We start from the raw sequence: 63,971 nt of genomic DNA on the forward strand, positions 1-63,971 counted from the left end.
CGCGCCCCTGACTCCAGCCGGGTTCTGGGCTCAGCTCCCGCACTGCCCCAAGCGGGAGCGCGGGCTGCAGCCGACGCGGGTCGAGGGTGGAGCAGCGGGAGGCCGCGGGGCGGGGCGCGGCGGGCGGGGCGGGGCGGGGCGCGGCGGGGCGGGGCGCGCACCAGGCTGCATGCACATAAAAGCGGCCGCGGGGCGCCGAGAGCCGGGCGAGCGACGGCGCGGGACGGGCGGAGCGGCAGCGGGAGCCAAGCCCGAGCTCAGCCGCAGCCCAAGCGGAGCCCCCGGGCCGTTCTGCGCTCCGCTCGGCCCCTTGCCGGCCCACCACCCCTCCGCCCAATGAAACTGACCGCGATGATCAAGAAGATGTGCCCGAGCAACTCGGAGCTGAGTATACCGGCCAAGAATTGCTACCGCCTGGTCATCCTCGGCTCGTCTAAGGTGGGCAAGACGGCCATCGTGTCGCGATTCCTCACGGGCCGCTTCGAGGACGCCTACGCGCCCACGGTCGAGGACTTCCACCGCAAGTTCTACTCCATCCGCGGCGAGGTCTACCAGCTCGACATACTGGACACTTCGGGCAACCACCCGTTCCCCGCCATGCGGCGCCTCTCCATCCTCACTGGTGAGCCGGGGACGGGCCGGGCAGCGGGCGGGGGCTGGTCCCGCGCCACGGGGAGGCGGCAGACCCCTGGTCCGAGAGCGCCGGCGAGGCGCGGTCCGCCCGCCGCGCGCCCCGAGTCTGCGTGAGGGGCCTGAGCGCCCGGGGCGCGGCTGGGGGAGCCCCGGCAGCGGGGCGACCCCAAAGTCAAGACCAACGTAAGCCGCCCCCTTGGCAGCCGCCCTCACCTTCTCTTCTGCTCTGCCCCTAGGAGACGCCTTCATTCTTGTGTTCAGCCTGGACAACCGCGACTCCTTCGAGGAGGTGCAGAGGCTCAAGCGGCAGATCCTCGACACCAAGTCTTGCCTCAAGAACAAAACCAAGGAGAACGTGGACGTGCCCCTGGTCATCTGCGGCAACAAAGGTGACCGGGACTTCTACCGCGAGGTGGAGCTGCCCGAGATCGAGCAGCTGGTGGGCGACGACCCCCAGCGCTGCGCGTACTTCGAGATCTCAGCCAAAAAGAACAGCAGCCTGGACCAGATGTTCCGGGCGCTCTTTGCCATGGCCAAGCTGCCCAGCGAGATGAGCCCGGACCTGCACCGCAAGGTGTCTGTGCAGGACTGCGAGGTGCTGCACAAGAAGGCGCTGCGGCGCGGGAAGCTGCTGCCGGCCGGCGGCCACCCGGGGGACGCCTTGGGCATCGTGGCGCCCTTCGCGCGCAGGCCCAGCGTGCACAGCGACCTCCGGTACGTCCGGGAGAAGGCCAGAGGCGGCGGCCAGGCCAGGGACAAGGAGCGCTGCGTGATCAGCTAGGCTCCCCGCCCCCGCGCCGGCGCCGGCGCCCGAGGACGGCCGCGTTGTTTAAACGTCAAATCTAAGTCCCGGCCAGCCCCGTGCGCCCTGGGCCACGGGCGCGAGTGCCCTGCGTCTTCCCTCCCCAGGCCCGCGGCCCCACCGGCTGGGGAGGCGAAAACAGCTGAGGGCGGGTCATCTGCTCTGGAAGACCCGGGTAATAGTGGGACTTCCCCACCGCTGACTGCCCATTGGCGCCCGCCACCCCCACGACCTGGGGGGCACAGGCCCAGCAGAGGGCGAATTCGCAGGGTTCCTCAGAGACGTGAGAACTGGGAGGTGGGTGTGTGGGAGTTCATTAGCCACTGTTAGGCTTCCAGAAGCCCGTCCTGCCGGCTGGAGGGTTAAGTAACTACCGGCATGAACTTGACTGGGATTCTGGGTTGCCATGACAGCCGGCAAAAACCAGCTAAGGGGTGCGGGTGCAATCAGCCAAGTGGTTTGTTTACCTGTGTGTGTGAAACTGCACAAAGGAAAACACAAAACAAAACTTGCACTTTAATAGTAGTTCTGGCGTCGTCATGAACATGAACAAAGTCTTATTCAGGTGTTTATACTGTAAAACAGTCTTTAGTTACTATTGTTATTTGTTATTTTAATATAAAATAATTTAAAATGAAGGTCCATGGTTTCTTTGCTTTTAGAAACAGCTGGAAGGGAAGGGTGAGGAGGGAGGGGATGGGTTTCTACTTCAGTGCTTTAGGCTCCCCTTCCCCAGACCTGGGAAATCACCCTGGCATTCTGAAAACAGCTTCAGCTCTCCTGGGAGAAGAGGCTCCAAAAAACCTCTAGACGAGGCTGAAGCCCTTCTACTTGGGGAATTGGTCCTTAGACATCTAGGACAAAAATAAAGGATTTCAGGGTCCTCCCTAGACATGCATCTGTCTAGCCATCTACCTGCTTAGTTTCCCTAGCCCAGCCTCAAAGGGCCCCTGGGACTGTGCCCAACTGTTTTGTCCTATACTCATTGCAGGCCTAGGGTGACAAAAGGTCATCAAACCGGGAACTCTGAGAGGGTTTGAGGTGTCCCTCGGCCCTGCTTTCACAAGTAAGTTAATAGAGCCTTGAGAGGCTGATCTGGTGGTAGGCTGGCGCAGGACCCTGGTATGGGGCTGCTCTCCAGGATCTCCCACATGGCTGTCTGGAGACAGCTGCAATCACCCAGCCTCCAGTGTCCCTCCAACTCCAGAAAGCACTTTCTGCCTTGGGTAGGGGTTCAGTGTCCTTCTCTACTTGCTGTTTCCTTTTCTCAGCAGTTGAGGGCACCCATTCTCAGCTCACTTAGGACCATCTTTTTTTTTTTTTCTTTTTTTTAAATAATATTTTTATTTTTAGAGAGGGAGAGGGATAGAAATAGCAATGAGAAACATGGATCAGCTGCCTCTTGCACGCCCCCTACTGTGGATCAAGCCCCCAATCTGGGCATGTGCCTTGACTGGAATAAAACTGGTGATCTCTTGGTTGGTTCATGGGTTGATGCTCAACCACTGAGCCACACAAGCCGGGAGGGACCACTCTTAATTGTGCAAGCTTGGGGCAAGTGACACCCGCCAAACCCCAAATTCTTTGCCAGGAAAAATACAGAGGACACCCTTTACATGAGGTTGCTGTGAGAATTAAGTGTGAGAAAGACAAGTGTCACATGATTTCTCATATGTGGAATCTAATAAAAATAGACTGAGACAGAAGCACTGAACAGACTGAGGAATCCCAGAGGGAAGGTGGGGGTAGGAGGGTGGCTGGGGAGATACTGACCAAAGAACTTATATGCATATATGCATAAACCATGGACACAGATGACAGTGTGGTGAAGGCCCTGAGGGGAAGCGCGGGGGGGGGGGGGACAATAGGGGAAAAAGGGGGGAACATATGTAATACTTCCAACAATAAAGATAAAAAAATGAAAATAAATGCCTGCTGCCCACCCTGGCTGGTGCGGCTCAGTTGGTTGGGTGTCATCCCGTGTACCAGCCAGGGCACATGCCTGGATTTCCAGCTTAATCCCTGATAGGAGGGCATGTGGGAGGTAGCAGATTGATGTGAGAGCGGAACATTGATGTTTTTCTCTCTCCCTCTCCCTTCCTAAAAAAATTAATTCAAAAAAATCTTTAAAAAAAAGTGCCTGCTGCCTTGCTGGGTCTGGCTCTGCGGTTGAGCATCAACCTAGGATCCAGATTGTGGTTCGATTCCTGGTCAGGGCAAATGCCCGGGTTGTGGGCTTGATCCCCAGTTGGAAGTGTGCAGGAGGCAGCTGATCAATGACTCATTATTGATATTCTACCTCTCTCTCCCCCTCTCCCTTCTCTCTGAAATCAAGATATATTAAAATAAAAAAGGGGGGGTGCTTACCACCCTAGCTGGTTTGGCTCAGTGGTTAAAGCACTGGCCTGGGGACTGAAGGGTCCCGGGTTCAATTCCAGCCAAGGGCATGTACCTTGGTCGCAGGCTTGATCCCCAGTCCCAGTCAGGGGCGTGCAGGAGGCAACCAATCAATGCGTCTCTCTCACATCTATGTTTCTCTATCTCCCTTCCACTCTCTCAAAAACAATGAAAAAAAAAAAAATCCTCAGGTGAGGATTTAAAAAATAATAATAATAAAAAGTGCCTGCCATCCAATAATCCCAATAATTAGGTTCAAGAAGGTGCTCAGCCCTGTAAGGGGCATTCAATATTGTTCCAAGGAAAGGATTTCAACCTTGCTCTGGTGAGGGCTGCTCCCTACCAGGGACTAAACCCATTTCTGTAATGAAAGATGGCCCTTGGGGCCAATCATGGGCAGGCAGGATGACCTACCAGGCCAACTGAGCCCTTGGTGACAGATGCTGGCTCCTGAGAGGAGTTACTCTGTTTCCACGTTGGTTTAGCTATGTATGTACTGGGGGGCTGGGAGGGGTGCGGAGTGGAGGTTGTCACAATTTGTTCTGTCTTCTCTAAACAAAGTGAACATATTCAACATCCAAGACACATCCTACTATGAATTTCTCAGTACAAAAGCCAAGCGGTCCTGAGAACAGAACAAAGTTCTAATGATACTCTTGAAAAGCAACACAAGTGATAACTGACATTGTAGCCTTGTGGAAAGACCCCGTGGCCCTGTATTTCTATATGCTTTGTGGTTCATGGTATTTGGTTAGAGCCTTAAAACCGGCCCACACGCTACTCTGAAATTTCAAGAAAATAACTGATTCAGTTAAATAACAGTCCCAGGTAGAAGTCTAATAGGTGACTACCCACTTAAATTCAGAGCCTGCTCTTCTGTCCAGAGCCGTAGAAACCTGATACCCCTTTCACACATCTCTGAGTTCCCAGTGTGCCTGCCATTTTCTGACAGGTGGCTGCAAGTCCACGTGACTGGAACTCCTGCGAAAAACATCTTCAACCCATCAGTACCTGCCAACAAGGTCAGGCAGCAGGCATCTGTTAAGCCCCTGAACTGGTCAGCATAGGTTACGCACTCACCCATTTCTAGATTTAAACAATATTCGGTTACTATTCTCACTTTATCCTTAAGAGGCAAGGGAACAGTATGCAAATAAAACATCCCACCTGCAGGAAATTAGGGGCATTTGTAAACACTTTATGGACCAGAACTTGGCTGCATAACTGCTGGGTTTAGCTTGCCCCGCCCTTTAGAACTGAAACAGAACTATATGGTCATACCTGGCAAAGGGACCATCAGAACTGCCACCTAGAGCTGTCCTTCTCTAAACAAAAAGCACATTATGAACTGCTGTTTGCATTGCAGTAATGTTCGTGGTTGACTCTTTAGGGAGAAGTCCAGAGAGGGAAATCATTTTTTAAGCCAAGGCAACGGGAATCTGAAATGCTGGAAGAGGCAAGGTCTGCTGACCTGGAAGCCTGTCTGCACCTGTGTAGAAACAACACTGCCCTCCAGCCCCATGGGAGGTGTGAAGTGTTGGGCCATTCTTGGGCATTAAATGGCTAAATGAGATAGATGCCGGAAGGTGACAGGAGACAAAGGAAGCAAGAGCTAAAAGAAAAGAATATGTAGATGGCAGAGAACCTGGACAAGGGGCCATTAGGCAGGGCTCTGGCTGACACCCCCATGGTCACAGTTACATCCACTGGCTCAAATATTAAAAGAAACAAACTGTTTCAGGAGAAAAAGCCACCCTGTAGTCTTTCAAAACAATGTTCTCACAGCCTTCCTTTACCAAGTTAAATCCATGTCATATGAGTACAGGCCTCATCTGTCCAGTGAACTCTATGCAAAGGTTTCATGGCACTGTGGTTAACAGAACAATATGTATCTGGTACACACTGATAATATCCAGGGGGTGAGAAGAGAGGGAGGCAGGAAGCAAAGAGGAGATGCCTCTCTTCCTACTTTGCTCTTCAGCTACGCCAGTGCAGCCCAAACACACAGCAGATAGCCACTCCCAGAGGTAGAGGTAGAGGCCTCCATCCCTTTTGCAGCCTGCAGGAACACTCTTCTTTCTACTAGCTGGCACTCCTGTTATTATGCATCTAGGCATATGGAGATATATAAGGAAGCCCCAACAAATCTAAGTTCCTGGCTGGCTCCTCCCAGAGTCAATGCTAATTCAGCCAAGAAATTAGTACAATAGCCCCTTCCCCTTGTCAGCTATAAAGTTCAGAGCTGGGGTTCGAAAGAACCACACTTCACAAAGAACCACACGGGGGGTGAGAGTGGCAGCAATAGGCCATTTGCTCTTCCATTCCTTCTCGGGCAATCCTAAAAGCTGGCCTCATCTACTCCTTGGGGATCTCAAACATACAGAGGCTCTTGTACTTTTGCAGAAGTTCATTCTTGGTCCTGACTTGCTCCCGGAGGCTGTGCAGCTGTTGCTGCTGCTGTTCAGGGCTCAGGTGGATGCCAGGCATGGTGCTGATGACCTTCCGCATCTCCTGGAACTTGGTTTTGAGGGAGTTCAGGTCATGGTGGATGTCTGGGCTATCCTTGTCCATGCTGCGGGGTCAGAGGGTAGTCATTAGCATTCGCGCTCAGATGGGGACAACCCCTGGCTCCCCTCCTCTGCACCCCACAGAACCTGCTGTCTTCCTACATTATCTTTTAGAACGCCTTATTTTCTGTCTGTCCCCTTACTAGGCTGTGCACCCCCCAGAGGACAGGGACTGGTTCTTTCTCATACAGCCTTAAGGCAGGCATGTGTCAGTTGTCCAGTAAAAGCACCCCAATGCCTAGCAGTGCCTGTGCAGCCCTTCTCATAGCAGGCTTGCAAAATTAGATGCTTAACGTCTATTAGCTAAGAGGGCAGGGGCTGTATCTGCCTCATTTGCAGCTGTATCCCCAGTGCCTGGTCCAGGCCCTGGGCACTTGGGACACTCAAGTAGCATTTGTTGAAAGAATGAATGCTTGGCAAATAAATTCATAAATGTCTGTTGAATGAACAAACTATCACCAATATTAGGTGAAAAATTGCAAGCAACATTTGCTGAAATACATTTCTTCTCATTTCAGCCATTTCCAGGTCAATCGGGAGACTATCAGCTACCAATAGCTAATTTTAGCTGATGGTTTGATGCGTGAATCTGTTAACATAAAGACTAATTTCCACAGAACTATTCATAAATTTTAAATTAGAAACTATTGTACATTTTTCAGAAGGTATGAGCTCTCTCCTACCATAGTTACGTAAACTCCTTCCTTTAGGTCAAACTCATTTTAAAGGCAGGATCCTTCACTTCACCTCACAGCTCTTATTAGCTGTCCAGAAATCCATGCTTTCCTGTCACTACTAAATTAAAAACAAAACAAGAGCAAAAACCTTTACCTAAGGTCAAAGAAACAGCCTGGCCCAGCTGGCATGGCTCAGTGGCTGAGCATCAACCTAGGATCCAGGAGATCGAGGTTTGATTCTGGGTCAGGGCACATGCCCAAGTTGCAGGCTCCATCCCCAGTGCAGGGCATGCAGGAGGCAGCCGATCAGTGATTCTCTCATCACTGATGTTTCTCTCTCCCTCTGTCTCTCCCCCCACCTTCCTCTCTCAAAAATTGATAAAGATATATTTTTTAAAAAAAAGAAAAAAAAAGAAACAGCCTGACAGTTGCTCCTACACTTTTTTAAAATTTTAGTAGTGGATAAGGTATTTTTTTATTTTATTATTATTATTATTTTTGTTAATCCCCACCCACGGATATCTTTTCCATTGATTCTAGTGAGAGTGGAAGAAGGTAGAGAGGGGGAGAGAGAGAGACAAGGGCAGGGTACCTTCAACTCCAGTATGCTCCTTTGACTAGGAATCGAAACGTTGACCCTTTGGTGTATGGGCCAACGCTCTAACCACTGAGTCTTGCTGGCCAGGGCTTTTTAAAAAAAGTATGTTTGTTGCCCTGGCTGGTGTTGCTCAGTGGTTAGAGCATCGGCCCACACAGTAAAGGGCCTTGGGTTCGATTCCCAGTCAAGGGCATGTACCTGGGTTGCAGGCTGGCTCCCTGCCCCCAGTCGGGGCACGTGCGGGAGATAACCAGGTGATGTGTCTCTCTCGCACTGATGTTTCTCTCTCTCTCTCTCTCTCTCCCTCCCTCCCATCCTTCCACTCTCTCTGAAAAGCAATGGAAAAGGTGAGAATTAACAACTGTATATGTATATGTATATGTATATGTATATGTATATGTATATGTATATGTATATGTATATGTATATATGTTTTTTTAAAAAATTTAATTTTAGAGAGAGGAAGGGAGAGGCAAGGAAGGAGAGAGAGAGAAACATCGATTGGTTGCCTCTGTACACACACCAAGGATCAAGCCCACAACGTGGGTATGTGCTCTGACTGGGAATCAAACCAATGTCCTTCTGCTGCATGGGACAACACTCAACTACCTGAACCACACTGGCCAGGGCTGGATAAGCTTTTGAAAACAAGTAGTTGAAACTAAAAAACTAAAAGCCAATTCAGTAGGCAGTTCTAAATGTCATCATCCATTGAGGTGTAAGAGGGAGCAACTGTCAATGATCTTTTATTTTTTATTATTAAAAAAAAAATCTTTATTGATTTCAGAGAGAGGAAGGGAGAGAGAGAGAGAAACATCAATGATGAGAGAGTCATCCATCTGCTGCCTCCTGCACGCCCCTGACTGGGGATCGAGCCCACAACCTGGGCATGTGCCCTGACCGGGAATCGAATCTTGATCTCCTGGATCCTAGGTCAATGCTCAGCCTCTGAGCCACTCCTGGCTGGGCGATCTTAAAAAAAAAAAAAGGTTCATCCCTAATGGGAAATTTCAACCCCGATGGTACTAATTCATATTTATTATTCATCCTTTCTCTACTTATGCAGACAGAATATCCATCTTTCCTGGTGATCCATCAGTTACAGCTCATACCTGACAAACAAGATGGCCACTAGGGCCTGCTCACTATTTAGCAATAGCTCTAACTCGGAAACAAGATATGCAGAACCAATTATTTATTCTAAGGAATGAACAGCCAAACACTTCTTGTGGTCATTTGAGGCCCTCAATTTAGATATGCCCACAATTAATGGTGTACCTTCTCTCAGTTTCTAGGGAGAAGTATTCTTAGAGCTGTAAATCATTTGGAAGGAAGCAAATAGGGAACATGTTTTACTTTATTCTTTTAGGTCTCAGCTCAGTCCCACAACTCTGGACAGAAACCATCTGGACTTCTGAACTCATTATACTTGGACAGCATATGTGCTAACACACTGTTACAGATTTAAGTTCCAAGGGAGTTTTGAAATTACAGTTTTAAGAAAATTGATTAACCTCACATGAAACTGAAAGGACACAGTAAAAACAAACAAAAATATATAAAACAAAACTTTGGAAGGAAGTTATGACAACCCATTCTGGAAGCAAATGTAATCTGGCCCCAAAGAATTTTTAATTCTGAAAGTAAAAAGTGGACCATGTTTAAGGTGCTCATTTCTGAAAACCCCCTAATCTCAAGGGTTGCCCATTCTTTACCTGGTGAATTTTTAGTAAAGGAGGTAGTCTTTAGATAATAAAGAAGGAGCCATATGAAAAGTACAACTGGACATACACAGGAAAGACCACTGATGACAGGGAGAACATGGACATCTGCAAGCCAAGCAGAGAGGCCCCTGAGGAAACCAACCCTACCAAAACCTTGATTTCAGATTTCTGGCCTCCACAATTGTGAGAAATTTCTGCTACTTAAGTCAACAACAACAAAAAGCCCAACTGGGGGGAGCTGAGCTGAAACGGGGCCACACAGACCACAGCCAGGCCCCCTCTGCAAGCTCCTGAGCCTGCCCTAGTTGTGGAGGTAAATAGCATGAACTCCTGCGAGGAAAAAAACACTCTTCAGGAACCGGCTCAGACAAGTGGGAACCTGCTAGGCCAGGGTGACTGTGAAACACTCAAGCCAAAAGAGAAGAGACAGGCCCCAACACTGAGTGAATAAAGGCAGAAAGCTCCAAATGGGCCTGCCTTTGTGTCATTGTCTAACTTTAGAAAGGAAAAAGGAGACTAGGCCAGGTTGAGAAGCACAAAAATCATACAAAGAAGAGCAAGGTTAGGGCACTTTGGTCCCACCCACTGTCATTTTTAAAAGGTGGACAAATGCCCTAGCCAGTGTGGCTCAGTTGAGTGTCATCCCATGCACCAAGAGGTCAGGGCACATGCCCGGGTTACAGGCTTGATCCCTGGTAGGGAGCGTGCAGGAAGCAACTGATCAATTTTTCTTTCTTCTCCCTTCCCTACTCTCTAAAAAGAAAAAAAGGTGAAGTATTACCACAGCTATAGCTTGACTGACAGGCCACTTCCTGACAGTCTTTGTGCACATCTGGGTGATGCTCAGCATCACTCCAGCAGTGGACACAGACATTCTGTATTTGTGTCACCAGACTTCGGGGCAACCATCACAGATGGCTCTAAGAACCATGTTTAGTATAGGTGTTAATAGGTACGGCACAGCTTTAGTTCTTTAGTATAGGTGCTTTGGGACTTGAAAATGCAAACTGGCCACAACTGAGCAAAAGTGTGTCCACTGGTAGCTTAGAAGTACAAGGAACCCACTAGGTAACTGAAGCCAACCTCCTCCCAAACCTCTCGGTGGCATATGACTCAGTTTCCCATTTCTTTCTCCTCAAAACTTCCATCCCCTTCAGCCTCATGCCCCCAGTGTCCTAGGTGCCCCATCTTGGGACCAGTCCTTCTCACCCTCTCCTTCTCCCATGCTAACTTCAGTGGCTGGCATCTTTATAGGCCAGTTTCTTTTTGTTGTTTTTTATTATGACAGTAATAGTTGCATGAGGGGAAAAATTAAAATGACAGACACCAAGGCTTAGAAAAGTTCCTCTAATGCCACGTCCCAGAGATAACCTCTGTTAACACATGGTATATGCTGTTTTAGATTCCTTCATAATATACAGCAACAGCCTTGACCCATATGTTCAGTAGTTAGAGTGACAGCCTGCGCACCAAAGGGTCGAGGGTTTAATTCCCAGTCAAGGGCACATACCCGGTTGCAGGTTCAATCCCTGCCCCGGTCTGAGTGCATGCGGAGGGCAATCAATTGATTTGTCTCTCTCACATTGATGGTTCTCTCTCCCTCAACCCCACACCCTCCCTTCCACTCCTTCCAGAAAGCAATGGAAAAAATATCCTTGGGTGAGGATTTTAAAAATAAATAAATAAAAAATAATAAAAAATACACACACACACATATACAGCAACATACAAATACACACTTAATTTTTTGTTTTGACCATGCTACACACATGGTTCTGATTCTTGCTTTTCCCCCTGAACAATGCATCTTGGATGTCTTTTCATGTTAACACATATACAGTTACACAGCTGAATTATTTGGCTGTTGATGGGTGTTTGAATGTTTGCAATTTATCACTTGCAATCTGAGTGACAATGAATGTTTTATACCTATATCTGTATGTTGTGCAAGTATTTTAATAAGTTCCCAGAAGTGGGATTTCTGGGCTAAAGGTTATGTGTATTAAAAATTTTGACAGATTATCAAATACACTCCAAAAAGACTGTACACTCCCTGTGACCACAGATACCACACTTGCTCCTCACACCCTCGACAACATCGGCCATCTCTTATCTAGCGGCCAGGTGTATTTCTCTGCTCCACCTCTGCTAGCACTGGGCCCTTGCTTTTTTTTATCTACTCACTGATTTACATGTGAACAACATACTTTTAAGGCAGGAACAAAAAGAGGTTCTGCTGTTAAAAGAAGTTTGAAAAAGCACTGCCCCACAAAACAGCCCAGAATGTGTCCATCTGCTTCCACCTCTTCAAGAGCTGCTGAGAGCTCCTTGAAGCCCAGCCCAGCCCAGCCCAGCCATCCCTCCTGAAATTCAGCTTCCTTGTTCCCACAATTACTATTTTCTCCCTGGAGACCTGCAAAGGTCCAAAGTGAACTCAGTGCCTCCTCACCATGCCCCAAATCAGATAAAAGGCGCCCCATCCACACGGCTATGGTGAGCTCGAAACACAAGATTCTGTGTGCTCCGATTTTCACCCAGCCATCAATCCTGCCAACTCCATCTCCTGTATCCTTCAAGTCCCCCTGCCTCCTCCTTGTACTGTCACCAGTTTCCCACAGACCCAGGGCTTCTCTTCTTTAACCATCTGTTCCACCAAACTTTACAAAACTTCAGTCTGCGCGAAAGAACTTCAGATAGTTACCTCACTGCCAACAATACCTGCCAGGTAGGTTCACTTCGAAGGGAGCCCCCCAGGCCTGCCCACAAGAAGCCTCCAACCTTTCAACACCCCCACTTCCCAAGACCCAGGGTAAACGTGCCGCCTGGCACTGCGCACGCTAAGTAACCGCTTGCTCACCTGCCTCCCTCACGGAGCCTGTGTTGCAGCAGGTGCTGGTAGGTTATGCTGAAGGAACAGATGAAGTGGCAGAGAAGAGGACAGGCCCAGAAGTAACTCTTCAAAACAGTCTAGAGACGTTCCCTATCTGCATGCTCACCCTTTCCGCTGGGACTTGGCTGAAGGAGAAAGTGAGTGGCCGAGAGGGCTGCAGTAAAATGAGGAGACAAGTCCGTGGGGCCAAGGGCCGTTCCACAGACTTCGTTACTGCGGAGGCTGCCTCCTGCCCAACCCGACAGGCCCCAGCTGGCGAGGAAGGCTGGCCAGGTTAAAACAGGCACTTGTGTAGGAAGAAGCAGGTCGGTAACACCCCACTCCCAGGAAAGAAGACTTACCGGGGCTCTGAGGTCTTGCTGACCTACCTCAACAACAAATAAACTTGTTTTAAGCAATGTGGCCCCAGACTAATGGTTACAGGACAAAGTTGTGTGTTCTTCACTTGAACTACCTTTGTGGTATCAAAAATGATGGCTCCCCTCCACCTACCCAGCAATATCAAACTAAAATATCAAACTAAAAAATCAAATTAAAAAATGTTTAAGTACCCGTGTTGACAGAATACTTTTACTAGGTGAGCCAAAACCATCAGGCAAGACAGTGACAACTGCAATCCAGAATTCCTAGGCAGGGACACTTTGTTCCAGACTAGATTAATTTGGCAAGTTTGAGGAAACAAAAATAATTTTCCCTGGTCCAACAGGCCTCATTTTACCCTCCTTTATTATGTACTTCTATAATGTGGCTTCTATACATATCAGGAAAGGTCTCAAATAGCTGGGCTCTACAAAATGTCTTACAGGCATAAAAATGAGATTTTTCTCTTCCCTTTGCTCATTATTTGAAAATAACACAAATGTGCAGTTTTAACTGTTTCATTTAACTTTGGGGAACACACTAGGAAGGATGAAAGTGGTATGGGCTATGGAACTTCTAAACCGGGCAGGGTGCCCCTCAGCCAAGAGCACTGCAGGGGCCAGGAGCTTACTCGGCGGGAGGAGGTGGGACCTGATCAAGTCCTTGAAAATATGTGGTATTTCCCTGGGCAAAGAGAGGGCAGAAAGGCACACTAGCAGAGGGTCTGGAGTGTGCACAAGTCCAGATGACTCCACCCACTCAAATCTGGGCTTTGTTGCATAGTTCAGGCAGAAGATTTGATGATGGTCTATAGAGATCTCTGGATGGAGGGCTAAAAGTTGGCAAAAACAATTTGGAAAGAGCTCTAGAGATTTTTGAGCTGAGAAAAACGAACCTGTTAACATGCACAGGATGAACTAGAAAGAGAAGATAAAGGCAAAGAGACAAATTAAGAAGTGTGGCTCAATGGTTGAGCATCAACCTAGGATCCAGGAGGTCAAAGTTTGCTTCCGAGTTGAGGCCGCGTGGCCACGTTGTGGGCTCCATCCCCAGTGGGGGCGGCGTGTGGGAGGCAGCCGATCAAGGATTCTCTCTCATGGTTGATGTTTCTATTTCGCTCTCCCTCCCCCTTCCTCTCTCTGAAATCAACACACACACATAGATAGATAGGTAGATAGATGATAGGTAGGTAGGTAGGTAGGTAGGTAGATAGATGATAGATAAAGAAGTGATTATAAGATCCAAAAATGAGGTTAGAAGACCTGGACCATGAGTGGTATCAACAGGCCCATCGGAAGTAAAGCAGCAGATTAAAGCCTAAATGTTCTACTAACCAAAAGCATCATGCATATCACAGGGGTTACTTAGGAAACAGTCTGGGAAAGGTAAAGATGCCACAGGTAAATACTGACAAGAAAGAGGACAGAGAGAAGACTACCCCTGAAAGACAACGAACTGTACCATGAATATCTGAGAATTAGAACAGTTTGGTACTGGAGGAGAAGACAATGTCCAGAAGATGATCAGAAAATGTGGAAAGTCCGTGTATGATAGGGAGGCAGCTTAAGCAGGGAAAATAATAAATATTCAATAACAGCAGTGGAAACATGGCCTAACTGGGGAAAAGGCTGGACCTCTCCCTTACTCTTTCCATCAAAATAAATTCCAGAAGCATCAAAGAATTAAAAGTAAAGAATGAACCTGGATGATGTGGTCCAGTGGATTGAGCACTGTCCCATGGACCAACAGGTTCCCAGTTCGATTCTGGGTCAAGGCGCATGCCTAGGTTGTAGTCTTGATCCCCAGTAAGGGGTGTGCAGGAGGCAGCCAGTCAATGTGTCTCTCTCATTAATGTTTCTATCTCTCTCTCCCTTCCTTTCTATCTAAAAAAATCAATAAAAACAAATTTTTTTTTTAAAGTAAAAAATGAAACCATAAAAATCCTAGAAAAAAGGGATCAAGTATCTATCATATTAGAGTGGGAAGGCCTTTCTAACTAGGACCAAAACTCAGTAGCCACAAAGGAAAATCTTTTTTTTTTTTTTTTAATGAAGGTTGTTTTTTTTGTTTGTTTGTTTTTTAACATGTCTTTATTGATTTCATAGAGAGAGAGGAAGAAAGAAGGAGAGAGACAGAAACATCAATGATGAGAGTCATTGATCAGCTGCCTCCTGCATGCCCTGCACTGGGGATCGAGCCCACAACCTGGGCATGTGCCCTGACCAGGAATCGAATCTCCTGAATCCTAGGTCAATGCTCAATTGTTGAACCACGCCGGCCAGGCCAGCCATAAAAGAAAATCTTAACAAATCTGCCTATATTAAATGATATGCTTCTGAACAACAACGACAAAACCCCCAAGTCAAAAGAAAAGCAACAACTCAGGGAAAATATTTCAAATATGCTTGAGAAAGGCATACTTTCCTTATTGTGCAACGAGCCCATAGAAAAAGAAGTGACCTAATAGAAATATGGGCAGTTTTATAGGAAAAAATAAGAAATGACATATAAAGTTGCACATGAAAAGATGCTTTACCTCATATCATAAATGCCACAGATTGATATGATGTATCATTTCTGACCTATCAGATTAGCCAAGATTAAAAAGTTAATGGAGCCCGGCCAGATGTGGCTCAGCAGTTGAGCATCGACTTAGGATCCAGGAGACAAGGTTCGATTCCCGGTCAGGGCACATGCCTGGGTTGCGGGCTCGATCCCCAGTTGGGGGCACGCAGGAGGCAGCTGATCAATGACTCTCATCATTGATGTTTCTGTCTCTCTCTCCCTCTCCCTTCCTCTCTCTGAAACCAATAAAGATATATTTTTTTAAAAACCACGTTAACGTAGATAGCCCTGGCCTGTGTTGCCCAGTGGTTAGAGCGTTGGCCAGCACACCAAAGGGTCATAGATTCGATTCCCGGCCTGGGTCAGGATGCATGCAGAAGGCAACCAATCGATGTCTCTCTCACATCGATGTTTCTTTCTTTCTCTCCTTCTCCCTCTCCCTCTCCCCCTTCCTTCCATCCACTCTCTCTAAAATCAATGGAAAAATATCCTCGGGTGAAGATTAACCAAAAAAAAAAGTTAATGGTGATAGAAGAAGTTGGGGAAAGACACAAATCGGTACATACTTTCTGAATTTGCTAATAGTGATCAAAATGTTAAATTCACAAAATCTTGTTGCGAGAATCTTACCCTTTGGAGACTCCTAAGCTTTTATGAGATGGCATCTACAAAGAAGTTCACTGCAGTGCTTACTACGACAGCAAAATTCTAGAAACAATGAAAGTGTCCCTGAGAGGGAACTGTTTAAATAAATGGCATATTCATAAAGTGGAACATAATGCAGTTTGGGGACAAGGGAAGGAGCTCGGAGGAGTGGAGGGAGAGGCTCACTTGCCATTTTATATATCTATGGGCATTCTGAATATCTACAATTTTAAAATATATATATTTTTATTGCTTTCTGGGTCACAAATTTATGGGCGATTTTAGGTTAATTAAAGCAATCCAGTCTACAGGACTGTTTTGGAGAAAGAGCTAAAAAGATGAAGCACTTTAAATTTAGCACTAGCTTATCAAAATTTAAAGCGAGTATACGGTCCCCTCCAGTACTTCCACTGCTTGAGGATTTACCTCATCATCAACTTACTCAAATATAAGGCTGCTTACCCCAGCACTGCTGGTAATAGCGAACGTCAGGAAAACACCTACAAGTCCACAAACAGAAGATGTTACATGATTTAGGATACAGCCACCTTACTGAGGAAGACTTTCATGTGTGAGTACAGAAAGGTGTCCAAAACAGACTAATAAGTCAAAAAAGCAAAGTACAATATGATCTTAATTTGTACATTTTTGGAAAGATGTGTATAGAAGGATACTTAAAATATTAACACAGTAGTTATTACTGGTGAGGAAACTTAGGGGAAGGAATACTTTTCATTTTACATGTTTCTGAATTTGCGATTTTAACTTTCTAGAAATATAATGTTTTAAAAACCCTAATGACGTAGCGCTCTGAATTCTTAGGAGGACAAGGAAGGTTCAATTCACTCCAGCTTGTACTTCCTATTCTCCTCTAGGCGAGGAGTCAGCAAATAATGAGAGGGCCGCCCGAGAAGCTGCGGAGGAGGGGACCCGGGGCCTGAGCTGGTCCTGGCCCTTATTTCCTCTCACCAGGCCCACCAGGATGGTGTCCTTCCTCACTGCCTTCCCCGCCTGTCAGATGAGATGCCACATTAATCTGGAGCACAAATCTACGACGCCTGGTTTGAATCTTCAGTAGCTCCCTCAGAGGACACCCCCCCACTCCCGTACCGGGATGCTGTGTCCTCTGTATTGTGGCTTTCCCCACCTTTCCTGCTCTTGCTTCCTACCTTGGATTTCTGTTCCAGACCCACCAAACTGAGTGGACCTCCAAGAGCTGATGCTATTTCTTGGCACCCCATCCTTACACACACTCTTCCTATAGTCCCCTCCTTCCTCCTCCCTTTCATATTGGAAGATTCATCATTGGCATAGGCCCTTAACAAGCCTTCTGACTCCTCCAGGATTCACGAGGTCTCTCCTACCATGTCCTTACCAGTCTGTCTCTTTCCCTTATTAGCCTATAAACTCAAATACATACTTAGACATATTTTAAAATCGGATCCTAACCTTTTTTCATGGTTGCAGTCTCTCTCCTCTCTGTGCATACTGTTTCATCCAAGTGGCTTTTCTGCTCTTCTGTTTTGTGATTTCTTACCAGGGGCTTTCTTCATGTTTAGTGACCTTGGTTATCCAGTCTATGAACTAACTAGGTTCTTTCTTGGGGAGTCCCTAATGACTATTCTCTTGGGCTAGTCAGACACTCAAGAAAAGGTACCTCTATTTTCTTTCACTGCCAGTTTAGAAGCCAGTGCGGGAAGGCGAGGGTGGGGTCTTAGTATTATTCAGTGTGTGAACTTTCTCTTAAACCCTATTTTCAGTATGGTTCCCTCCCTCAAACTCCTGCAGTGTGCCGGTGTCCTTCCTGTCTCAGATACTCTCTGGCTTATTCTTTCCTAAGAATAAATCTTGGGAAAGAGCAACCTTTTGTCTTCCAAGATGAAGAAGGGTAGTTACCTGTCTGCTTAGACTTGGGGGAGAGAACTATAAGGGATGTCCTTAAATAGACTTTTTTTTTTTTTACCCAATCTTTGTTTTTGTTTTTTTAAATATATCTTTATTGATTTCAGAAAGAGGAAAGGAGGGGGAGAGAGAGAGATAGGAACATCAATGATGAGAGAGTCATTGATCAAGCCTGCAACCGGGCATGTGCCCTGCCAGGGAATTGAACCCCGATCGCCTGGATCCTAGGTCGATGCTCAACCGCTGAGCCACGCCCGGCCGGGCTAAATAGACTTTTAAGTAATCCTCCTGGTCTCAGTCCCCCTTCACCTATTTCCAGAGGTCCCTGGCACTGCCAATTCCTGAGATCTGGGGGGAGGCCATGGTCGAAAGCAGCTGTTTCTGGCTGCTTCCTGGGGCTGGTAGGTGGGTTAGGCCTTGGCCATCTGGTTTGTGGCAGTTATCTCCTCTCCTGTTCTTTTTGATTTTGTATTCAAAAAACAAAACAAGTTTTCACTGTTCTTTTAGAGAAACAGAGACAAACACAAGTAATCAACCCTCTATCTTTCACAGGAGACAGCTCTTGAGTACACTTCACAACAATCTTATGATGTAAATATTATTAGTTCTATTTCACAAGAGAAAGAGAGGCTCAGAGAAGCTAAACTGTTTGACCAAGATCACCCAGTCAGTACACTACAGAGCTACAGTTTAATTCCATTGTTTGAGGTTCATTATTATTATTCATGTATTAGAGAATCAAAAAATTAAGGCTTAGAACGGTTATGCATTCACCAAGATTACAAGGCAAGCAGGCATCAGCATGAGATTTGAATCTAAGGCTACCTGACTTCAAAGGCCATGTTCTCTCTGGTATACCTCACTGCCCATCTTAAGGACAGCCAAATGCAACTGCTCTACCGGGGCTTGAGAACATACTTCCAGGGGTCCAAGAAATGCCTGTTTTCATTTTTCCATCTTTTTCTTCCTTTCTTTCTTTCAAATACATCTTTATTAATTTCAGAGAGAGGAAGGGAGAGGGAGAGAGAGAGATAGAAACATCAATGATGACAGTCATTGATCGGCTGCCTCCTGCACGCCCCTGACTGGGGATCAATCCTGCAACCCAGCCTGGCCGGTGTGGATCAGCGGTTGAGCATTGGTCTAGGAACCATGCGATTGGGGTTCGATTCCCGGTCAGGGCACAAGCCCGGGTTGTGGGCTCTATCCCCAGCCGGGGGTGTGCAGCGGGGAGCCAATCAATGACTCTCTCATCATTGATGTTTCTCTCTCTCTCCCCCTCACCTTTCCTCTCTCTGAAATCAATAAAGATACGGGTTTAAAAAAAAAAACCCCAAAAAACAACCCTCCAACCCAGGCACTTGCCCTGGCCAGGAATCCAACTGCAATCTCCTGGATCCTAGGTTGATGTTCAACTGCTGAACCATGCCCCGCCCGGCCATCTTTTTCTTGAAACCAGTATACAGTGGTACCTCGGTTTTCGAACGTCTGTTTATGAACATTTTGGTTTACGAATGCCATAAACCCGGAAGTAAATGCTTCAGTTTTCGAACACACCTGGGAAGTAGAACGTGCCACACCGTTTCCGCTGAGGGCAAGATCCTGAGGCCCAGCTGTTGGCTGTTGATCCCTCGGTTCTCCAACGTTTCAGAACTCAGTCTTCCGGAACGGATCACATTCAAAAACTGAGGTACCACTGCATTTGTAATCCAGCACTGCCCTGGGACTGCAGGGCCTGCATTTGCATTTGTGCTTGGGATCTCACGTCTGCGGAGAATCGCTATTTCATGAGCACAGGCTAATGAGAACAGAACAGGCTGCCTCACACCACCTGCAGCCAAATCAAGTCAGGGTCTAATGTGTGAACAAAGGATTTGTCGCTGTGGGAAAAGTGGAGGAAGCGTCAGGTCTCCCCACACCAAGTGAATCTAGTCTGGCTAAACTCAAAGGGAGGTGGGCCATTAACAGTCAGAACTTTCAGAGGAGCAATTCCCTGTCTGCAAAGCCTTCAAGAGCATGTGTGCTCACTGGAATGTTACAGTACTAGCAATTTGTTTTCACTTACTGTGTTTTGGTTTTTGATGGTTAAATAAGAGCTATAAGCTGAGGGGCTTACACCTAGTCTGTGGGTAAAAAGAACTCGTGCAAACATGGGATCAGGAGGCTTCTGGCTGTGGATTTTAGTTCTCTTTACAGAGTCTGTTTTGAAACTCAGGCTAGCCCAAGACTGGCCAGAAGGACGACAATCCGCTGCTCTGATGCCGCGTTAGAACAGCGACTGCGGGGGTCAATCCTGTGGGCACCTTCTCGGGCGCCTTCCGGGCCTCCCACATCACCCTCCGAACCTCGTGAACTTGGGTTTTCCCTTCTAAGCGGTGGGCAGTGGGGGAGGCGGGAGAGCGAAGCGAGGCCCCCTATCTTCCAGGGGAAACACCGTGGCTCGGGACGCCCGACCAGCTCCAGATCACTGGGGCGCAGGCCGGGGCCGCCGGGCCGCCGCCCCTGTCACAGCCTCAGGCTGGGTCACCCCGAAGGCCACCTGCGGGCGGCCCCGCGGCCCGGCCACGAGGGCTCGCAGCCGCTGCCGACCCGAGGACAGGCCTCCTTCCCGTGCCGGCCTGTTTCCCCACGCACAAGGTGGGCACGCCCGGAGCGCGAGGCCGCGGCAGCTCGGCAGCGGCGAGGAGAGGGGGCGCCGGGCCGCCCTCCCCGGGGCCCTTACCACTTGATGATGCTGTGAACCAGGGGCAGGAAGGAGTGGCTCTCCTCCTTCACGCCCGCCGGCGACTGGGGCCTCGGCGCCGGCGACCGCGGCTGTTGAGGAGCAGCGCCCGGCGGCGGCGGCTTCGTCTCCGGCAGCGGCGGCTCGGCCGGCGGCGGTGGCGCGTCCTCGGCCTGTCGCGCTGAGGCCAGCCCCGCGGAGGCCATGGCGCTCGGGGCTCCGCGAGCAGCCAGCCTGTCAGGAAACCGGACCGAGCGCCCCGCCCGCCAAGCACGTCGAGCTCCCCGGCACGTCACTTTCGCCCGCCCGTGGGGGCGGGGCCCGGAGGGCTGCGCGCGTGCGCACGAGGGCGCGGGGCGGGGCCCGGAGGGCTGCGCGCGTGCGCACGAGGGCGCGGGGCGGGGCGAGGGCGCGGGGCGGGGCGGCCGTTACTAGGCAACGGGCGGCCGGCGGGAGGAGGGCGCCGGGCCTTGGTTGTGAAGATGACTGAAGTACGCGCCGGAAAGAGGTTTATCTCGGAAGCGCGGCTTACTCTCGTCGTTTCGCGAAGAGGTCTTAAAGCAGCTCCTAGCGGAAGCCTTGAGGTCAATCAGCGGCAGCGCGGCCCGGCCCCCCGCGGAGGCCGCCGGGAGGAAGGCCGGGTGAACTGCGAGCGGAGCGGACCGCGCTCCGAGCGCCTGCTGCCCCGCGCGGGGTCGGCCTGGAGAGGGCGGGCAGCGGCCCGCGCGGAGCCCCCGGGAGGGGGCGCGGAGACCGCAGAGCTGCGGGGCGGGTAGGGGCGGCTGATACTACAACATCGAATAGGCGCCCTGCGGGGCGGGGCGCGGGGTGGGGGGCTGCCCTAGCCCGGAGGGGTTAGCGCGGGGACCGGACGCCAGGCCCTCCGCACCCTCGGGGGACGCCGGCGCCTCGCACCCGTGGGCCGCCTTCTCAAGCCCCGAGGCCCCAGTGCCTCTGACTCTAGTTCGGGGTCACGGCCGAGCCTGAACTGCTTTCCGACTTAGAGACGTGGTTTGGCTTCGGGACACCGCAGGATCCGAGGCTCAAGGGGGGACTCGTGGGGTTGTGGTTATGCGCCTCAAAACAAGCATAACTTGTGGGTAGTGGGGACACCCACCCTAAACCTAGCTAGCGAGTGGAAGGCACGGGCCAGGAGCGCCACCCCTCCTCTGGCGACCGTCGGGGCCTTGAGAGGCGAGGACGCCCCCTTCAGGTGGGAGGCGAGCAGGGGCGTCCCGGAGCGGGGCCGGCGACCGCGGGATGCGCGCGGTTCCCCCGAGAGGGTTACGAGGCAGGTGGGGGAAGAAAGGCTGCACAAGGGAAAGAGGTGCGAGGGCGTGCTGCGGCGCCCTCTAGTGTGGGCCCACTACACTACGGGTGCCCAGCCACGGGTGCCCAGAGCACCCAGCGGGAGAGCGGGTAAGTGCGGGGAGGGCCCGCCGGTCGTCCTGCTCGCCAGGGGCCTCCACCTCGCTGGGGAGCTGAGCCCTGGAGGAGCGCGGAGGAGGAAGTCCTCGGGGTGGGACTCGGCTGCTCCGAGACTGTTACCCTGCAAGTCACCTGGGGAAACGGGTGGTGTAATAGGAAATAATAGTAATAAAAGTGGGTATAAGGAACAGTCACAGCCACGGTCGTCTCATTCAATCCGCAGAAGAGCTCTAGACGGTAGCTATTTCTCCGTTTTATAGATGAGGAAACCAAGGCTTACCATGGTTAAGATAGTGGCCCCAGGGTCACACAACCTGCCTGACACCGCGCTTATGGTCTTAACCGACACACAGGAGACCTCAGGTCCCTGCAGTTTTGTAACTTTATGATTTGAAATGTTAAAGTGAAATTTTTATTCAGAATTTTAAATGCAATCTAATATTCATCAATAATATCCCCATGGCAATCTAACATCATCTTTTCTCTCACAGTGCTTTTTTTCTTAAATTTATATTTATTGTTGAAAGTATTGCAGATGTGGCCCTTTTATTCCCCACTGATCCCCTCCACCCCACTCCTCCCCACCCCCAGGGCTCCCCCGCACTGTTGTCTGTGGCCCTGGGCTATGCCTATAGGCATGTAAGTTCTTTAGTTAACCTCTTCCCGCCCACTATTGTGGTTTTATTTTTAATCCTCACCCAAGGATATGTTTATTGATTTTTTATTTTTTGAGTGAGAGAGAAACATTGATGTGAGAAACGTCAATCCAGGGATCGAACCTGCAACCCAGGTATGCATCCTGATGGGGAATTGAACCCAAAGCCTTTTTGGTGCACGAGATGATGCTCCAACCACCTGAGCCACCCGGCCAGAGACCGGTGTGTTATAACTTAATTACAAGCCTCAATTTTATTGCTGGCAGAATAATGAGGACATCTCTTTTTTAATAAAAAGAAAAAATGCTTTAGGTATAGCCATAGCTAACGAGAACAAATTGAAAACATAGGAAGCATGAATGAATATGTTGCATTGACAATTTGCCCTAAAAGTAGTTAATATAATTAGTGGCCAAGATGAAAGCTGACTTCATAACATTGTAAGTGGATGTCCAAAAAACCTGCTGGTTTCATTAAAGCCTAAACTGCCACAACAAATGTGTGCCTGTTTATAACTGTTCCATTAAAAGTTAAAAAAAGCAGATGCTCTATTGATATGTAAGGGCTGTATATTGCTAGAGACGTCACCAAATTAAGCTATTTCGTCATTGCTTTCTTAGGCAGATTCTCACTTTCTTGGAGGGCCTTCCCAGTCCAGTTAGCAGTCCCCAGGTTAGGCCGTGGAGCCAGCCTCCCTGTCCTGAGTCCCAGCTCAGCCTGCCTAAGTTGCATGACTTTGCACAACCTCCCTTTGTGCAGCCATGCAACCTCCCAGAGGACTGAACGGGTTATTACATATAAATCACTTAGAAAAGAAAGTATCTGTGGACAGTAAATATTAGTTCTTATTATTCAGATTTAGGGCTTGCTCCTTCACCATTTAACAAAACCCAGCTAAAGGAAGGCTCTAGATCAGAGCTCTCCAACAGAGAGACAGTGGGAGCCATAAATCAAGCTACATATATTGACCTCAATTTTCTAGTAATGTTAAAATAGGTGAAATTAATTTTAATTAAATTTTATTTAATCCACTACAACCAATTACTATCATTTTACCATGTAATCAATATAAAAATTATTAGAGGTATTTTACTGTTTTTCATACTGTCTTAGAAATCCAGCCTGTATTTTGCACTTACAGCTCATATCAATCCAAATAGCCACATTTCTACTGCTTAGTAGCCAGTGGCTACAGGACTGGATGGTGCAATCTGAGAGATCAATATGTATCAACATATAGCTCAGTCATAGTGAAGAGAGGAAAAAAGCAAGTTGCACAAAGAAAAAAATGTGTTACTATTTATGGAAATGTTTGAACATGAAAAATAAGACTATTACAACAACCATAGATGTAATAATATTTTTAAAAGGAACTGAAGAGGCCCCGGCCAGTTTCTCTCAGTGGTTAGAGCGTTGGCCTGCAGACCAAAGGGTCTCAGGTTCAATTCCTGATCAAGGGCACATACCTTGGGTTGCAGGCAATGGGGTGCACACCTGCCTGCTGAAACCAATATTTCTCCCTCCCCCCTCCCCCTCCCCCTGGGAGTGCCATGTACCCTCTGGGAATTGTAATAAACCTTGTTTTTGCAAAGTTCCCTGATGGTTATTGCCAACATGTGTCTTGTAAAAGACCCCAGTATTTGAGCCTGCCTGCATATGCACACTAGCTCAAAAGAAACGCACACACAGGACTTTGCAATACAGAAATAAAGTTTATTAGAGAATTGGCCATTTCTGAGTATAGGGAGCTAATGCTCTAAAGACCCGATGGTGTGTAGGTTACAGATTGTATAGGGCAAAAATCATAAGACACTGTGGGCATGGAGGTTCGGGATTGTACTGGGAGCTGATTAGTCAGATGTGAGGGAAGGGTAATAAATCATTTCTTCAGGTCTTGAGGACAGCTCTGAGGTCTGCCGTAGTGTCCCTATGTCTAAGCTCATGGGAAAGTAGTGAGGGGGTCATTCCAGAGGGCTCAGAAGCTGAAACATAATTTAGGTTAAGATGTTATATTTAGCCTGCCAGAGGTCCAGGCTATTGTCCTCTGCTATCTTGGGGGTTACTGATTATTGGGGGGAAAGCTAGGTCTATGAGGGAAATATATATATATACACACACATATATACATATACATATATATGTGTGTGTGTGTATATATATATATGCTTTCTAGAGCTAGGATTTAAAACAAAATTTAATCAACATCATAAGGACCCTTGTTTTCAAGAATTACAAGGGCCGGTCCAGTCACTTTGGTTCTGTGGAGACTGCTATAACAGGTATAGGCCCAGGTGAGTGCTCCAGGCATTCCTAGCAATAGCATCACTATCAATAGGCTGAGCCAGACACAAAGCATTCACATGGGACGGAATGGGAATATAACAGGCACTGCAACTTTCTGTGTAGTGTTATATTTTTAAGTATATAGTTATATATTTTAAGTGGACTGGAAACAAATAGAAAAAATATGGACAATTGCCAAATGGGTGGGTACATGAGAGTTTGGTACCTTAGAATCCAGGCTCTGCTCCTTGCCGTGTAACCTTGGGCAAGTCATTTAAACTTCCTGTGCCTCAGCTTCCTCATCTGCAAGGTGGAATCAACAATACCTACCTAATACGGAAGCTGTAAGGGTTGCAGGAGTTAATGTATGGCTTCAAACAGTGCCTGCCACATAGTAAGCACTATTTAAACTTTAGCTACTACTGCTGTTTTTTCTTAATTTCTCAAAAAAAAAACAAAAAACCTCAGTTATTCCTTATGAAACAAACTTACTATAAGAACAAATACAAAAACCAGACTGCATCCAAGAATTGAACTTCCAGATACTCAGTGGACCTGCAGTGCAAAGACCCATGAATATACTTGCAATACGTTTCTGCTATGTGGGGTCCAAAAATAGCCATTTCTTTAGACAGACATTGTGGGGATTGTTAGACCAATCACACCATTGAATGAGGGAGGGCTTTTTCACCAAAGCTATGTTTTTACTGTGATTCATCATTTCTTTCATTACCTGGAGCTTCAGGCAGGATGAAAGCTGCACACTTCTCCGATTCTTGTGAGCTAAAATATACGTAGGCAGCAATCCCTGTTCAGGCCAGATGTGGTGCCACATACACCAGGGGTGGGCTCAGTCAAGCTGTAGCTCACTGCTTACACCTCAAGACAAAAGCCTTTTCCTGAGACACACCCTGTGCACTGCCCTGCTCTCTCTGATCTTCAGTTGGCTTTTTTCATTTTATTCCTTTCAACTATGCCCTAAGGTATTCCATTATGCCCAACTTCTCAACTCACTTCTTTTAGCGGTGTCATTTCTCATAAGCACTCATTTTGCGGCATTTCAGCATACACTGGCCCATATCTCTTTCAGACTCAGAATTTTCTCCTTAACTCCTTCCTGTAGTCCTTATCCCCCCCCTCCCCCCCCCCGCCCCAGACCTCTGCCAGCATTTGACATGATGGAGGCAATACATTCCAGGAACTAGTTTTTGTCTAAAATGCTTCATTATTGTTCTGACTACAAATTCTTTCTGGTCTCTTCATTAAGTCATTTTCATTCAGATTATTTGTTAGCCAAGGTTTGTTTTGTTTTTTCCTATGTACCAGCCTGAACCTTAACACCTGCTAATCCTAAAATATATCAAAACCCTTTTCTCATGATGGCCTTTTTGATTTCCTCACTCTCCATTCCTCCCTTTTCCAGAAGTTACATTGTTTCCCTTACTGGATTTATTGTAAGTCTTTTGACCCTTGACTACTAATTCCAGTTGCAAAATTATAGTTCAAAATGATTATGCAGCTAGAAAGCTGAAGAAGACAGGACCGATGCTGCCTGTAAGCATTGTGCTCCAGTCCCGAGGCTGGGTTTTCGGACCTTTTGGGAGGGGAAGAGACAGCCTATAACCACAGACATTCCAAATATCCAAAGCTGTAGAAGCCATCTTATTCAAAGCTGAAAAATGGGAGAAGCATTGAGAGGAACAGAAGCATTTGTCCTACTGTTCTTCATCTTCTCCTTACAACATGGCTTTGAAAATGTACTTCTGTGAGCTATTATGTTTCCTGTCAATTCTTTGGCTCAAACAAACTGTGATCCTAAGAGCTGTCAGGAAATTCCCTGGCCAATCCACACACCATGTTATGGGTACCAGCTTTGTGTCAAGAATCGTCCCAGGATCTGCTGGACAGAGGGGAGCTCCAGGCCAAACTACAGGAGAATAGACTTATTGTTCCAGAACTGGAGGGGTCCTGGTGTTTGTCTCCTATTGTAACCCAACAAAAAAATGGAGGTTCAGCTGCCTGCCACAACGAAAGCCAAATATGTAAGTCAGGTGCTGGTAGAAAAGGAAAGGTTTTATTCAGGAGCCACATGACCTAGAAGAATGGTGGACTCCCCTCTCAAAGATCATCTCTCTTCCTGCTCAAGCCCACCCTTATAGAAATAGGGAGGGGAGGGCTTTTCCCCTATCCAATTACCTTACTAGCTTTTGGCACACTTGGTGTAAGAACCTCCCCCTGCACCATCTTGGCGAATGGGGGAGACTCCTCAGCGTTCTGTTACCATCTACAGTAACAACTTACCCCTTCAAAACTCTGGACCCTTGTAATCTTAACAAGGGTAAATGGATGAAGACCTCACCTTCTGTAGTTTCCTTCTGTTGTCAGAGGGTGTAGTCTCACCTATCGCCAGGTCTAGGGATTACATTCTACTAAAAGAAGAGGGTTCAGGAGTGGAGGGAAGCCTTCATGCGAGGGAGAAGGATTGTTGCCTTCAGAAGGTGGCATACATGGTGTCTAGAGGATGGCACTGCTGAACAAGCGAAGCTGGTAGACTGCTTCATATTTCAAGAGACGGTGTTGCTGATGGGCTCCAAAGTGAGACCTATTGTGCAAGCAATCAAGTGCTGAGTGAGGAGTATGCCTAGTAGTGCAGGGGGTAATTGTAGTCAAATCAGAATCTGGAGAGACTAAAGAGTCCCCATATCTAATCCTGAGCAGGCTTTGGGTAGCACACCCAACAGTAGGATAAGTTTGCCAAGGAAGCCACTTTCTGGGAAATGCAGACAAAGGCGTTATGAGTCTAAGCATGGGCATAAAGTATAGCAGTTGTCAAAAATTAATAATAAAATGAAAAGTAACATTGTCACTTAGCTTTGGGAGGTGCTGTCCCTTTCCGAAAGAGGAATTTTGAATCTTCAGGAGTGCAGGTCCAGCTTTCCCTCACAGTATCAGCAGCAGCAGTGAGACCCGAGTCCTCCTCAGGTGGAGCCCGCTTTATCCATGGGTGGTGGAGCCAAGGCTTGATTCTCATGAGCTTAGGGAAGCGTGTGTTGTCAGCAGGACGTCATAGGGACTGGTCCATTGCCCAGCTAACTGCTGTTCAGGGCCTTGAGTCTTCCAGGTCTTTAGTAAGACCCAGTCTCCCGGCTGGAACGGGTGTGTAAGGGCTCATCACATGGGTAGAGAGACCTCCAACGAGCAGACTTGTGCACAATCTTTAGTGTTTGCCCTAAATGTTGTACATATGGTTTGGTGTTTGACTTTTGTTCTAATCTAAAGCAGATGCTTCTAAAACAGAGACTTGGAAGGGTCTCCTGTAAACTGTTTCAAAAGGGCTTAATTTAAGCGCTCTTCAGAGTGCTACCCTAATCCAGTGCAAGGCAATAGGGAGTGCCTTGTCCGATTTCAAAGGCGTTCCTGGCATATTTTCACCAGGGTCTTCTTTATTGAGTGGTTCACTTTCGCAGTCTTCTTGGGATCTCCAAGATGCATGAGTCTGTAGTGCCTGTCCTATCTTCTGGGAGCTTTCTGAAGAGAGTGATGGTCCATTGTCGCTTTGAATGCTATAATTCCAAACCTAGGGATTATATTTTTTGAGAAGAAGTTTAGCTACCTCAGTTGTCTTTTCAGTTCTAGTAGGGTATGCCTCTACCCATCCAGAAAGGGTGTCTACAAAAACTAATAATTTAAATTTTCCTATGGTTTTAGGCATCTGTGTAAAGTCAACTTGCCAGTCCTCAATCTGACAGATCCCTTTATATTGTACTCCCTTTCCTGTTGGGGCACGTTCTGTCTGAGGGTTCTTTTCAGCACATATCTGACGGGCTTGGGTAATCTTCTGAAAGGTCCTTTGTAAATGAGGGTCCTTCAAATGTGGTCTAATGAGGTCCATTCAAGCATCACTTTCATAATGGGCCCCTTCATGTAGAAATCACACATTGCTTCTCCGCTCACTCAATGTAGTAAGAGCACTGAAATAGGAAAGATCTGGTGGAGGATGCCTTGCCAAGACAGTAATCAAAAGCAGTCTTGCATCCCAGGAGGAATTTCTGAGATTAGTACAACTATCAAAGATGCAGGTGTGGTAATCTCCATCCAACTCACCTGTCCACTCCTGGAAAACCAGGTGGATCACGGGATCATGGTGGATGATGGTGGACATCAATAAAATTAACCAAGCAGTAAGTAAATAAATTTCAACTACCACACCAGAGGTGGTATCTTGCAATAGATGAACATAACCTCTAGCACTTGGTGTACAACAATGTGGTAAATGCATTCTTCTTGATCCCCATTGGTATAGAGTTAGCAGCAGTTCATGTTCACTCACTACCTTGCCTGTATTAATCCTCTCTGTTGTATTACAGTATCCAGGGATGTTGATCACATTGAAATTCCACTGAACATCATGTTGATCCACATACTGATGACTTCATGTTACTTGAGCCTGGAAAGATGGCAGGTGTCCTGGATTCCCCAGTAAGATGTATGCATGCCAGAGGTGGGGATACACTGTGTGAAGAATCAGGGTCCTGCCACGTTGATGAAGTTTTGAGAGGCCCAGTGGGCTGGGGCATTCAGGACATTCTAAAGTAAGAGCTAAATGTTGTTGCACCTTTTCCCCCAACCACTAAGAAAGAGGGTTGGTGGGACTCTAGCTTTTGGAGGCAAGACATACCGAAAGGGAATACTGCTGCAAGCTATTTTGGGGTTTATTGGAAAATTACTTGTTTTAAGTAGAGCCCAGAGTTAAAACAGGCTCTGTAGAAGACCTAGGCTCTGGGGGAAGCTACTCTCACCTGGATCCAATAGTTCTAAATTCAGCCTGGTGGATAGGATGCCGTGAGGGCTCTCTGGAAAGCGCAGATAGGAGAGTTGCAACAGAGTTCTAAGAAACAAGGACATGCATTCTCTAGCAGGTGATTGCTCCTGGTGTTTTTCTGGGCCCTGGTAGAGATTAAGCATCTGACCCAGGGACATTAAGTGACTCTTTGGCCAGATGACCTTCATGAGCTGGGTATTAATCTCAGGTGGGTGCAGAACAGTCAATCAAATATTTTAAAAATGGCACATTCAGGTTTAGGACAGAGCAGGTGTAGGGGCTCCAGTAAATTATATGAACAGTTGACCCAGACTCCTATGTCACCCATCTGTTGCACCAACACCTCTCCCTCAACACAGACCTATGGCCTAATGGTGTGGGAGAAGGGAGTTCTTTATGACCAACTGACAGAAGAAAAAAACCCAGGCCTAGTTTGCAGGTTGGTCTGTGTGCTGTTTTGGTGCTGATTGAAAATGGGCTGTTGCTCAGTAGAGCCCCATTCAGCAGTGACAGTGCAGGACAGTGGGAAAGGGAGGTCCTTCTAGAGGGTGGAGTTTTGAGCATAAGCCTGGTTATCATTTTAATGTGCAGGAAGTATTCTGAGATATGGTTATACACAGATTTCTGAGCAGTGGCAAATGGGGCCTTGTGGGAAGGGTTGCCAGATGTAACAAATAAGATTATAGGATACCCAGTTAAAATGTTCAGATAAACAAACATAATTTTTCAGTACAGTATGTTTCAAATATTGCATGGAACACACAATATAAAATGATTTGTTCATCTGAAATTCAAATTTTGAGATTATCTGGGAAATCTACTTAAGGGAGTAACATTGGAAGATGAGAGACAAGGAAATCTGGGAAAGAGGCATGGAGCTAGATCTAGGAGAGTGGGCACCAAGTGTGTGGATCTTTGTGTCTCACGTAATGCCCAGCAGAGAGCATCTCCTGAAGAGGAGACAGTGAACAAGCAGATGGGTAGGATGACTTGATCTGGGAGTGTCAGCCAGATCTCACCTCCACCACCCCAGGGTGACATTGTTGGTCCATGAATGGAAAGACTGTGGTGCTGGTATGGATACTATGCATGGTCCCAGCAGCATAGGCTCCCTCTCACTAAAACTGATTCAGCTACAGCCACTGATGAAAGCCCAGCCTGCCAGCAGCAGGGACCAACAATGAGCATGTGATGCACCACCGCTCTTTGACAAGACCTCCCCTAACCACCGTGTCTGAGACCAGATCTTTCCCATCTGGAGGGAGAGGTAATTCTCTGGATATATGTTTCCCTTCTCTGACCACAGTGCTTTTTTAAAAAAATTCTTTTAAAAACAATTTTTTAAAATTACAGTTTACATTCAATATTATTTTGTATTAGTTTCGGGTGTACAGCACAGTGTTTTGACAACCATATACTTTACAAAGTGTTCCCCCCAGTATTTCCAGTACCTGATTGGCACCATACAGAGTTATTACAATATTATTGCCTATGTTTTCTATGCTGTACTTTACAAGACCACAGTGCTTTTTCCAGCACTCTTTTCTTTTCTCCTTTTTTTTTAATGCCCTTAACCAGGAATCGAACCCATGACCCTCCGGTCCACAGGCCGACACTCTAACCACTGCACCAAACTGGTTAGGGCTTTAGTGGATTCTTTAGAATTTTCTAGATAAGCGACCTCAGTGCCAACAGTTGATGATGATTTTGTGTCTTGCTTTCTGATCTTTATAATGCTTCCTTTTCTTGTTCTGTTTGCTTGGCTGAGATCCCCGAATAATGATGGGTAGTAGCTTTAGTAGCTGCTGCCTTGTTCTTGACTCAGTAGGAATATGGTGTTTCACTGGTAATTGTGATTTTGCTGTAGGTTTTGGTAAACACTGTAAGTTAAGGAAATTTTCATCTATTTTTAGTGATTAACGTGTTTGTGATTTTCCTGATGAACTTCATTCATTGGTAAGTATAACTTTCGTTCAGAAGACAGTCTTAAAGCCTGGACATGACCAAAGTTCTATCAGTTGGTGACCAGATGAAGAAAGATTTGCCTATGTAAACAAGTCTCCCTGAGGCTAAGTGTCTGTTAAACTTGAGGAGCTGCTAGAAGGCAGGGAACCCTTGCTGAGGGCATCACCTCTACTCTCTCTATGGAAAATCCTATCCCACAACTCTTTGAACATTGGTCTCTTCACTAGTAAAATGAAGGAGCAAGACTAGATTTCTGGCCACAAGATCCTATGGGTATGAGGGACAGTGAACTGGAAGGTAATAAATATTCAAACCCTAAATAGTTATTTGGTGGTGGTATATGGGTACTCTTTATTTTTAAGAAGTTCTTTAGTGTTGCTTTATGGCCTTTTTCATAAAGAAAGGGGTGGTCGGGGGGGAGAGCTATGTTTTAACTGCAAATGGTGCACTGTGGCATTCAGTGTTCCAACTGGAGGAAAAGCACTGGGAACCCTGGATTTAAAGGTCTGAGTCTGGAGGATTACTGAGGGGTGACTTTTCATATCTGACTTTGTGGCCAGCTGTGGGTTCTGTTTTTCCTTCCTGTGTCTGGCTCTTAAGCAAGCTGTTCTTTCACGGGACAACTGAAGCCCTGTGCTTTGGGTGCCACAGAACTGGACAGAAAAATCCACTCCTGTCTGACTTACCCAAGTCTTTCACCCTGGTCAGTCAGCAATAAGCAGCTGGCAAATGGCAGCCTTCCTCCCTCTCTGCCCAGACTTCTTATGAGCCATGTTACACAAGACCGAGCGTAGGGCATTAGGAAGTCATTCTGAAAACTGGATCAAAAATATTTGCTCCAGTCCTTCAGTTGCCTCTCATTGTGAGTGTTACAGGATAGTGAGAAGCTAGGAAAATTCCAGGGCAAGAGGAACAGGGAAACTGAAACAACAAAATTAAACAAGTGCAGCTTGCAGCTAGCTTATAAATAACAAGCCCTTATCTTCCTCAAGCAAGGACACTTGAGAGCAAATGGCTAAATATCCCTTTTCACTAACTAAAAGAATGCAGGAAAGGAGGGGAAGGGAAAGGGGAGAGAAGGGGAGTTTTAATGCCTCTTCTCCCCAGCCAGAGTCTGCATAGCATAAATCACCCTGGAACTGCCAAGGCAGGAGAGGAGAGGAAAGAAAGGGGCGTGCTAAAAGCCTGCCTCACTAAACAAAGAAGTCAGCATTTTGGGAAAGTAGAAAAAAGGGGGCAGTTTTATTTCATTAAGCAGAGAAGCCAGCAGTCTTGGGACTTGTCAAGATAAAATTGCCGGGTGCTTCTCATAAATTCTGAGAAGGCCAACAAGTAAAAGGGAGAGAACGCAGAGCTAACCTAACCTGTATCAGGACATCTAGCAGAGGCATTTAAAATGTAGACAGGAGAGTATAAAACCCCTTGAATCCCCACTAGTGGGGAAAGCCCATCGAGCCCAGCTCAGATGTAGCTTAGTAAATTTGTTTACCTTGCTTCTTTAATAAATCTGCTTGCTTTAATTTTTTAATAGATTGGCTTTATCACAGTACAATCATCTGCAGTCACTAATTTGAATTCATTCATATGAGAAAACAAGAACCAAGGAGGGGACAGCCCTCTCCCTCCGGCTCAAGGGGCTGTCTGATAACACCTCTGGTGTCTGTGAGAGGTGCCTGTAACATGAAGTCTTGGCCAAATGTTCACAGATCCTTAAGCCAGACAGACAGGGTTCAGATCCCAGCTATACCACTTACGTCACCTGGGTACGTAGGTAGCATCCATCTTCTCATGAGTAAACTTGGGACAATAATAACGTATTTACGTCAGAGGGCTTGTGAAGATTAGCTCAGTGAGTGTTACCAGTGACGAAGAGGAGGGTGGCAGCGACGAGGGTGAGGGGTGATGGTGTCGGTGGTGGTGATGGTGACTGGTCGTGATGATGGTTTTGTGTTGCTCAGCCTATTGATGGTGATACTAAACAGAACCCTGGGGCACCGACCTGAGCCCATACTACTGTGGCAGCCCCCACAGACGTTTCCTCTTGCAGAGCCCACGTTGTGGCTGGACCCGCCCTTGTGGTTCCTATGACGGCTTGTACACCTCAGCAACAACCGTCAGGGAACTGAAAAAACAAGGTTTATTACTCACAGGTTCTGGAGAATACATGGCATGCCAGGGCCACACAGTGAGTTCACAGGGGGAGAGGGAGGGAGGGAGGGAGAGAGAGAACCTGGAGTTCTGCCTTTATTGGGGTTAAGGGTGGGGAGCTTAGGGTTTTATAGGTTCACTCTTTATTGATCAATATAACACATAAGAGTGAGAATTAGGGTACTGGAAGGGAAAGGCGGGTGACTCAAGTGGTCAGTCATCTAGGTCACCCAGAGCTTCCTTAAAGGGGAACTTCGTGATGGGAGGCCTGGCTCGATATCTGGTTGCACAGTAGCACCAGAGCCCCACAGTGCACAGTGGACGCCAGGCAACCGAAGCGCTTTGTCAGGCACTTACATGGAATGATTAGCACCCTTAGGCCTATTTCTACACAGGACAAGGAGGGGTTGACTAACCAGTTGCTAAGGCCCGCTTCAGGAAGGTTTCTGCGTAATCTTTCACTATCCGTAGAGTCCACTCAAAGATGTTAGCAGCGGGGCCGCATGTCAGCAGGGCACTGAGGGCCCCTCCCAGCCCGTGCTCAGCTTTCACGGCTCGCTTAGGCCACCGAGCGGGCCTGACTGCCGCACCAGTGTCTACGCAGCTCTAGAGCGGTGTTGCTGGGTCTCCGTCTGGCCATCATCTGAACTTCTGGGCTCCGAGGTTTACAGAATCGTGGCCCACAAACGAGTCCATCTCTCCAGAGAGACTGGATGTTCTCTGAACATTCGTGAGTGAAATCCCTCTTCCTGTGCACCTGGTCAATCAGCAGGTTGACTCCCAGAGTCCTGTCTGTTTTAGAGTCCATCAGATTTACAAGTTTGCAATCACACAGCAGACCCGTCTCCTAGAACTGCCTGGATAGCACCCTCCCCACTGGCCTGACTTTATCCCCAGGACCCTCACAGTGACTAGCAGAGCTGGGAGTGGTTTAGCACCTCTGTCCTGTGGCTGGAGGCCGTGGCTGCGGGGAGGGGACTGAGCGGCAGGGCCCACCGCAGCCCCAGGATAGCCTGCTCCTGAGTACCGCCCTCCTGAGGGCGTTCTGGGAGTGGGGTGTGAATTCTGTGTTCGGGCCTCAGTGATGACTCAGAATTTCACTGAGGAAGGAAGAAAGACAGAGGCCACTGAGACACACTAGTGGCCCATAAATGGCTGTTTCTGGGCGACAAGGCCACAGGGATCCCAGTCGTCTGGGTCCTGCTGCCCCACCTCCGCTGCTCCCAAGAGAAGGCCTTGTGGGAGGGGGACAGTTCGATGGAGCAGCTGAGGACTCAGGATGGAGATGGCGCCGGGGCAGAGTCCCGGAGCCTCCTGTTCTCAGGAGCAGCCTTTCTGGCACCTGACACCCTCCTCCATGAGAGGTAGCTGCCCTTTAAAAAGCCCTTTTCTACTCTTGTCTGCCCCTCCCACCTTAGCCCCAGGGATGGTTGTGCTGATGGGATTAATCCAAAGGTACAAGATTATATGAGAGAGAGGATATATTCTGCTTTAGGAGGGAGTTTTAAAAAACAAGCATCCCAGTTCCCGTTGGGACCCTCACCAGACCGAGTGTAGTCTGCCCTGCGGGAGCCTGTCCTGACCAAAGGGTTGGAAAACTCAGCAGTTGACACCCCTCCCTGTGCAAGAAATCTTCCTCATTTTTAAAATTGGAAATTTTTTTCTAATAAAGGAGTTTTGGGAAAACAATAGGCTTCAACGTAAATACATTTTAATCAACTTTGGACAGGGCCTGGCAGGTGTTTCCATGTGCTGTTCAAAGCTTCCCTTGAACACACCAGTCAGGGCAGCCCTTGAAGACGAACTGCTTAAGGTTTTGTTAGCCAGACTGACGTCCCTGGAACCTGTTTCCTGGGGGGCTATAAGGAGGATTAGATAGGTGAGAATAAGACAGAGAAAACCCAAAGGAAAAATTTTAAGAGCTTTTTAAACTCATAAAATGAAGGCACAGTGCAAGTCCTACCTCCCCTCGGGAGGAGCTGATCCTAGCAGAGCACGTTTTTTGTGCTGCATCCAGCATGGGCCCTGGCCAGCTGCACTGCACAGAGTGGGGCGAGGATGAGGGCGGGGCAGGTCCTCCACACGGCACAGAGCTCAAGGCTGGGCCCGGAGCAGAGGGCTGCGGGTGGAGCAGGCCAGCCGTGGGGAGAGGCCCAGGAGTGGGCTTGGAGTTAGAAACAGATCTGTGCCCACCCACAGGTGACAAAGGAGGCTGCTGAGCAGGGGCAGCCCACCGGTGTCCCACTCCTAAGGGGAGGCTGGAGAGCTCTGCCTCCACCATCCTATGTCCCTCTTAGGGCCTTCACTGTATTTTAAACTCCAGCCGCTGCTCTTTGACGCCTTACACACTAATGGCAATCACTTGACTATGCGAATTAGTTTTTCCTCCTACCAACCTGTAAGCTTCCTGGGCATCAGAGACTCACAGTTTCTGATTGTGGTACTTAAGGACCCCAGGTAACCCAGGGACTGCTCCACAGCACCTGCTCCAGGTACTTAGAAGATGCCAAGCCCGTTCATCAATGTGCTGTCCAAAAGTTCTTCCTTGCGCCCCAGGATGCTTCCCCAGCGATCACTCAGCTTCTGTTTATGTCTCCTGAGTGCCGCGGCTGCTCTGGACGCAGGGATGCCGCTGTGAGCAAGGCTGAGGAGGCCCTGTGCTCCTGCTGCTGGTGCTCCTTGTGGGGGAGAACTAACCAGCCACCAAACCACAAGACAGCTTGAGAGGTTTGAGAGCTGAGGAGCGTGGGCAGGGCTCTGTGCGGAGGACAGAGAGACCCTCTTCCCCAGGACGGTGACGGCTGATTCCCACCCACACGTCAGGAGACCAGTCAGGCCTGGGGGGCAGTGTGCTGCTCCCAGGTGAGAGGCCCAGGTGAGGTCGTGTGGAAGAGGCACCGCTGCCAGGTGCAGAGGGTGGCACGCACAGGAATGCTGTAGGATGTCGGGCTGCTTTGCTGTTCACGGGGACTTCCACAGGTACCTCGTCTTCATTTGCTCCTCGCAGTAGAACTGGGAGGGAGTGAGGTCGGACTGAGGTTCAGGAATTGCAAGGTCCACATTACCAATCAATAAATGGGGGAGTATGAACCATGCTCAACACACAGTGTGGACAGACCCCACTACCACAGCCTGAGCCTGGCTCTGTTCTCAAGGCCTAGTTTCAGGTTTCAACAGGAAATGTCTTGACTTTTCTCTACAGGTCCAATGGCTCACCTGGGCTGTGGCTGAGTGTTCTCCAGACCCCATCAAGCAGTGCCAGTGACCTCAAAAGCCCAAGGATGGGTCCAGGTCAGGAGCTGGGGCTTGCTGCAGGCGCCTGCATGCAAGCGGAGTTGGCAGCAAGGGTTAGGGTCTAAGAGAGAAACCTGGGGGTGGCGGGTGGGGGCGATGCAGCTGGGCTTGACTGGGAAGCAGTGTTAAATAAATGGCAGCAACCACATTCTGAGTATCTACTGTGTGCCAAATCTCGAATGAGTTTCTTATACATATATTAAGTATTGTAATCTTTTAAAAGTTTACATTCAGTGACAAGTTCCATCTCTAACTACATGCTCTAAGTGTCAGGGATACAGCAGGGAGCAAGATGACTGGTCTGTGGGGGACTTCTAAAAGGGGACGGGAAAACATGTAAACAAAACGTGACTTCAGGTGGTGCAGTTGCCAGCCCCAGGCTTGATCCCCAGCTCCTCTGCTGGTGCAGACCCGGCCTAGTTGCTTCCTGGTGTCTGTGCTCTTCTGTGGGGGTGAAGCCCGGGCTTTGCCTGTGTGGCAAAGAGCAGAGATGTCCTTTTCCCAGAATCGGTGCCCAGTGAAGCAATTGACCAAGTTGTGGCCAATGGGATGTAAGCTGAAGTCACATATAAAACTTAGGAAGTGTCCTGAAAGGGACAGGACATGACCTTCTTCCCTTGTCTTTTTTTTTGGGGCCTGGAATGTAGACACAGTGGCTGAAACCCTAGCAGCAATCTTGGAGCACAAAGGAAATAAAACTATCTTGTTTAGTCTCTGCTTCTTCTGCAATTTTATTTATTATTCACAGCGGGCCCTAATCTTACCTAGTATAGTCCCTCTCACTAACTGTGTAACTTTGAGCCACTGGCTCAAATCTTCCGAGTCTCCTTTTTAACTCAGCTATAGGTTGGGACTCACTATAATTTCTACTTCACATGGCTGCACGATGCCAGCAGCTTGCAAACATGAGTGAGCGTCGGCACCACCTGGAGGCTATAGACCAGGGTGCTGAGTCCCACCTGCAGAGCTCCTGGCTCGTTCGGAGCTTGAAGATGGTGCAGTTCTGGCCAGTTCTCAGGTGCTGCTGCTGCTGCTAGTCTGAGACCATGTTTTCTGACTGCAGCCCCAGGGAGCAGCCTGCCCAGGGATGAGCACTGGCAGATCAGGGCGCACACCCCAGCGCAGCGCAGCTGGCTCAGCATCCGCACTGTCTGTGACCTCTCACATCTTGCCTGCTCTTGGGCCTTCTGGACCCGAGTTCTGGAGGTGGGAACCTGATTCCTGCTGTGTGCAGAGGGCTCCAGTGTGGGGCCTGTGGCCCATCCCTGGAGGCCCTCTGTGCTCAAGCCTGGCCTCTGCCCACTCACCCCCTGCAAAGAAGCGGCCCTAGCTCTGACTAGGTGCGGGCGCCCATCGTTTGACCCCTTCTGTAGAAGCACTACCTTCCAGGCCCTTCCTCCTGCGACCATATGCTGTCCTGCTACCTGTGGTGGCGAGTGGTGGGGACAGCTCCCTGGCCCGGGGCTGCCAGATGATGAGTGGGACTGGGATGCACTCCAGACATGCACACCTGCCACAGGAAATGCCGCTCCCATCCATACTCAGGACTCTGGAGAGGGAGAGGGTGAGTCTCAAGGCTGGGCTGTCCTTTTCCACTGGCCACATCGGCACTGCCCGGCTCTTGCCTGAGGGGAGACACGCTTGCTCTCCCAGCTGCTTTCCAGGAGAAGCCGGTGCTCTCCTCCTCCTAGGGAAGCCTGGCACCAGCCGCACCCAGAACCCAGCGTGGGACAGCTCGAACTTGCTCCAGGCCTGCCAGCTCGGTGGGCGAACGGGAGAGGGGCTGAGATTACAGTGCTGCACAGCATGCGCAGAGCCAGGAGGGGCGGTCGTGAGGACAGGCTCTGTCCAAATACTCCGCTGTGTGACCTTGGAAGAGACCGAACCTCTCTGAGTGTCTGTTTCCTCCTCGGGCCACTTGGCTGTAAGCAGCCTGCACCAGCTCTGCTAATTTAAGCAGAAAACGCGTTTCCTCAGAAGATGTTGATGCACCTTGGGTTACAAAGACAGGCACAGGAATATTCCCAGAAGCACCTTCGTCTGACAGAGCTCAAACTGCAAAAACCAAACGCTGTGTACAACAGAGCAGGTGACTGGTCGTGGCACAGCCTCACCACACAGCCAGGAAAACGAAGACCCTCAACTGTGGCCAACAGCATGGGCGCCTCTCCTGGATGTGACACTAAGTCGAAGAAGCAGATACAAAAAGAGCATGCCCCATGTACTTGCACGTATACAAGGCTCAGAAACAAGGGAAGCAGATCCAGAAATCAGCTGGGGATTGCGTGTGGGAGGGAGGGTGCCCTGGAGGCTCCAGGGCTCTGTTGCCTTCTATTTCTTGATGTGTGTTCTGGCTACTCTGTGTTCATTGTCAGGATTCACTGAGCTGCGCACTTAGGGTCAGTAAAATTTTCTTTAAGTATATGATGCTTGAATGAAAAGTTAAATTTGATCTAAAAAAAGTGGGGAGGAGCACTTTTGGTTGCTCACGAAAGCTTTGGGAGCTGCGCCTGAGAGCTGTGTAGTCCAGAACAGTGCTTGGAATTCAACACAGGGCCGGCCAGGGAGGCACCATGACTCTGCCTGAGCTGGGGAGGCCTGCTTAGATCCCTCTGCTAGTCTTTAGTCCTGGAACCCTGGACAGGTCGCTAGACCTGTCTGAGCCGCTGTTGTTCTCCGTCAGCACTGATGCTGTCTGGACATGCGGTCCACTCACTGCAGAACAGACCCTGGTGGCCCTCTCCTTGGCCTTCCGGCCCCTGACTCAGAGGCCAGGCTGAGTGTGCCTGCTTGGCCAGCCCAGGACATATGCCTCGGCCCTGGCTACATGAGAGGCTGGGACAGGGTCTGGCACGGAGTAGGCTCTACTAGACAAGGTGGGTATTTCCCCAGAGGCTCCCAGGAGTTCTGGCTACTGATCTGGTAGAGGCTGAAATACTGCCGTTATTTTGTAACTCCCCCAAATGATTCCTAGGTGGGTCAGAGCTGATAATTGCTGCGCTGAATCTTTATCTCTGAATCCTGAAAACCTTTTAGAGGGAAACAATAAAATTATTCAAATGCCCCAAAGCCTTTAGAGTTTCTGTCCCTTCAAATCCAGTACTAATATAGCTTGTTTTATATTAATCTAATGTACGTTGTCTAAGCTTAGCAAGCTCAGCCCTTGTGGGGTCATTTGCCAAAGGACTTGCTAAATAAAGCCTGTTTTTAACAGTTTTTAAGCAGTTAAAATATGACTCAGTTTCACTGTATCAAAACTGCTTTAAATAGTTATCTCCAAATGAGGCGGAGTCAGGTAAAAATAAAGTAGCTACGTCTGGAGGCTTTGGGGCGCCGTCCTGGAGGTCCCCCCGCCTGGTGATCAGCCAACCATGCGAGCGCGTTTCCTGGTCTCAGCCCTACTTGGGTCTCCTGGAGCATTAAAAAGAAACAAGGGAATGAGGAAGGAGGGCAGCCAATGCCGAGGACAGAGCTAAGACTGCTGTGCTTGGGGCTGACAGGTTATTGCTGCTTTCTTGAGTTCCTTTGGCCGTTCTTTTCTCTCATAGTTGGAAAAGGCCACCTGTTTCAGTTTCCTGCCATAACAAATTGCCACAGACTGGATGGCTTACAAAGACACAAACTTCTCTCTCACAGTTCCAAAGGCCAAAGCCTGACATCCCGGTGTGGGCAGGGCTGTGTTCCCCCTGAAGCTCTAGGGCAGGGTCCTTCCTCGCCTCCAGCTCCTGTGGCTCCCAACGCCCCCTGGTTTGTGGCTGCATCGCCCCATCTCTGCCTCACCGTCATGTGCCTTCTCCCAGTGCCTCTGTGTCCTCTTCTGTCTCTTACAAGGACACTGCCATTGGATTTAGGACCCACTGGGGTAATCCACCATGATCTCAAGATCCTTCATTACATCTGCAAAGACCCTGTTTCCAAGTAAGGTCACCTTCACAGGTCTGGGATGTGTCATCTCTCTGGGGACAGTTGTGCTCACTGCAGCACCTTTGTTCAGGGTGTGTTTCCACAGTGAGCCTGGTTTGGTTCAGGGATCTGAACACAGGAGTAGGCTCTGACCTAGGTCTGCGTTATAGATTTGGCAACACATCGACTTCTGAATGTTACCAAAGTTTGTGTGCCTGATGCTCCGAAAGGGCCAAACTCAAAATGTCATAGTTTGGAGCAAGGAAAATTTTATTGAGAAGGTACAAACTGAGAAGATGGGAGACCTAATGGTGCCTCAAATCCACCTCCCCCCCCAAAGCAAAAGCAGGGAGTTTTCATGCGGCTAGAGAGTAGGGGATGGGGAGCTTCGGAGAATCAAGAGAGAAATCTGTGTTTCTTCCATCTTAGGTAACGCTTTTTTCTATTAGACTCCTGGGCATCAGCAGCTGGTCGAAGCTACCTTAGAGACATCTTTCCTTCTGTGAAACAAACTGATAAATTCTCGCTACCCTGAAGTTACCCCTCCAGCTGCACAAAGAGACATTGAGTTACCAGCTTATAACTAAATTGTGAAAACAAGGGGTGGTGGGCCGAAGAACCAAGATTCTGCAAAATATGTCATAATAGAGCATCAGTGACATTATCTTTAAAGCAAAAAGCAGAAACTAGACATCTGTGACCTTGGTTATTGTTTAAGGTATTGTTTTGCACTTGACTAGCTATATTTTTCTATTCTCTCAAGCAAGGTGTGCTCTTTTCTTTTAAATTTATCTTTATTGTTGAAAGTTTTACAGGTGTCCCCCCTTTTGCCCCCATCCGCCCCACTCCCGCCCCCTACCCAGGCCTTCAACGCATTATTGTCTGTGTCTATGGGTTATGCATATATGCATATAAGTTCGTTGGTTAATCTCTTCCCAGCCCCCTCCCCCTCCCTTTCTCTGAGATATGACAGTCTATTGCATACTTCAGTATCTCTGGGTCTATTTCATTCATCAGTTTCTTTTGTTCATTAGATTCTTCTTCAAGAAGATCCTTTAACATTTCATGTAATACTGGCTCTTTGGTGATGAACTTCTTTAGCTTTTTCTTATCAGTGAAGCTCTTTATCTGACCTTCAATTCTAAATGATAGCTTTGCTGGATAGAGTAATCTTGGTTATAGGTCCTTGCTTTTTATCACTTTGAATATTTCTTGCCACTCCCTTCTGGCCTGCAAGGTTTCTGTTGAGAAATCAGCTGACAGTGTTATGGGAGCTCCCTTGTAAGTAACTAACTGCTTTTCTCTTGCTGCTTTTAAGATTCTCTCTTTGTCTTTAACCTTTGGCATTTTAATTATGATGTGTCTTGCTGTGGGCCTCTTTGGGTTCCTCTTGTTTGGGACCCTCTGTGCTTCCTGGACTTATAAGTCTATTTCTTTCCCCAGGTAGGGGAAGTTTTCTGTCATTATTTTTTCAAATAGGTTTTCAATTTCTTGCTCCCTCTCTTCTCCTTCTGTCAACCACATGATGCAAATGTTGGTACACTTGTTGTCCCAGGGACTCCTTACACTATCTTCATATTTCTGGATTCTTTTTTCTTTTTGCTCTTCTGGTTGGGTGTTTTTTGTTTCCTCATATTCCAAATTGCTATTCAATTCTCAGCATCCTCTACTCTACTGTTGATTCCCTGTAAATAATTCTTCATTTCAGTTCGTGCATCCTCTATTTCTGACTGGTCCTTTTTTATGTTGTTGATATTCACACTAAGTTCCTTGAAGTTCTCACTAAGATCCTTGAGCATCCTTATAACCATTGTTTTAAACTCTGTATCTGTTAGCTTGCTTGGATCTATTTAATTTAGTTCCTTTTCTGGAGATTTCTTCTGTTCTTTCATTTGTGACATGTTTCTTTGCCTCCACATTTTGGCTGCTTCCAGGTGTTTGTTTCTGTGTATTAGGTAGAGCTGCTATGTCTCCTGGAATTTGTAGAGTGGCTTTGTGTAGTAGGTGTTCTGTAGGGTCCAGTGGCTCAGCCTCCCCAGTCACCTGAGCTGGGCCTTCTAGGTGCTCCCCTGTGTGGGCTGTGTGCACTGTCCTGTTGTAGTTGAGCCTTGGTTGCTGTTGGCATCACTGGGAGGAATTGACTCCCAGGCCATCAGCTGTGAGGACCAGCTGCAACTACAGCCAAAGAGCCGCTGTGCTGGAGACACCCCTATGGAGCAGGATTTACTTCAGTGGGGCTTTGGTGTTCACTGAGTCCAACCCTTGAGTCACTCATGGGTGTGGTAAGGTTGTAATCTGGCGTAGCTGAAGCTGACCACCAGGTGCACAGTCTCTGGGGCCTCCTAGGAGATGCAAAGTCAGCCTCTGCCTCTGTCCTGCCCAGGGCCACCCAGCATGAAGTACACAGCAACATGTAGGTGGCTGCTACTTGTGGTTAGCTTGGAGGTGCCCAGAGAGGCCAAGCTGTGAACCAAGGTGGGCTGCCACTAGTGCTGGGCCTAGGGCCACTTATTGAGAGGTATGGGGCACGCTGAGGCCAATTGCTGCTTGTTTGAGAGATTTTAGGAAAGTCCGAGGCCAGTTGTGGCTTTCCCAAGCCACTAGAAATGGCTTGGATGAGTCTGCAAGTAGGGAGGGGCAGGGTCTCAGGGAATCACCACGGTGGGGTGAAAAGTGTGAGCCAGGTTGATGGAGACGCAGGTATGGCACCCACCTGCTGGGTCTGTGCAGGGAGGGCTCAGCAAAGGAACAGTGGCCTCTTCCAACACTTCTCTCTGTGAGAAAGCTGCCTCTCCAGCCCTTGTCCTGATTCCAGACAAGTTAGTTCCTCCCTGAATGTCTCAGGTACCTTTCAAGCTGTTGCCCAGTGCTGGAGCTCAGAGGCAGTGAGTCCAAGTAAACCCTTGTGTGGGCCCTTTAAGGGGAATTGCCTGGGACTCCAGCAGCCTCACCCTCCCTCAGCCACAATCCCTGCTGGTTTTTCCACCCAGAAGTTGTAACTGGAACCCTGGGCTACCGGGCCTGATGTGGCGCTGGGACCCCTCACTCCTCTAGGAAACCTCCAGAGTCAAGATATTCCTCCTGATTTTAAACTGCTACACGTGGGTGTGGGACCAGCGGGTTCCACAATTCCACCCGGGTCTCCACCCCTCCTACCGGTCTCCATGTGCTTCATTAATTCCCTAGTTGTGGGACTTCCGTTCATCTAGATTTCAAGTGGTTCTGAATGGTGATGGTTCTGTAGTTTAGTTGTAATTTTGATGTAGTTGAGGGAGGTGGCCAGTCCCGCTTTTACCTATGCCGCTGTCTTGGCTGGAAGGCAAGGTGGACTCTTAAACATTTCTCCTGAAGCTTGCTTTGCAGGCAGGCCTGCAGAACATGACTCTCATACTTTTTAAATTTTTGACTATAAGCTACATGAAAACCAAAGCAATTGAAACATTTAATTAAAGCCTATATCAGTCCTGGCCAGGGAGTCAGTTGGTTAGATTGTCGTCCTGACACATCAAGGTTGTGGGTTTGATCCCTAGTCAGGGCACATACAAGAATCAACCAATGAATGAAAAATAAACAGAACAACAAATTGATCTCTCTCCCCCTCCCCCTTCCTCTCTCTCAATAAATAAATAAAAAATAAAGCCTGTACCTATCTCTAGACTCCATGATCTAATACCTAAACAAGTTTATTGTTAACTGCCAGGTTCATGAATGGCCCTTCTCAGAGATGGCCTCCGTTGGGCCAGGGCAAGGATTCTCTTAACTCCTGAGCTTTGCTTCTCCAGTGCTGAAGTGCAAGGGTCGGGGGTCGGGACGTTTAATATGCAGATTCCAATTGATTTGGATGGGTGGGGTCTGACAGTTTGCATTTCTAGCAAGTTCTCAAGTGAGCCCATACTGTTGGCCCAGGGCCCACACTGAGTAGCAAGGGTCTGGAAAGCATGAGAAACACCTGGGGCCCACCCCTAGCAATCCTGGTCCAGGAGACCCATTTTTTCCAGGGTCCGGTGATGCAGGTAGCCTTAGATCATGTCTGAGAACCTAATGTGGCAGCCCCTCCTGCACACTCAGGAGCAAGGCCAGGACTGAGACCAGCTGCTGGATCCCCAGTCTGCTCCTCTAGGGAGGCCTTTGGAGTCCTGGGGGTTGAAGGGCACTCCTGCTTTGGTTAAGAATTCCAGTCAAGCCAATGACCTTTCAGGAAAAATACACACTTTCCCTGACCTCTTCCTCCTACAGCCCTGCCCTCCAAGCCCCTCTGTGGAATTAAGCTCACACTCCTTTGTGCAGGTGAGCCCTAACCACTCCAGCCTTGCCAGCTGCCTCTTCGCCCACATGGGCCAGGTGAGGGCACACAGAACACACCTCCCTCCAGCCTGGGGAACAGCAAGGTGACCAGCACAGGGGCAGTGAGACCGTCAGAGAGCTGGGAAGAGACTGTTGGCTCCCAGAAACCATGTAATTCCCTCAACTGTGTAAGCTGAGAGCCCTCAGCAGTGCAGCAAATGCAAGTTGTCCTTGGGGGGCAGCACCTGAAGAGCATGACGGAGACCCTGCGGAGAGGAGGCTGCTCTGCTCCATCAGCCTGCTCTACGTCAATCCTGCGGGGCCAGGCGGTGTCTGGGGGCTGATCGAAGGCTACTCTGGATGCGATGATCACCCTTGTTTAGGAAAGGGTGAGGCCTGCCTCTCACAGACGACCCGGCAGGGTCCCCCCTGGGAGAAGACTCCTCAGACAGGAGCTAGCCTGGCCGGGAGACCGAGGGACACGGCTGAAAAGGAGGGCGGACCCCTCAAAGCTGTGCACTGCTTGTCTTTGGACTTTGAGACTTCTCATGCAACTGTGAGAAGGAAACAATTTATTATTTTAAAAGAGCCATGCGGCCTGGCTGGCCAGGAGATCACAGTTCGATTCCCAGTCAGGACACAAGCCCGGGTTGCCGGCTCGATCCCCAGTCGGGGGCGTGCGGGAGGCGGCCGATCCATGACTCTCTCATCATTGATGTTTCTCTCTCTCCCTCTCCCTTCCTCTCTCTGAAATCAATAAGACATATTAAAAAAAATAATAAAACAATAAAAGAGCCATGCATCCCATTTAACATGACCTAACAGTGTCCGCTGTCTATTGCCGTATTCGGGGTGAAATGGGATGGTGGGCGTCAACGTTATCTGCAAACCAACTACAAATTCTTTTACAAGAAAGTCACACTCCACGGACGATACATTTATTCATGACTTTTTTGGTTGTTAATCCTCACCTGAGGATATTTTTCTATTGATTTTTTTTTTTTTTAGAAAGACTGGCAAGGAGGGAGGAAGGGAGACAGAGAGAGAAACGTCAATGTGTGAGAGCCATCGACTGGGTGCCTCCTGCACGCACCCTGACTGGGGCTGGGGATGGAACCTACCACCCAGGTACGTGCCCTTGACTGGAATCGAACCCGAGACCCTTCAGCCCGCGGGCCGACGCTCTAACCACTGAGCAACACCAGCGAGGGCTGTGGTTTATTTGCGGCCCGCCAGCCTGATATGACTTTCCTCACCGTTCTGTTTACGCTGGGTTAATGGCCAACTGGAAGCGCCTTGCCTAATGTTTGCTGATGTCGACGCCGACCTTTCCGGGAATGTTTCCCAGCCTGACTCTCCGGATGACTCCCACACCCTTCTTGGCTCCTCTCCACCCTGCACCCTCCAGTAAGGACGCGGCTATTTCAGGCAAGGGAAGATGAGATGGCAGGTTTTCCCCCAAGGCAGGGGGGTCTGATTAAGAGTGAAGTTGCTCTGCACCAAGCCAGAAGGACCGAGAGCAGCGCCCCTGGACAGCGGCCCAGTGTATTCAGTCCATCCATTGGAGACCTAGGGGCAAAGGGAAGGAAGTCAGGGAGAAGAAACATGGTGATTGGGGATTAGTGGTTTTGATATTAGGCAGAATTGGCCCAATGGGTGACAGTCACAGAGAGGAGATCATTTCCACAGAAGGAATTACTTCTGGAAGTAATGCGCTGCCTGTGACAGAAGGTATTGAAGTAGAGACAGGATGAGGGGACCATTTCTATTTACTCTCTGCTATCAGAGCTTAAGAAATGGACCATGAGACTGGTGGGACCTGACAGTAAAAGGGATGGAAGTGGACTGTGCTGTTTTTGAGATGCCTCTTCCTAGCAGCCCCATTTCCTTTGGGAAGGTGCCTCTCCTGCCCACATGGCCCTGGGGGACTGTTGGTCACATGGTCACAGGGCTGTTGGGTTCCACACTCCCAGAACACCAGAGCCAAAAGGCGTAGGAAATGGAGGGAGTCCTGAGGACGCCGAGCCTGCGCCCGCCAGATCGCGGGGCCTGGGTGCGTGGGTTTTCTGTGACGTGTGGAGTGCTGACTGGGGCACCACGCAGGTACTAAATTGCACAGCATTTCTTTCAATTATTGGATTTCAGGGGCAGGGAGAAGGGAGATAGAGCACCTTGGAAAGCTTCCCAGAGAGCTCATGACAAATGGCAATGTCTGGATCGCCAGGGGGCGGCAAGGACACACAAGTGACTGCACGGGATCGGAAATGTCCCAGCAGGAGGCGCTCGCGGGAGCGCCCAGGCGTTGGACACTAAGTGGTAGAGGGCGTGTAGGACAGTGAGGGAGGCCATCTGAAAAAGCTGGGACTTTGGAGAGCCGGGTGGGAGCCCAGGGGTGTTTCAGTTATGCTGGTGGAGCGGGGCATCTGAAGGGCTGCTCAGGGTCTACTTCTCGACACAACTTCCTCGACTCAAACAGCCCACCGTGACCGAGCCGCAGTGCCTCCCGGTCGGCCCGAACGCTCGGCGCCCCGCGGGCCCCGCCCGGGCGCGTCCTCGGAGCCCCCGCGGCGGGAGCTCGGCGGGGCAAAGGCTACTCCCCGCCAGCCGCCTGCTTCCGGGGGCGCTCCCAGCACGCGCTGAGACCGGCTGGTGGTGGCGCGGGTCCTTCCAGGCCGCCCGTGCTGAACGAGCCCCAACTCCGCGCGGCCGCGGCCGAGCGCTCTGCCCGCGTCTCCTTCCATCGCCGCCCCGCGAGGGGGCAGCCGCGAGGCCGGGCCCGGAGGCAGCTCCGCGCGGCCGCTGCAGGCGGACCTCAGCCCGCAGGCCGGTGCGGGCCATCCGCTCCCACCCCCAGGCCCCGCAGCGCGTCCCATCCGCTCCCCCGAGGCCCCGCAGCGCGTCCCATCCGCTCCCCCCGAGGCCCCGCAGCGCGTCCCATCCGCTCCCCCGAGGCCCCGCAGCGCGTCCCATCCGCTCCCCGGAGGCCCCGCAGCGCGTCCCATACCGCTCCCTCCTCCCCCCCCCCCCCCGGCCGGAGACGCGCTCACTCCCCCCGCCGCCCGGGCGTCGCCCGAGCCCAGGGCCGCGGACCAGACCCAGCGCCCCCCCCCCCCGCCCCCCGGTTCCGAGCCGCCCCGCCCCCAGGGAGCCCGAGCACGGTTTTCCTGGGAGAGCCTGAAGCGCCGGCGCCCGCCTGGGGTTCCTGTCGGGAGCCGCTTGCGCGCGTCTAGCTGTGTTTTCTGTAAAAAGGCGGGCGCACCCGTCAGAAGCTCCCCAGGAGCCTGGCCACGGGATTGTTTGCGATTTCAGGGCTGCGCGAGGCAAGCGCTGGGAGAGGGTTTCGGCTCCACGTGGCCTCCTGCCGAGCAGAGAGTCAGCATCTGTCAGCGCCCCCTTCTGTTTCCCCTGAGCCTCTGTCTATGTTCCTGCAGCCAAGTCACGGAGAACCGACGGCCCGCGGCGGGCGTGCGGAGCAGGTCTTTCTGGCCCCTTCCAGGCCCTTTCCGTGCGGAGCCTGAACCAAAGCACAGACCCCTTCGCCCCCAGGCCCTGGGACTCGGCCGCCAGCGCCTGCGGGGGCCCCGGGCTCCCCAGTTCTCACTGCGCCCCAGGCGCAGGCCCCCCAGTTCTCTCTGCGCCCCAGGCGCAGGCCCCCCAGTTCTCTCTGCGCTCCAGGCGCAGGCCCCCCAGTTCTCTCTGCGCCCCAGGCGCAGGCCCCCCAGTTCTCTCTGCGCCCCAGGCGCGGCGCAGGCCCGGGACGACTCGCAGGCGGGCCTCCTGCCGGTGGGGCCCGGGCGCTGCGGACTCGGCGGCCAGCGAGGGTTCCACCTTGGGCCCAACAAAAATCAGTCAGATTAATCTTTCCCCGTCTTGTTTTGTATCACACTGAATACTCTCCACAAGGCAGTGCCGGAGCAGTGTGGCATTTAGAAATACCTGGCTAATTTTAAAAAATTAATTTAATTTTTGATTGTGATAGAATTTACCTGGAAAATTTATCGTTTTAACCATTTTTATGTGCGCAGGTTAGTGGCTTAAACACAGCCACACGCTGTGCCGCCTTCTCCTCCAGAGCAGTTTTCATCTTGCAACACTGAGATGTTATCCCACTCAGCCTACTCCCCATTCTCTTATTTTATTTATGACCCTCAAGCTTCACCCAGTCGGAGCCTGTGTCAGAACCTCCTTCCTTTTGAAGCCTGAGTGCCATTCCGTTGTGTGGATGTGCCACTGCATCCTCATCTATCGGAAGACACAGGCTGCCTCCACCTTTGGCTGTTGTGAGCAGCGCTGCTATGAATGCGACTGTACAAAAATCTATTTGTGTTCCCGCTTTTAAATCTTTTGCGTTTCCGGACCCGATTTCAAGGTGAGGAGAGGAGCGGCTTTCCCACACCAGCAAGCAATTCTGTCACCAGCTAAGTGTCCTACCATTCCGCTCAGTTGTGACACTGTCTTCCTGGAGATGGCATCATGCCACAGGTTAAGGACTCGGTCCTACAAGACTGTTTCCTGCACCCCACCCCCACCCCACCCTTCATACTTTAATCACAAGTCCGGGTTGTCAGCTGGGTTTCTCACCTATGGGCTACAGATTGGAGGTCCCCCAACCACCTCCTTGGGTCAATTAATTTGCTAGAATGGCTCATGAAATCAGAGAAACATTTTTCCTGGATCACCAATTTATTTTAAAAGGATATAACTCAGGAATAGCCAGGTAGAAGAGATGCATCGGGTATGGTATGTGGCAAAGGGCATAGAGCTTCCATGCTCTCTCTGCGCACAGCACGCTCCCAAAGTCTCCACGTGCTCGCCAACTGGGAAGCTCTCTGAACCCCGTCCTCTGGGGTTTTTATAGAGGCTTCATTACCTAGGCATGATTGATTAACTCATTGGCATTGGTGATTGGTCCAATCTCTAGTCCCTTGTCCCTCCCTGGAGGTCAAGGAGTGGGACCAAAAATAAACAAAATGAAGGACAAAAATCGTGTCACTAGATGCAGAAAAAGCATTCGACAAAATCCAGCCCCATTTATGATAAAAACTCTCAGCAAAGCGGGAATAGAGGGAACATACCTCAGCATAATAAAGGCCATTTATAACAAACCTCCAGTCAACATCATACTCAATGGGCAAACACTAAAATCGTTTTTCTTAAGGTCAGAAACAAGACAAGGACGTCTGCTCTCATTCTTCTTATTCAATACAACATTGGAAGTCCTGGCCACAGTGATCAGACAAGAAGAAGAAATAGAAGGCACCCAAACTGGAAAGGAAGAAGTAAAACTGTCATTATTTACAGGTGACATGATACTGTATATAGAGAACCCTAAAGAGTCCACCAAAAAACTATTAGAACTGATAAATGAATTCAGTAAAGTAGCAGGATACAAAATTAGTATTCAGAAATTGTTTGCATTTTTATACACCAATAAAAATCAGAACGAGAAATGAAGAAAACAATGCCATTTATAATTGCATTAAAACATTCTTAGGAATAAATTTAACCAAGAAGGTAAAAGACCTGTACTTGAGACACTGAAGAAAGAAACTGAAAAAGATACAAATAAATGGAAGCATACACTGTGCTCATAAGTAGGAAGAATTAATATCGTTAAATGCCCACACTACCCAAAGAAATATACAGATTCAATGCAGTCTACATCAAAATATCAATGGCATTTTTCACAGAACTAGAATGAAAAAATCCTAAAGTTTGTATGAAACCAGAGTAGATCCCTAATAGCCACAGCAATCTTGAGAAAAAAATAACAAAGTTGGAGGAATCTCACTACCTGATATCCAACTACACCACAAGGTGATAGTAACCAAAACAGCATGAAACTGGCATAAAAACAGACACATAGATCAATGGAACAGAATGGAGAGCCCAGAAATAAACCCACGACTATACTGTCAATTAAGTTATGACAACAAAGGAGGCAAAGACAATCTCTTTAATAAACGGTGTTGGGAAGACTGGACAAGTACACGCAAAAAAATAAAGCTAAACCATTTAATACGCCATATATAAGAATAAACTTGCCTGGGCGGTGTGGCTTGCTTGAGCATCCTGTTTGATTCCTGGTCAAGGGCACGTGCCAGGGCTTCCGGCTTGACCCCCAGTAGGCAGCGTGCAGGAGGCAGCCAGTGGATGTTGTGCTCTCACATTGATGTTTTTTTCTCTCTCCCTCTCCCCTCCTCTCTCTCAAAAAAAATCAATAAACTATTCTTTTTTTTTTTTTAAGAATAAACTCAAAATAGATTAAAGACTTAAGTGTAAGACCCCAAATCATAAAACTCCTAGAAGAAATTATAGGTAGTAAATTCTTTGCCATTGCTCTTAGTAATATTTTTTGGATATGTCTCCTCGGCAAGGGAAACAAAAGAAAAAATAAACAAATGGGGCTATCAAACTAAAATGTTTTTGCCTGGAAAAGGAAACCATTGACAAAATGAAATGACAACCTACTGAATGGGAGAAGATATTCCCCAATGATACACCCAATTTAACGCCAAAAAGACAAACAGTCCTATTAAAAAATGGGCAGAGAACTTGAATAGACATTTCTCTAATGAGGACATACAGGCAGCCAACAGACATATAAAAGAATGCTCAACATCACTAATGATCAGAGAGATGCAAATTAAAACCACCATGAGAGGTCACCTCACACCTATCAGAATGGCTGCCATCAATAAATTAATAAGCAACAAGTGTTGGTGAGGGTGTGGAGAAAAGGAAACCCTTGTGCACTGTTGGCAGATTGAAAATTGGTGCAGCCACTAAAAGAATAGTATGAAGTTCCTTAAAAATTTAAAAATAGAACTACCATTTGACCCAGTAATCCCACTTCTGGGTATTTATCTAAAGAAATTCAAAACACTAATTTGAAAAGATGTATGTACCCCTATGTTTATTGCAGCATTATTTACAACAGCCAAGCTACGGAGGCAACTTAAGTGCCCATCAATAGACAAATGGATAAAGAAGACATGGTACATATACACGATGGAATATTACTCGGCCATAAATCGAATGAAATCTTACCATTTGTGACAACATGAATAGACCTAGAAGGTATTATGCTAAGTGAAATAAGCCAGATAGAGGAAGACAAATACCATAGGATTTCACTTATATGTGATGTGGACCCTGGGAAAGAAGATAACTACTAAGAAGAGCTCCTGGTAGCTGACTGGGCTCAGATTTTAAAAACAGAGCCTAGCTCTGGCCAGTGTCGCTCAGTGGTTAGAACATCGACCAGAACACCAAAGGGTTCAGGATTCAATTCCCAGTCAAGGGCACATACCTGGGTTTCAGGTTTGACCCCCCTGGGGGAGGCAACCAATTGATCTCTCTTTCTGCCCCTCTCTCTCCTTTCCTCTCTCTCTCCCCATTCCTCCCTCCTTCTCCATTCCTCTCTCTTCTGCTCTCTCTAAAAATCAATGGAAAAAATATCCTCATTGAGGATTATAAAAAACAAACAAACAGCCCAGCCAGGTGTGGCTCAGTGGCTGAGCACCGACCTAGAATCCAGGAGGTCCCGGTTCAATTCCCGGTCAGGGCACATCCCGGGTTTCAGGCTCGATCCCGGGGGAAGGGCAGCAGGCAGCTGGTCAGTGACTCTCATCATTGATGTTTCTATCTCTGTCTCCCTCTCCCTTCCTCTCTCTCAAATCAATAAAGATATATTTAAACAAACAAACAAACAAAGCCTAGCAGTCATTTCTATACAGGGGCCCCTCATGCAAACTGCACTTCTGGGAGAAGCCTGTGCTGAGCCACCTGCCTCTGCACTGAACTGCTTATCTGTAATGTGCCCGCCACCTGAGCCAGTCCTTATGAACAGTTCCTGGAATCCTACTTCAACCAGTAGGCCTGAGGCTCTCCCCATCCATTTGGAGCTGTGCAGCTATATCCCCATCACCCTTTTCACTGACTAATCAGAGGGGCTCCATTCTGATGAATCAGGACAGTGCTTTTTGGACCAATTAAGCTGCAAGGGTTTGGAGTCCTCATTTGTCTGAGGACAGACCAATCAGAGACGAGGGGTGGGGACTTCTGTCTATATAAGCCAGCTCCCCCTGGCTCTGAGAGGGCACTTTTACTTCCCACCTAAGTCTAAAAGCTGTCTTTCCTGACTGGATCTGAAATACTAAAAATAAAACAGAAGATGTCTTGCCAGAGCAGAGCAGACCTTCCAGAGCAGAGCTGTCTAGCCAGGGGCCTCCTGGCCTCGGGGCTCCCTTGCCCCAGGGCCTCCTAACAGCCATGCTGTATCACAATTGAGCTGTTTTCACTGAATGAGTTTCTTTCTTCGCCAAACCTTAAATTGGGGATTCCTGTTGGTGTTGAATTCACACCAACAACAAAACAGAAGCAGACTCATAGAGCGTTTTGATGGTTGCCCAATGGGAAGGGGTGGGGGACGGGTGAAAAAGGTGAAGGGATTGGGAAGTACAGACTGGTGGTTACAGAATAGTCATGGGCATGTAACGCACAGCACGGGGAATATAGTCAAATGTAATAGATGTTGTAATATCTATGTATGGAGTCAGATGGGTACTAGACTTATTGGGGCAATCACTTTGTAAATTATATAAATGTATGACTATTATGCTGTATACCCGACACTAATATAATACTGAATGTCAACTGTAATTGAAAAAAAAATTTAAATAAAAATAAAATTTTTAAAAAAGTGGAACTGGTTAGTTTTCCTGGCAACCAGCCCCGATTCTTAGGTGGGATTCAAGTCACCTCATTATCATAACAAAAGACAACTTTGTCTCTCACCTTATAGGAAATTCCAAGGGTTTTAAGATCTATGCTAGAAATGACTGGAAACCAAATATATATTTCTTATTATGAATCTCAATATCATAGGTATATGGCCAGAAGTTGAACTGCTGAATCATATGGCAATCTATTTTTAATTTTAGGAGCAACCACCCTACTATCCTCAGCTAAATTTAACATCAAGTCAACAAACCTTTATTGAGCATCTGCTGGGGAGCATTCAGGATACTCACAATGTAGATGCAGAACACTGTAGATATGTGGGAAAATGAAGACATGTGAAAACTAGCAGCCACCCTCTCAACACAACTGTAAAAATGCAGGGCCCAGTGTCCCAAAGGGCCAGGTTTAGCTGAGAGCCCCACGTAGAAATGAATGTCCAACTACTGGAAGTGATTAAGAAAGGAATTCCTTTATTAACCTGGGTCTGTGCCTGATTTCCTCTGGGCCCCTAATGGATTACCTCCTGGTCCTGTAGAGGGAGAGAAGAGTGACTGCTGAAAAGGGGCAATTCTCTCCAGCCTGTCTGACCAGACCAGCCACATGAGATGGTAGAATGCCTGAGACAGACTCTGGAGTTAGCTGACACTGTGCCCAGGAGGACCCTGCCACATGCATGATCATACCAGGCCCTTCCTCCATGGGAGGCAGGTAAGACTGAAGCCTTGAATGATCCTGGGGGACAGTACCCTGTTGACAAGTCCTAAGCTATATCAGGCTCTGCCCTAACCACTCTAGACACTTTAGCTTACCTGTGTAGTGGTGTCGCAGGACAGTAAGAAGCTAGGAAAATTCTTGGGCAAGTGGAATGGGGAACTGAGACAAGAAAATTAAACAAGGCCAAACACTTGAACAACTTACAGCTAGCTTGTGAATCACAAAACCTTAGCTCCTCTAACCAAGGACACTTGAGAGCAAATGGTCAATACCTCTCCTCCCTAAGCAGAGAATACATATCTTCAATCACCCTCCCCTGGGAAATAAGAACAAGGGCCCAATTAATGTCATTTGTGCCAGCTAAACCTAAGGACAGATAAAGTTGGGGAACAAATAACAAAAACCCCATTAAAGCCAGAAAAGTCAAGTAAAACAATAACAGACCAAAGAATAACCCAAAACTCCCCTATATGCTCATTTTAATGCATCAGCATATTAACAATTAACCTGGAAAGCTGATAAATATTCTGCCTAGAAACCCTCCCCTAAGATTCTCACTTGCAAGAAAAAAAAGAGATAAAAAGCCCTCAGGACAAAGACTCAATGCTAGGCTCACTCTCAAGCACACCCATGCCCTTTCCCGGGCATAAACTCTTTATTCCTTCCTAAACTCTAAAGGTCCCTACGAGACTTGCAACCAGGGGAGCAGTGGGAAGCAGCAGTTCAATCTGGGCTTACCCCATGATCCTGTCTCCAAGGCCCCCTTTTCTTCTGACTTCCCAGTGAACTAAAGCAGCCCCACCCAAGCTCACTTCTTTCCTATACCATTTCTAGGGAACCAAAGCAGAGCACCGCCTAGGCTCCCCTGTTGTTTCTTCTACCCTAATTTCTTCCTTTGTTTCACTGTCCTCAGCTTTAATAATTATAGTCTCAAAATCACCTGAACTTATATTGTGAAATCTTTCCTACACAAGTCAAAATGCACACACTACAGGCTGGCCTGAGGCACACCTGCTCCAGGCCAGTCTCTGTCCAGTAAAGGCAGGACACAGAGGGAAAGGATGGTGCTAAAAGCTTGCTTGAAATGTGGCAATGAAATCTGTGAAATCTGCCCTCCACGTCCAGAACATTTTACTAGACCCTGGACCAAGGCCACAGGGTGAGCTCATGCAAAGAGCAATTCCTAAATGAGTCAGACAAAGACCAGGAATCAGGTGTTCAACAGGGCTCTCAAGTGATCTTGAAGGACAGAGGATGAACTACTTAACCTAATTCCTGGTTATCCAGACTCCAGACCACTAATCTCTAGTTATCAGAATTTCCTGGTCAGTGGAGACTCTTCATGACCAGAGTCAAGTCCCACCAAAAATTCCAGATGTGCTCTCTGCATCATCAAGAAAAAATAAAATGGCCTCTGGTTTGGTTTTCATGCTTGTTGTATTTTATTGTACATTAATTTGAATTTTGATGACTTCATGTCTCATATAACCTGATACTCCACTCACCTAAATATGTTATTGATATCATCATAATGATCTAGTTAATAATAGGAAAGGAGCAAAAGCAAGGCCAGACATTATAAGCATGGCCATTGGGCAACTTCATCAGGAAGCTGCAACTTTGCACTCCCCAGGGAACCACCAGTTAATTCCCCACAGATTACTGAGGGAAAGGGACAACAAAGGGGAGATAGACGCATGAACAATGAAGTTGAGGTGACTAGGGAAGGTACTTGTCTGTCAGTCACACCTGGAAACAGAGGTCATTGGCCAGAATGAGTGTGAAAATTTGGGAATGCATAATTCCCTAAACAAAGGAGTTCCCTCTTGTTGCTCTTGGCTCTCTCTTGGCTTTCTTGCATTTGCCCATGTTTCCTCCATAACCATGTGGCCCTGCAGACCCCACATGCAATGGACTAATGGACCGCAGTGGGGAAACAAATTAAACTAGTTTGATGCTGTATTGGACACTGCTCCAATATGGAATGGAAACTCTGGACACTGGCTCTGAAGTTAGCCCTGCCAAAAGCAAAATGGAACTTTTTCCTTCCAAGGGAAATGAAACCTTGGAAATAGCTTTGATTCCACAGAAATAAAGCTTTCTATAAAATTGCATCCTTCCATGCGAGTCTCAGAAAATTCTTTTTCTTGGGATATCACAAGAAATCCAGCTCCACTAACAGCAGATGGAGATGAGGATCTCTCCTATCCAGTAACATTATCACCACAGTGCTCCATTTCCTGATTCATATGAATGAAGGAGGGCAGCATGGAGTGTGGAACCTAAGAAGTTATAGGAACTGCCGCCAAGTGGAAAATGAGCCACAGCCAAATGCAGAGCCCATCCATCGCTATCTTCATTTCATGATTTTGTGGACAGTGTCATTTGCAGCCAAGAGACAGAAACAGAGCCTGGGCTGCCTCATTTACCACATCAAAGAGGAGAGACACTGTTTAATGTGGTAAAGACTTGTTAACCAGGTGGCTTTGGAGGCCAAAACGGTAACTTTGGTGCCACCAGTTCAAGCTCAGTGGTAACTTTGGGGATGGGAGGGGACTGACTCATCCTCTAGCCTGGCAGCTGCCCTGATATAGCCATAAAAGGTGACTCATAGACCAGTTGAGGACTCTAGTGCCTCCCAGAAGCAATACACAGCCTAGACTCTCTCCCATCCTCAGGAGAGTGCTTAGTCAATAGTCCTTTGCAGGCAAACTTTCCTTTTCTCCAAGTGTCTCAGACAGGGTCACTCATTCTCTGTGGCTCAGGTTAACCCAAACACGCACAGGCAGAGGGTTCCTGAGGGGCATACGTATAAGAAAGAAGAATGGGGAAAAGTCAGGGAGAGCTTGGTTCCCACTGTTATGAGAAGAACTTAAGCCCCCAGAGGTGGGAGCAGAAGGTGGTATCTTAGTGCTATGTCACTTTCACACACAGAATTCAGCAGATTTCCAAGAGAAGTCCTCAAGTCAGAATCCTCATCTGCTGTAACCGGACAATGGTTTTGAGGTTGTCCACCTATACCACAGCCACAAATGATGACTGAGCCCTTACTGTGTACTGCTGTACTGGGTGCTGTGGAAGACATGGAGGTGCTTGTCCCTCAGCCAGTCTACAGTTTACTAAGGGAGATAAATCTATAATAAAGGTAGGAAAGGTTCATTGTCCAAAGACAGGTGCCTACTGAGTGTAACAGATACTATGATTAACTTCCCAGGAAGTTACTGATAGAACCTTGAACCTATTCAGGGATGGAGTAGAAATGTCTAGATTTCAGAAAAGCTAATTCCTGCCTTGGGTGAGAATGTGGCCCAGTTCTGCATAATGGAAATGTGCCAGAGGACTTCTGGGAAAGATCTACTATGGACACACTTGCCTCCTGGCTTTGACGGTGGTATGATGGAGAGAACCACAGAAACCACCTTGTAACAACAACCTTAAAAAAACAATAGGCAGCACAGTGAAGATGATGGAAGAGAGAAAAAAAAGGATTTACCTGGGTCTTTAATGACTCCAGTGAGTAGGTCAATTGGTGCCTGTAGCTCTAACCTCTCAACCTCTCAACATGTGGGAAAAATAACCTCCAGATATGAGGCCATTGTTGGATGGGGTTCCTGTTACTTGCAGCCAAAGCTTTCTGACTGTTATATTTGCATATGGGAGTGTATGGAAGAAAGAGAACTTAATTTGAAGTTGAGTAGAGGAAGGGGGGGAAAGTGGACAGGCATATAATTTAAGCCTTAAGGATACAATTTACATGTGGGAGCTGAAGGGAGAGCACTCTGAAGGAAAATCCCATCTATGCAACAACAATAATAATATAATCTATTATCTACTGCAGTCCAGGCAGTGTTCTAAAGTCTCTTCACATACGTCACTTCATTTACCTTCAAAACAAACCATAGAGGCAGATAGTATCATCATGTGCATTTTGCAGAGAGGAAATAGCTCCAATGAAATAAGTAATTTTCCTCTTAAGTGAAAGAAGTGAGATTCAGACTGCAGTCTGTCTGACTCCAGAACCTTTGTTCTTGATACTGACATAATTACCTTAATCTGAGAATATTCCCCAGATACAGTGATATGTAATTTAGAGGCTGAAGGATGAAGAGGGGTAAAAGTTTGGGGAAAAGGAGGATAGGGGAGGTATTTGTAGTAGAGGGGGAATGAGCAGCAGATGGGTCAAGAGACAGTACCTGAAATGATGCAGCACATAGTTGTTCATTACAGCACTGTTTGCAAGAACAGAAGAGTGGTTATAACCTACATGTCCATCAATAGGAGATTGTGAAGTATGCCGCAGCATGTCCCCATGCAGAACAGCAGACTGGTTAAGTATGCTGCGGCAACTGTGATAAAGAATAAAGATGTCAGATAGCAATCAGGCTCTGGGTGCTTTGAGTCTTTGCCTGATTTGCTTCTGGACCCAGGGCTTGGAAAAACAGACCCTGATGCACATCTTGGTCCTTTCTAAATGCATCCACCCAGCCCCAGCAGAGGGAACCACAAGCTGTGGAGTGTGGAAAACTTCAATTAGGGTACTCAAGGTCAGTCACAAACAGCATCTGACACTGGCCTGCACCAGAGTCCATTCAAAAGACGGAGACCTAGCAGACCTACCTAATACATAGAAACAAATCCAAACAGGCACCCAAAATGAGGAGACAAAAAACAAGCCCCGAATGAAAGAACAAAAGAATTCTCCAGAAGAAGGGCTAAATGAAATGGAGATAAGAAATCTATCAGATATAGAGTTCAGAATACTGATCATAAGGATGCTCAATCTCATGGGAAAAGAAATGTAAACTATGAAGGAAATTAAGAATCACTTAGCAGAAATAAATAAAAAAAAACATTGGAAGGAATAAACAGTAGATTAAGGGAAGCTGAGGATCAGATCAGCAAATTAGAAGACAGGGTAGAAAAAATTGCTCAATCAGAGAACCAAAAAGAAAAAACAATTAAAAAACAGGACAGTTTAAGGGAGCTGTGGGAGAACATGAAATGTAACAATATTCGCATCATAAGAGTGCCAGAAGATCTAGAAAGTAAGCAAGGGTTAGAGAACGTGTTTGAAGAAATAATGGCAGAAAACTTCCCTAACCCGGTCAAGGAAAAAGTCACACATGTTCAGAAGGCACAGAGAGTCCCAAGCAAGAAGAACCCAAAGAGGCCCAATCCCAGACACATGATAATTAAAATGCCAAAAATGCAAGATGAGAGAATCTTAAAGGCAGCAAGAGAAAAGCAATCTGTCACCTACAAAGAAGCTCCCATAAGGCTTTCAGCTGACTTCTCATCAGAAACTCTACAGGGAATGGCATGAAGTATTCAAGGTAATGCAAAACAAGGATCTGAAACCAAGACTACTCTATCCAGCAAGGCTATGATTCAAAATAGATGGTGAAATAAAGAGCTTCCCAGGCCAAAAAAAAAAAAAAAAAAGGCTAAAGGAGTTTATCACCACCAAATGAGCATTGAAAGAAATGTTAAAGGGACTGCTGTAATTAGAAGTTGAACTAGAGAGAATGAGAAACAGGCATAAAGAATTAAAATGGCAAGAGATAAGTATCTATCAATAATAACCTTAAATATAAGTGGATTAAATGCTCCAGTCAAAGAACTGAGGGTAGCTGAATGGATAAGAAAACAAGACCCAGATATATGCTGTCTACAGGAGACTCACCTCAGAACAAAAGACTCACACAGGCTGAAAAAACACAAAAACTTCTGGAGGACTTTAAAGGAGTGATGACAGCAATACAGTCACAACAGGGGACTTTAACCCTCACTGACTTTACTGGGTAGATCTTCCAGACAAAAAATCAACATAGAAACAGTGACTAAATGACACACTAGATCAAATGGATTTAATTGACATTTACAGAACATTTCACCCTAAAGCTGCAGAATATACATTCTCCTCAGGTGCACACAGGACATTCTCAAAGATAGACCACATGTTAGGACAGAAAATAAGTCTCTACAAGTTCGAGAAGATTGAAATCACATCAAGCATCTTCTCGGACATTTAGGCCATGGAATGCTATGCAGCTGTAAAATGAAGGACCCCTTAGCCTTTGGGACAGCATGGAGGGACCTGGAGAGTATTATGCTAAATGAACTAAGCCAGTCAGAGAAAGACAAGTACCACATGATCTCACTCATATATGGAATATAATGAACAAAATAAACAGTGAATAAAATAGATCCAGAGACATAGAAGCATGGAACAGACCGAGGGATCTCAGAGGGAAGGCGGGGGTGGGTGGGGAGAGATTAAGCTAAGAATTTATACGCATGTATGCACACCCCATGGACACAGACAATAGTGTGGTGAAGGCCTGGGGAGGAGGCAGTGCAGGGTGGAGGGGATCAGTGGGGGAACAAAGGGAACATCTGTAATACTTTCAACAATAAAGATAAATTTAAAAAAGAAAAAAGAAAAGCCCCCAGAACACAGCGAGTGAAAGGCAAGAGCAGAACGTTATTATGGTACCTTTTTTTAAAAAAAAAAAAAGTCTATTGATTTCAGAGAGGAAGGGAGAGGGAGGGAGAGAGAAACGTCCGTGGTGAGAGAGTCATGGACCGGCGCCTCCTGCACGCCTCCCACTGGGGATGGAGCCCACAACCCGGGCCTGTGCCCTGGCCGGGAATCGAACCGCGATCGCCTGGATCCCAGGTGGATGCTCACTGGTTGAGCCACGCCCGCCGGGCCAGTACCTTTATAAAAAACTTTTTCTTTTTAATCCTCACCCGAGGGTGTTTTTTCCACTGATTTGTTCAGAGACAGCAGAAGGGACAGAGAGAGAGAGGTTGACATGAGGGAGACACATCGGTTGGTTGCCTCCGGCATGTGCCCGCCCGGGGCCACCCAGGTATGTGCCTTGACCAGGAATCAAACCCGAGGCCCTTTGGTGCGCGGGCCAGTGCTCTAACCACTGGGACACCAGCCAGGGCTAAGCCCCTTACCCCTCCGTGCGCCTGGTTAGGGGAGGCAGCGTTTTGTGATCGGCTAGATGGCTGTAAACTGGCTGCCTGCCTCAGCTTCTGTTGCACTCGCCCTGGCTGCCTGGCACGCAGGAAAGGCAGACCCATGGGCGCAGAGGCAGGGAGGCGTGGGAGGGGAGGCGGACGGGAGACCGCGGAGGCGAATGGGGTTTCTTTTTGGGGGTGGCAAAAATGTTTTGAAACTAAATAGAGATGCTGATTGCACAACATGATGAAAGTACTAAATGTCACTGAAAGGTTCACTTTAAAAATGTCTAAAATGATACATCTCGTGTGTAGTTTACCACAATTAGTTAGAAACAGAACTGCATGGCCCCAAGGAGCCCGTCTCTGTGGCCAGTGTCAGTTCTCACAGCCGTTTCTAAGCACTTGAGGTTGAGCAAGTTGATGGGCTGCCATCAGAGCTCTGGAGGGTCGAGCATCATCCCTGAGCCCTGGAGGGTCGCGCATCATCCTCGGATCTGCATTTTGCTGGCAGGCCTGGTCTTGTGGTTTCTTCCCAGTAACTGTCCATTCAGGGGCCGGGCTCTGCACACGCAGGCTCTGCTGGGAGAAACAACCTGGTTCCGTTTGGAATCCCACTTTGCACAGCTTGCACCCCCTGCAGAGGGAGCTGAGCTGGGCCAGGACACGAGTCCCAGCACTTCCAGGCTCCAGGCTGTGCTCTTGCAAGAAGTCACTACCCTGTGTGACCCTGGTGAGTCACCCGCCCCTCTCTCAGCCACAATCTCTCTGTCTCTTGCCCCACATTCTCACTGTCACCTCCAGGCTGGGGACCCCTGAGCCCACAAGTGGTCCTGGCTCAAGCCTCATGCCCCTGCACCACCTGCGTGGGTGGCATGGTACTGCAGAGTGCCTACTGCCTGGGGGTGGGGACCAGGCCTGGCAGGGCCTGTGACCTGTGCAGTTAGAAGGGCCTCTGCTGCCCTGTCTTGAAATTCTTCATAATTTTTTAGCGAGAGGCCCTGGAAATGATGCAGGAGCTAACCTGTTTTGCTCAGCACTTTGTCCTTGATACATGGGGCGGCCCCTCAGAAGCAGTGAGTGTCCTGTGATTGCTGAGTGAATGACTGACCTTTCGGGCTCCCAGCATGAAGCACCTCCCCAGCCTTCTTCAGCTGCATTCCCAGGCCTGATGGTGAAAGGGAAGTGGGGTGGGGTGTGGAACTGTCAGGGACCCCTGACACCCTTGGTTTGGGAGACAAGGTAGGGGTCTGGGGACCCAGGAGTCCAAATACCCTGGCCTGGCTGTGTTGGACTTGGTCAGGAGGGGTGCCGACACCCTCACTGCATCCCTGGAGGGGACCCCTGCAGGGTCAGGCCCCATAGGACTGCCATGCTAGGAGGAAGCTATCCCCTGGGGGTCAGAGGTGCAGTGAGGAGAGGTTTGGGAAAGGGCTTGGCTGGCTCCAACCCGACAGCCAGCATGGGGAAGGAGCAGGCAGGGCAGGGAGGCGACTGTGGAGGTTCAGGGATGCTGCTTTGCTGTGTTCCCGCGGCATTGCAAAACCCCCACTCATCATCCAGACCTCCAGCTACAACTCCAAGAGTGTTCAGAAACAGTTCACAGTCTGCCTGTTCCTCAAGAAGTTAAACACAGAACTACCACATGACCCAGAAATCCACTCCTAGTTATACACCCAAAAGAATTCAAAATAGGTGTTCAAACAAAAGATTGTTACACAGATGTTCACACAGCACTAATCACAACTGCCTAAAGTAGAAACCACCCCAATGTCCACAACCAGATGGACAAACAAACATGGCACATGCAAGCAGTGGAGCATTCTGCATCCATACGGTGGAGCATCCGCAGCCACAAGAGCGGAGCATTCTGCATCCATACGGTGGAGCATCTGCAGCTATGTGGTAGAGCGTCTGCAGCCACAGGAGTGGAGTCATGCTCCTCCTGCAGCATGCCGAGTGAGGAGCCATATACAAAAGGCTGCATATTGTGTGCTTTATTTGTATGGAAATATCCAGAATAGGCACATCCATAGAGATCTGCTACCCTGAGTGGGTCCAAATCCTGACTCACCATGTACTTGCTGTGTGACTTGGGCCAATCACTGAATCTCTCTGTGCCTATAAAATGGGCATGATGATAAATGAGCTGCTTTATGGTGTTAGCGGGAGCACTAAATGAGCTAACATTGCAAAGCACTTAGAGTCATGCCTTGTCCGCTATTCTAGGACTTTTCGCTTTTATCTAGATTTTCAGAAAGTCTTCACCAAGAAG

The 63,971-nt window shown here is 48.3% G+C and overlaps 2 protein-coding genes and 1 long non-coding RNA gene across 5 annotated transcripts; 2 read left to right on the top strand and 1 right to left on the bottom strand.

Moving 5' to 3' along the window:
- The first annotated feature begins 210 nt into the window (after positions 1 to 210).
- On the top strand, positions 211 to 2,065 carry RASD1 (ras related dexamethasone induced 1). 2 transcript variants are annotated; one of them, XM_081161168.1, is made up of 2 exons: positions 211 to 622; positions 870 to 2,065. In XM_081161168.1, exons 1-2 carry the CDS (start codon positions 337 to 339, stop codon positions 1,412 to 1,414), a joined length of 831 nt encoding a protein of 276 aa, XP_081017294.1. In that variant the 5' UTR covers positions 211 to 336; the 3' UTR covers positions 1,415 to 2,065. The 2 variants fall into 2 exon arrangements, with proteins under 2 accessions (XP_081017294.1, XP_081017295.1); XM_081161169.1 differs by having other exon boundaries at positions 253 to 622; positions 944 to 1,110.
- Positions 2,066 to 5,592: 3,527 nt separating this feature from the next.
- Positions 5,593 to 20,773, bottom strand: MED9 (mediator complex subunit 9). Its single transcript, XM_081161170.1, has 2 exons — positions 20,483 to 20,773; positions 5,593 to 6,404 (listed from the first exon to the last, which is right to left on the bottom strand). Exons 1-2 carry the CDS (start codon positions 20,686 to 20,688, stop codon positions 6,188 to 6,190), a joined length of 423 nt encoding a protein of 140 aa, XP_081017296.1. The 5' UTR covers positions 20,689 to 20,773; the 3' UTR covers positions 5,593 to 6,187.
- Positions 20,774 to 20,928: 155 nt separating this feature from the next.
- Positions 20,929 to 40,312, top strand: LOC308569084. 2 transcript variants are annotated; one of them, XR_014000551.1, is made up of 4 exons: positions 20,929 to 20,990; positions 29,217 to 29,335; positions 36,987 to 37,075; positions 37,726 to 40,312. It is a non-coding gene; the product is annotated as an uncharacterized lncRNA (long non-coding RNA). The 2 variants fall into 2 exon arrangements; XR_014000552.1 differs by lacking the exon at positions 29,217 to 29,335 and having other exon boundaries at positions 20,934 to 20,990.
- Positions 40,313 to 63,971: the final 23,659 nt, after the last annotated feature.

The sequence above is a fragment of the Miniopterus schreibersii genome (genome assembly GCF_964146895.1).
Source record: "Miniopterus schreibersii genome assembly, chromosome: 16".
Taxonomy (NCBI): domain Eukaryota; kingdom Metazoa; phylum Chordata; class Mammalia; order Chiroptera; family Miniopteridae; genus Miniopterus; species Miniopterus schreibersii.

Coding starts and splice junctions, on each gene's coding strand:
- RASD1 (XM_081161168.1), top strand. CDS start 337: ATGAAACTGACCGCGATGATCAAGAAGATGTGCCCGAGCAACTCGGAG. Junction 623..869: donor GCGCCTCTCCATCCTCACTG/GTGAGCCGGGGA, acceptor CTCTGCCCCTAG/GAGACGCCTTCATTCTTGTG.
- MED9 (XM_081161170.1), bottom strand. CDS start 20,688: ATGGCCTCCGCGGGGCTGGCCTCAGCGCGACAGGCCGAGGACGCGCCA. Junction 6,405..20,482: donor GTTCACAGCATCATCAAGTG/GTAAGGGCCCCG, acceptor CTGACCCCGCAG/CATGGACAAGGATAGCCCAG.